General features: G+C 40.8%; 3 protein-coding genes and 1 long non-coding RNA gene across 5 annotated transcripts in view; 2 read left to right on the top strand and 2 right to left on the bottom strand.

Moving 5' to 3' along the window:
- The first annotated feature begins 1,999 nt into the window (after nucleotides 1-1,999).
- Nucleotides 2,000-16,883, top strand: crym (crystallin, mu). Of its 2 annotated transcripts, none has more exons than XM_061909091.1 (8): nucleotides 2,000-2,403; nucleotides 12,841-12,991; nucleotides 13,063-13,125; nucleotides 13,197-13,298; nucleotides 14,687-14,870; nucleotides 14,936-15,057; nucleotides 16,324-16,392; nucleotides 16,459-16,883. In XM_061909091.1, the coding sequence occupies exons 1-8, from the start codon at nucleotides 2,237-2,239 to the stop codon at nucleotides 16,480-16,482; spliced, it is 882 nt and encodes a 293-aa protein (XP_061765075.1). In that variant the 5' UTR covers nucleotides 2,000-2,236; the 3' UTR covers nucleotides 16,483-16,883. The 2 variants fall into 2 exon arrangements, with proteins under 2 accessions (XP_061765075.1, XP_061765074.1); XM_061909090.1 differs by having other exon boundaries at nucleotides 2,003-2,403; nucleotides 16,308-16,392.
- On the bottom strand, nucleotides 16,590-33,165 carry LOC133558037 (ras-related C3 botulinum toxin substrate 1). The gene is made up of 6 exons (XM_061909092.1): nucleotides 32,828-33,165; nucleotides 25,635-25,706; nucleotides 25,434-25,551; nucleotides 23,745-23,807; nucleotides 22,393-22,552; nucleotides 16,590-17,577 (listed from the first exon to the last, which is right to left on the bottom strand). Exons 1-6 carry the CDS (start codon nucleotides 32,860-32,862, stop codon nucleotides 17,447-17,449), a joined length of 579 nt encoding a protein of 192 aa, XP_061765076.1. The 5' UTR covers nucleotides 32,863-33,165; the 3' UTR covers nucleotides 16,590-17,446.
- Nucleotides 33,166-57,031: 23,866 nt separating this feature from the next.
- The window catches only part of cyth3a (cytohesin 3a), a 67,981-nt gene continuing 64,064 nt past the window's right edge, over nucleotides 57,032-60,948 (top strand). Inside the window, exon 1 of the mRNA XM_061909089.1 lies at nucleotides 57,032-57,378. Within this exon, the coding sequence (XP_061765073.1) occupies nucleotides 57,360-57,378 (19 nt within the window). The 5' untranslated portion in view covers nucleotides 57,032-57,359. The remainder of the gene's footprint in view (nucleotides 57,379-60,948) is intronic.
- Nucleotides 59,476-60,948, bottom strand: part of LOC133558034 (uncharacterized) — a 45,327-nt gene continuing 43,854 nt past the window's right edge. The window contains exon 3 of the long non-coding RNA XR_009807886.1: nucleotides 59,476-59,961. This is a non-coding gene — a long non-coding RNA (uncharacterized LOC133558034). The remainder of the gene's footprint in view (nucleotides 59,962-60,948) is intronic.

Genomic DNA, 60,948 nt, shown 5'->3' with positions numbered 1-60,948 from the left:
TACCTCTGGATTGGCAGACCGGGGTGGTGGTTCCTCTCTTTAAGAAGGGGGACCGGAGGGTGTGTTCCAACTATCGTGGGATCACACTCCTCAGCCTTCCCGGTAAGGTTTATTCAGGTGTACTGGAGAGGAGGCTACGTCGGATAGTCGAACCTCGGATTCAGGAGGAACAGTGTGGTTTTCGTCCTGGTCGTGGAACTGTGGACCAGCTCTATACTCTCGGCAGGGTTCTTGAGGGTGCATGGGAGTTTGCCCAACCAGTCTACATGTGCTTTGTGGACTTGGAGAAGGCATTCGACCGTGTCCCTCGGGAAGTCCTGTGGGGAGTGCTCAGAGAGTATGGGGTATCGGACTGTCTTATTGTGGCGGTCCGTTCCCTGTACGATCAGTGCCAGAGCTTGGTCCGCATTGCCGGCAGTAAGTCGAACACATTTCCAGTGAGGGTTGGACTCCGCCAAGGCTGTCCTTTGTCACCGATTCTGTTCATAACTTTTATGGACAGAATTTCTAGGCGCAGTCAAGGCGTTGAGGGGTTCCGGTTTGGTAACCGCAGGAACAGGTCTCTGCTTTTTGCAGATGATGTGGTCCTGATGGCTTCATCTGACCGGGATCTTCAGCTCTCGCTGGATCGTTTCGCAGCCGAGTGTGAAGCGACCGGAATGAGAATCAGCACCTCCAAGTCCGAGTCCATGGTTCTCGCCCGGAAAAGGGTGGAGTGCCATCTCCGGGTTGGGGAGGAGACCCTGCCCCAAGTGGAGGAGTTCAAGTACCTAGGAGTCTTGTTCACGAGTGAGGGAAGAGTGGATCGTGAGATCGACAGGCGGATCGGTGCGGCGTCTTCAGTAATGCGGACGTTGTACCGGTCCGTTGTGGTGAAGAAGGAGCTGAGCCGGAAGGCAAAGCTCTCAATTTACCGGTCGATCTACGTTCCCATCCTCACCTATGGTCATGAGCTTTGGGTCATGACCGAAAGGATAAGATCACGGGTACAAGCGGCCGAAATGAGTTTCCTCCGCCGTGTGGCGGGGCTCTCCCTTAGAGATAGGGTGAGAAGCTCTGCCATCCGGGAGGAACTCAAAGTAAAGCCGCTGCTCCTTCACATCGAGAGGAGCCAGATGAGGTGGTTCGGGCATCTGGTCAGGATGCCACCCGAACCCCTCCCTAGGGAGGTGTTTAGGGCACGTCCAACCGGTAGGAGGCCACGGGGAAGACCCAGGACACGTTGGGAAGACTATGTCTCCCGGCTGGCCTGGGAACGCCTCGGGATCCCCCGGGAAGAGCTAGACGAAGTGGCTGGGGAGAGGGAAGTCTGGGTTTCCCTGCTTAGGCTGTTGCCCCCGCGACCCGACCTCGGATAAGCGGAAGATGATGGATGGATGGATGGATGGAAGATTATTTTACAAGCTTCTCTTAAGTGTTACAACATTTTTGTGCAAATGTTACTAGAGATAGTTGTATTTTTAGGGTAATGTAAGTCTTCCGCCATCCTTGTCACTTCCGTTGTGTCCTTGAGCAAGACACTTCACCTTTGGTCCTGATTGGTGTTGATGAGGGCCATCAGTGTGTGAATGTGAACATAGTGTCAACGCGCTTTTGAGTCCATTGAAAGTAGTAAAGCGCTGTACAAGTATAACCCTTTTATCATGTATCCATCCCATCCATGTTATACCGCTTGTCCTGTTTGGGGTTGCTGGAGTCTACCTCAGCTGCATTCTTGAGGAAGGTGTCGTACACCCTGGACAAGTCACTATCTCATCGCAGGGTCAACACAGATAGACAACATTCACACTCACATTCAAACACTAGGGACCATTTAATGTTGCCTATCTACCTATCCCCAGGTGCATGTTTTTGGCGGTGGGAGGAAAGCGTAGTACCCAGAGGGAACCCACGCAATCACGAGGAGAACAAGCAATACGTGGCTGATCGAAAACAGGATCATTGTGTTGTCGCAAGTTCCATTTTACAGCCAGGTGAGGGCGCTGTTCTGCTGGTGGCAATTTTTTCAACAGTCCTGTAAAGGTACATCTGCATATATACTATACACCAGATGTAGCAGTGTTTTACTGTGCGCAACTTCAAAACGCTAATTTACCTCAAAATACAATAACGTCGGGCTTCTAGTACGATAGTGAAAAAAAAAAATGCCACGTTGCCACTCTGTCTTGAACGCAACACTCAGACCTCAGAGCCAGCATTCCTGTGCAAGTACAAATGCAAAAGTAAAGCTCCAACAATGGCAGAGCCACCACTTTTCATTATGGACAATCAGATTGCTCGTGTGTTACAATACCGAGATCTGATCCCTCGTCTGGAGGAAGCTTTGGCCAAATTTTCCACAAGAGATCCTGCGGAAGTAATCCAGCCTGTGAGGACCACTCTGCCTCTGCAAAAATTTAACGGGTAGGCTGATGATCGTGTGAGCTAAAAACACCAACAGTATAGTATAGAACTCTATTTGACAATGCAGATACATACACCCTAGTGTTGTTCAATGTATGTATATTCTGTTGAGATGGTGCCAGTAGCAATGTTGGTCATCTTCCCTTGAAAAAATACAAAACCCAAAACCAGTGAAGTTGGCATGTTGTGTAAATCGTAAACAAAAACAATGATTTGCAAATCCTTTTCAACTTATATTCAGTTGAATCGACTGCAAAGACAAGATATGTAATGTTCGAACTGAGGATTTTTTTTTTTCCCTGCAAATCATTAACTTGGAATATAATGTCAGCAACAGGCTGCAAAAAAGTTGGCACAGGGGCATTTATACCCCTGTACGTGGCCTTTCTTTTTAACAACACTCAGTAAACGTTTGGGAACTGAGGAGACCAATTTTTGAAGCTTTTCAGGTGGAATTATTTCCCATTCTTGCTTGATGTACAGCTTAAGTTGATCAACAGTCCGGGGTCTCTGTTGTCGTATTTTAGGCTTCATAATGCGCCACACATTTTCAATGGGAAACAGGTCTGGACTAAGGCCAGTCTAGTATTCGCACTCTTTTACTACAAAAACCATGCTATTGTAACACATGGTTTGGCATTGTCTTGCTGAAATAAGCAGGGGCATCCATGATAACGTTGCTTGGATGGCAACATATGTTGCTCCAAAATCTGTATGTATCCTTCAGCTTTTCAGCACCCAATTGGCCTGTTCACCTGTGGGATCATTCCAAATAAGTGTTTGATGATCATTCCTCGACTTTCTCAGTCTTTTTTGTCACTTGTGCCAGATTTTTTGAAACATGTTGCAGTCATCAAATTCCAAATGAGCTAATAATATTTGCAAAAATTAACTAAGTTTTCCAGTTGGAATGTTAAGTATCTCGGCGTTGCAGTCTATTCAATTGAATATATGTTGAAAAAGATTAGCAAATCCCTATTATATTTTTATTTATAATTTACACCAGTGTTTTTCAACTACTGTGCCGCGGCACACGAGTGTGCCGTGAGATACAGTCTGGTGTGCCGTGGGAGACGAGCTAATTTCACCTATTTGTGTTAAAACTATTTTTTTGCAAACGAGTAATTATAGTCTGCAAATGATGTGTTGTTGTTGAGTGTCGGTACTGTCTAGGGCTCGGCCGGGTAACCATGTAATACTCTTCCATATCAGTAGTTGGCAGCCGGTAGCTAATTGCTTTGTAAATGTGGGAAACAGCGGGAGGCAGTGTGCAGGTAAAAAGGTGTCTAATGCTTAAACCAAAAATAAACAAAAGGTGAAGGCTCCTTGGAAAAATCATTGAAGCTTAGGGAAGGTTATGCAGAACGAAACTACAAATGAACTGGCTACAAAGTAAACAAAAACATTATGCTGGACGACAGCAAAGACTTACTGTGGAGCAAAGGCGATGTACATCCGAACATGACATTACAATCAACAATGCCCCCACAAAGAAGGATAAAAACAACTGAAATTGTCTTGATTTGTAAAACAAAATATATGCGTGAATTATCGCTCAAAGGAAGACATGAAACTGCTACAGGAAAATACCAAAATAAGAGAAAAATCCACCAAAATATGAGCGCAAGACAAGAACTAAAACACTACACACAGGAAAACAGCAAAAAAGTCCAAATAAGTCAGGGTGTGATGTGACAGGTGGTGACAGTACACCTACTTTGAGACAAGAGCTATAGTATTGCATGCTTGGATTTGGTTTAAATTTATACCCGACAACGACTTTTTACTGTCAACAGAGTTTCGTTTTTTGAATGATTTCTGCTGGCGATGTGCCTCCGCATTTTTTCAATGCAAAAAATGTACCTAGGCTCAAAAAAGGTTGAAAAACATTGATTTACACTACGTGCCAATTGGTTTTTGGGTTTTGTAATTAGTTACAGTTACAAATTACTTCACCCTAAAAAAATAATTGAGTTAGTAACTCAGTTTCCTCACTGTAAGAGTAATTAGTTGCTCAGAAAAGTAATTGTGACATTATTTTTCATTTTGATATTTCATACACTTTTACGTTCGATAACATCTTTGATGTCAAATATGTTTATATTGAAAAAATACAACCCAATACGGTAGGCATAAAGACACAAAGGAACATTTGGCCTTTAAGTAGTGCAATTCTCCGCACCTGTACACAAAATAAAAAAATAAAATAACTGTCAGGAAGTTTTGACATGCATTTAAGTAAAAAAAATGTAACATTTCTGCATGACATGCTGACGATAAAATTGCATTTGTGTACAAATATTAGGGTGTTTTCTTAAGCTAATTTTAATTTTGCAAGTGAGTAATCATAATTAATGATTAATCCAAATTCCAAAATGGGATGAATCTGGTAAAAAAAAAACTTGGCTGCATTTGAGCACTGGGTTGGATGAGCAGCAGCAACAAGTGTCATGTCGGCATGTGTTGATGTGAGGTGCCTTTCAAGTTGTTTGAGGCAGGCGTGAATTAACGCGTTTTTCCTGGATATAGCGTGCAAGTTACCCAAACATTCTTTCCTTTAATTTCAATAAGCAAAAAGTAGTGCTGGTACTTGCAGTTTGAAAATGCTACCTTTGAATCTCCCTGGCTCCGACGCGTTGCAATTATCGTGTGCTTATTTTGTGTCAATCACAGCATGCAGTAAGAGAGCATAAGCAGGGCATGATCCACCCACCCAGCAAATCATCATCAACGCTTTCACAACGGCGTCATCCTCCCCGCTCCTTCTCTCTTTCCAGGCAGCTGATGTGTGGTTAATAACGCCGTTATACTCTAAGGCAGGGGTGTCAAACTCAAATACAGAGTGGGCCAAAATTTTAAACGGCCAAGGTTGAACAAATTAACCTTTTAAAAGGGACTCTAACAAGTTTTGCATTAAATATTGAACAAGCAAGGCTTATATAACTTTAGTGTCATGCAAAATCCAGTTTAAATTAACAATAATAATTAAAAAATACAAACAGTGTGGCGCATATTTGTAACAGTGCTAAAGTTGTTTATACGGCCACCCTCAGTGTGACCTGTATGGCTGTTGACCAAGTATGCCTTGCATACATTGTGCGTGTGTGTGTGTGTGTGTGTGTGTGTGTGTAAAAGCCACAAATATTATGTGACACGCTGTTAGTATGGAGGAAAAGCGGACGTGACGACAGGTTGTAGAAAACGCTAAAGACAGTGCCTTAAATGCACGCCCCCAATATAGTTGTCCAGGTGTGAATCGGTAGAAATTCGGGAGAATTGTTGCCCCGGGAGATTTTCGGGAGGGGCACTGAACTTCGGGAGTCTACCGGGAAAATTAGGAGGGTTGGCAAGTATGAGTATTAGCGGTGAATGCGGTGTTACAGCGGCACCGACGCTGTATAACACCAGCGGGCCAGCTCTAATGCTAAATTGATATTGCCTCCTGGGCCAAATTAAATTACACGGCGGGCCAGAGTTTGACACCCATGCTCTAAGGCCTTATTACCAACACTGGTTAATAGTGAGTAGTTACTCCGCGAACCGCTAGTAGTACATGGGCTCCATCTAGTGGTACGCCAAGAATCACTTAATTCAATCTTGTAACGACGTGACTTGAGCTGTTATCAAAAGTTGATCATGGAAGTCGTTACAAGCCGACTACTGTAGGCCACAGACACAAACAAGTCTGAATCTTGTCACTCAACACACATTCTCCGCTTACGTCCTCCTTTTCCCAGCCTCCCTGCCAATCAACACGCCAAACTCACGTAAACAAAGACGAACATTGGCGGAGAAAGTTGCACGTAAAAATGATGCCTCCGAGGCCATGGGAAACCACAACATCCGTCACTGAAGTTGTGTGGGTTCTTCCGAGGATGTCGTAGTCGTAGTGGTTTGTACAGTCCTTTGAGACATTTGTGATTTAGGGCTATATAAATAAACATTGATTGATTGATTGAAGTTAGGAAACGTCAAAAACTGCCGCTATGCTTAGCCTGTTTGGATTTTTTCCCCCAACTACATTTAAGTACAGCACAGTTTTATTTACCTTTGAAGTACATTTTTATTAAATCTTCATTAAATCCTAAAACTGTATTTTGATATTTAACTTGTATGTGTTCTTCATTTTATTTGATTCAATATTTAAGTACAGTGTTTTATTTGCCTACATTCAAACACAGTGTTACTGTTCAAACTGTCTGTAACATAATGTGGGTCACTATAGCGGTACTTGCAGATGTAGAGACAAGTTTTTCAGAAGTGGTACTTGGTGAAAAAAGTTTGAGAACCATATAGGCAATAATACTGAGCTAGTTTTGGTGAGCGTCTTGCCTCCCATAATGATGATTAGTTGCCGGGGTTGTGAATAGATGAGTGACAAGTGACAGATCAGGTCTGATGGCCGCACTGACTACTTTGATGACTGCTAAGTCCACAGTCTGAGGCACACCTTCTCCCACGTGTGTCCTCGCTTGGAGAAAGAGGATCTTTATGCGCTTGTTAAGCCTCCAGTGCTGTTCCTCAAGGGCTTGTACAGTACCAGGGATGCCTGGAAGTCTTCTACAGCGCGGTGACAAGTTGACCTCAAAATGTCTCGGTCATTAGCAAGTTGCTCCAAGTTGGAAGGATCCCCCCACACTTCTTGAGAGTCGCTTTAAGGTGATCTTTGATAAGTTTCTTTTGCCCTCCTACACAACAGCAACAGGTAAATTGGATATGCTTGTATAGCGCTTTTCTACCTTCAAGGCAGCTTTGACACTACTTCCACATTCACCCATTCACACACACATTCACACACTGATGGCAGGAGCTGCCATGCAAGGGCCTGACGGCGACCTATCAGAAGCAAGGGTGAAGTGTCTTGCTCAAGGACACAACGGATGTGACGAGGTTGGTAGAAGGTGGGGATTGAACCACGAACCCTCATGTTGCTGGCACGGCCACTCTCCCAACCGCGCCACGCCGTAGTACTAAGTTCTCCGTAGAGAGATAGTACCCTAGAGTAGTAAGTGGTTGTAAGTTCTCCATAGAGAGTACTGAATACGGAACCAGAAAGCGCAAGCAAAGCCGTGCTAATGTTGGTACCCATTTCCTAAGCACACCTGCAAATTGAGAACGAAATAGGCACTGACACTACCCATATCCACATAGGTTTTATTTGTCGAAAATATACTTTGCCCTGCCAGTTGGATGACACATCGACATGCAGTCTAGCGGGAATATATTTCCCCTGTTAGCCTATATGTCGATGTGTCATTGACTGGGTTAGCATGCTAAGCATTAGTTGCACAAACATACTAGTTTTGTTGGACAAGATCATAGAGTGTATTGGACAATATAGTTTACATACAAAATGTCCATTTCCATGTATTACAAGTAATAAAAAAAAAACGTAAATGCCTGACTTACCTATCAAGGAGGAAATTAGCAAGTTTGGCGTCAGATGAAAAAATCTTCTCCGTCCTCAATCATCTCCATCTTTCAAAGGCACCTCTGATACAAATCCTCGTTTTGTTCCTGGCTTTGTCATGAATAAGTTGAGAATCATTGACGCCTTTTAGAGTTACTAAGCTCTGACATGTTTAGTAACTTTACCAGTGGCAATGGCCAGACGAAGATGGTGGTGTGTAACTGGCAACCTGGATGTGACACACGATAGTTTCATCGAAATGAAAACAATAACAATATTTTGGGGCTGAAAATCTAATTTTGAAATGAGCATATCCCGGGTGAACTACCTTTAACAGTTATAAAGGTATTCGAAAAGAACATGATTCATTAATGCCTTTTGACATATCAGGGCCATTTAATGATGACTTGACATGAAATTATTACATATGGCACCTTTAACCAAATACATAAGTCACCACTCAATTTAAAACCAAGCAGAAGCACCATAAGGCGGGTCTTGCCTGAATTTTAGCTCTTTGATAATGCGGAGATGACAGTGTAATTGCAATGATCCAGGAGTGTATCAACTGGAATATTTTGGCGGTAAGGCATTATCTGATTTGTGACTGGATTGAGAAGGGGATTAAGTACTACTAAATTGCTGGGGGAAAAAAGATTGAGTTTTGGATGGATAATTGGAGATACATGTCAAATAGATCAAATTGATGATATATATACACGACATCGCAGATGTAAATATGCAACTGTTAAAGATTATACATTTAAATCATTATTAGATTGAAAAATGTATTGAGTAAAAATATTAAGAATATGTCAAAATATACACAGCTGCATCTAAAACTTAAAAAAACAGTAGGCGCCTCAGCAGTCATTCCACAAAAACATGGTTTTAAATAACATAAAATAATTTGTGGGAAGTTATTGTTGTTTTCAGGGGAATTAATAGCAATTTACTTGGCAGTTAATTGGATAGAGGAAAATAAAGCAAGTAAAATCACCGTCAGCATAAAAAAATATAGCTTCAAAGACAAGACAGGATTTAATATTTGAAATAGTTCTGAAAATCTTAAAATAATATGAAGCTAAAAATGTAACATTTTTCTGAGTACCTGCTCAAGTCAGAGTTGATGGGAACAAACTAGCTGATGGGTATTTAAAGAAAGCAAACAACTGAAAGTAAAATAAACATGGAAATTAATCACACTAATGCAGAAGTGAAAAGTAGAGTTAGGGAAAAAGTCAACAAAAAATGGCATGACAGTTGGAATAAAGAAAGAAAGGGTAGAAATGTTACAAATTCCAGAGGAGTAATAAGAGGAGGGAATATAAATAGAAAAGATTAATATATCATTACAAGAATGAGGTTAGGACATAAATATCTCAATAGTTCACTGAAATAATATGAAACATAACACAGGACTGTGTGATTATTGTTAGGAAAATTAAAATGTATTAATACAGTGGAGGAAATACGATAGTGATAGGGAGATAATGAAAAATACGTTAGTAAAGGAGGTTAGTTAGCAGTGGAGGATATTTTACAATTGCATTCAGAACACGAAGGGTATAAAGTAGGACTGTGGGAAAAAATCGATTCGAATACGAATCGCGATTCTCACGTTGTGCGATTCAGAAACGATTCTCATTTAAAAAAACATTTTTTTTTTTTTTATCAATCCAACAAAACAATACACATCAATACCATAACAATACAATCCAATTCCAAAACCAAACCTGACCCAGCAACACTCAGAACTGCAATAAACAGAGCAATTGAGGAGACACAAACACGACACAGAACAAAACATCCATCCATCCATCCATTTTATACCGCAAAAGTAGTGAAACAAAAATGAATATTATGAACAACAGTATCAATATTAGTTATAATTTCAGCATAGCAGTGATTAAAAATCCCTCATTTACATTATCATTAGACATTTATAAAAATAATAAAAGAACAATAGTGTCACAGTGGCTTACACTTGCATCGCATCTCATAAGCTTGACAACACACTGTGTCCAATGTTTTCACAAAGATAAAATAAGTCATATTTTTGGTTTGTTTAATAGTTAAAACAAATTTACATTATTGCAATCAGTTGATAAAACATTGTCCTTTACAATTATAAAAGCTTTTTTTTACTAAAATCTACTACTCTGCTAGCATGTGAGCAGACTGGGGTAGATCCTGCTGAAATCCTATGTATTGAATGAATACAGAATCGTTTTTGAATCGAGAATCGCATCGAATCGAAAAAATCGACAATCGAATCGCGACCCCAAGAATCGATATTGAATTGAATCGTGGGACACCCAAAATCGCAGCCCTAGTATAAAGCAATACATTTTTTTTAAACATCCATACATTTTCAACTGTTTGTTCCCATCGGTGTCCCGGGGGTTGCTGGAGCCTATTCCAGCTGCACTCGAGCGGAAGGCGGGGTACACCTGACAGGGTTGAATAAAATAATTTAGAGTAGGGTACCATCTCCGTTCATACACCATCACAAAAGGTGGCAGTAATGCACATCAAAAGGTTGCTTGCCAACCAAGTTTGAAAGAAGAATAAGACAGGACTTGGCCTCAAACCATCTTTCACACACAACAGCGCCGACATTTAAATCCCATTCACAATACTCCTGCTTGCTAAAAGAAGTTAACTACCCAATTTTGTTTACTATTGATTCATGGTTTCTCCTTGAGTTTCCTAGTTAATATTTTGCAGCTGCTATAAGTCTATCATTGTCCTGTATGTGTTGCAAAGTTGTGTAACATGTATTTGCCTGTTGTCTTGGCCAGATCCCACTTGACTCTTACGTTAGTCTCAATGTTTGTGTGTGTGTGCTTGCATTTTTGATAAATTGATTGAGAAGTTTATTGACATCTTAAAGAATTCCATTCATCCATCCATCTTCTTCCGCTTATCCGAGGTCGGGTCTTAAGCCAAGTAATGCTTTAAAAAGGCAAATGGATGGCACAAAAAGCCAAAAGGCTTGTTTGCATTGTAGTCAGTTTCTACCCTTCTTGAGACATCAACAAGGAAAAGTACCTTCCATATGAGGACCAGTGAACAAGTTAGGACCGAAATCATGGTCCAGATACGGAAAACCATTGCATTTAATAGAGAGCCAAATACTAGTCTGTGAACATTGCTCCAAAGTCAGGTTTTGTTGTAGATTTAATGTGCATACAAAAGTAAACATTGACATGTGATAAGACAGTAATATATGATCAAACAAAAAGGCAGCTAAAGAAGGACTTCCCTAATCATCCCCCAAAAACCCGCCAGGTGAACAGCTGATTTTACGACTTCCGGTGCTGACGTAAGACAACCCGTGTCCAATAAGTGACCATAGTATGAACAAATACACTACGGTACTAAGACTATAATGGCCATTAACAGTTGGCTTCTACAGCTGGGTTGCCCAAAGTGCGGCACCGGGGCCATCTGTGGTCCGTGACTCCTTTGTCATCGGCCTTAAGCACATTACAAAAAAACAAAAAATACAGATCCCATTTGCACCGCTGTTGGGGAAATCTATCAACATTAGGGTGGTCCTAAAGAGGTAGGCATTTTTTCAGAGGTCTCAAGAAGGTTACAAATACAAGAATGTGTGTGTCTGCGCGTGTCAGTTACAGACTTGTAAATATAAATTTAGACCCCACCTAAAGCAGTGTTTCTCAAATTGTTTTATTTCAAAGTATGTCCTTGATTCTAATAGTGTGCAAATGCAACCACAGGGACCCAAGACTGTCAGAGTTACAGTCCTTTTCAGGGTCAATTTAGACAACCTTAAAAGGAACACACAGAGTCCTTGGAATGCACTTTGAGAACCACTGTAAAACAGTATTCAATCAAACAGTGGCTACATTGCAGGGAGAGCAGCTGGTGATGAAGACATCATAGTCTTATTAATATAAATCGACGTTAACACAGGCAAAATCGATGTTAAAAAAGGCTAACATTTTTACAATGCTTCATACACTCTTGTCATTTTCTGAAACTTGGTAGCCCTGTAAATATATATTGTGGCTCCATTAAAGCGCTATTTTTACATATGTAGACTTAAACTTACGAGATGCCATATATCAAGTATAAAAATGTACCATAATTTAGTGGGACTAGAGGACACAAACGTTAGCAACAGTAGTCTTGCGATGTGAGCTACAGCGCTGACGCTAAAGTCACAATTTAATCTTGCATAAATAAGAAAAACAAAAATAATAATCTTACATCTCCCATAGCTGAATGAGAGATTTTTGGCAGATATTCAAGCTTTATCTAAAAATGTGTTGACTGCGTGTTCTTAAAAAATGTCTGGTATGTGAAGTGGTGGGCGGGCTGATTTATAGAGGGGCGTGTCCTTCATGATGTCATGAAAAGCCAAAACCTGATATAAGCAACAATCTGAGTGCCTCAATTCTCATCAGTGAGGTCACAGTGGTCAGATACAGACTCTCAGGCTGTCAAAACATAATGAAAAAGTATATTTTTGCATAGTGGGGGGACCTTTAAAATAAAGATAGTTTCTGATAAAACATTTCTAAAAAAAAAATGGCCAACTTTCTGTTTGTATAACAATTTGCTCAAAGTTACCAAACCCCCCCCCCCCAAAAAAAACAATATTGGTATTTACATTGGTAATTAATTAACAACTTGCAGTCATGTTGTTACGGTAGGCTGTACAGAGCATTTAATGCGAGCTGACGTTTATAGCTAAACTTTGTCAAATCGCTATTATTAACTGACAACTAACAAAACGTGGCGTGACAGGTTTACAAAAATCGAAAAGTTAAAACCGCCCCTGTAAATCACCAATAATTGGAAACGACAAAGATTTAGTTTAAAACACAAATTCCTGAAATTTGATTGGATAAACGCTTTAGTATTCACTTGAACACCAAGGAATAGCTACAAAGTGAAAAATAACAGTTAAATAATACATTATGGTATTATAATTATAAAATGTGTATCCCCAACAAGATAAATACTTGTATGACTTGATTTTTTCTTTTAAACAGTAACCTGGGATTGATGCCTTCTTACATGGAAAACGATGGAGTCCTGTGCACAAAGTTTGTGTGTTTCTACAACCGGGAGAAAGGCTCCGAATTACCAACAGTTCAGGCCACAGTGGTGCTGTTGGACCCTGAGATTGGAAGCGTGAAAGCTGTGAGTAACACTCATGTTACACTACACATATACAGGTATACATGACCACTTATTTGAACATCAATCTGCAGGTGATGGAAGGAAATGTCATCACATGCATGCGAACGGCTGCTGTGTCCGCCATCTCTGCAAAGGTTTACGCTCCGCTTTCTTTTTTGTTGTCATTCCAGACCTCCACTAACTTTTGGAAAGTGTGTTCAAACAGTTGCTGATGTCTCCCCAAGCGGAGGTGATGGCCATCTTGGGAACCGGCCAACAGGCCCTGAGTCATTATAATGTGTTCACTGAGATGTTTTCATTCAAAGAGGTACTAAGGAGAATCACAGTATACTTGCCTAAATACTAGTGTAAGATCTAAAATAATCTTTAACCACCAAGTTAAATATTACCATAAGGGGCTGTTAATGTTTGAGTGCAGTGTAACAGCTAAATCCTTAATATGCAGGAATGGGAATTTTCCACGGATCTGCGGAATTCCGCCGATTTTGGCGCCGCCAGGGTCATTTATATAATACAATGTCAACGTGTGAATGCACCAGATTGGCTAGCTCTACTATCAGCTGACGACATCAACCAATGACATTGCCCGTTTTAGGCGTCTGCACCGATGACATTGCCCGTTATAGGCGTCTGCACGCGTCGTTTGCCGACAATATTTAGTCCCTGATCCTCAATTATTGTGAGCGTTTCTGAACTCGTATTCCGTTTATATTGGCTGTGTTTATCGGCGACTAATCTGGAGAAAAAACACAGTAGCTCTGAATTAGCACGTTTCTTTATTGACAAAACAGTTTCAGACATGGTTAAGCTTATTCAAGATAGGAATGCTTCATTAGCGAAAAATATCGATAAGGGCGTGAGAAACAAGTGAAACTGGGCATGGCTCGATATATCTATCAAACTGAAGGTGAAGATTAACAACAATATCGTACAGTAGAAGACGACTAACTGATCAGCGATTTCATTGCAAAGTGCGATGAACCGGGACGTGCTCAGTGCTTATATTGCAAGGACATTGTGAACTATAGATCTCGGGGAAAGGTGGCACTCTTTGACCACGCGAAATCGGCAAGGCATCTAAGTAAAGTGAGTTTACGGAAAAGTAATTTTTCACTGGGACCTGCCTTTAAGCTGAAGTCAAACATTGTCACAAATGCAGCCTCAAATCAACTATCGAAGCCCCCCACCGCCGACTCGGCTCCTTTCACACCAATCTACCACATACAATACACAATCTTATGTATTTCAAAATGTTTTTACTTTGAATTCTGGTTAATCCATTTGTAAGCCTATTTTTGTCTATAATCCAAAAGTGCGCAATAATTTGATATATGTGTAAACTTGTATACATAAATTTCATCACGATATATTTTTAGGAAAATATTTGCTAATAAATGTGAAATTTTGGTCAGGAGAATAGTTAGATTTTGACTCAAAATAGCAGAAATGCATCCTAAGCTAACATAGATTTCAAAATTTTTCTGGGGGGGGTATGCCCCCAGACCCCCCCTAGCAGGCGAGTGCACTAAGTGCCGCTGTGTGGCCTTCCGCAAAGCGGTGTTTTAGGTTTAAAAAATTTTCAGCTGATTTTGTAAATCTTCATTCCCATCCCTGAATATGGAAGACAACACAAACGGTAGCATAACAACAAAACCCCGGCTATTATCATTTGTTCAAAACGCTGTCTACAAAAAGGTGCGAGTGTGGGGCCACAGGAAACAAGGGATGGAGAAGTTTCGAAAGTCCGTCACCGGACCTGTGAGCGTCTGCGACTCAGCAGAGAAGGCAGTGAAAGGAGCAGACGTCATTGTGACGGTAACCACAAGTTCAGAGCCGGTGCTCTTTGGACGCTGGGTCAAACAAGGAGCCCATGTGGCAGGTGAGGATCTTTTAATCACGCACAGAGTTCATGTAGGGAATTAAGGTGTTCTTGTCGCTAAACAGCAGTGGGAGCTTGCCAACCAAACTGGAGGGAGCTGGATGACGTGCTGATGGCGGAGGCGGTGGTCTATGTTGACAGCAGGGAGGGAGCCGTGACCGAGTCTGGTGACATCCTCCTTTCTGGGGTCAGTCACCAACGTCCAAATTAAAGCATTAATGTACATATACATACCTACATGTTAATGTACGTATACATACATGTACATACTAATGTATGGCACTATCATAATTCTCATTTTCATAGGTTTTATTGTGTTTGTTATTGATGGGTAAATGACGCCTCGTATGGCACAATCACTAGCTGTATGGACACTGCAATGATAATGTCCTAGTGTTTCATAATGTTACTATAAAATAGTCACAAAATTTGACCTGCAAATAACATTATTAGTGAGCAAATGTAATTGTTTTTGTTATTTTCAAACATAGCTCATCAGAAAAGGATATGTAAAATGCAGCTCTGATCAATGATCGGAATGGTAAACAAGCAAAATAAATTAACATTATTTTGCGCTATAAGATCAACATGATCCCCCATTTCGGAATGTTACCGTTTTCTTCTGTTACTTTTGAATTGATGAGATGAAAATTAATATCAAACACGGTTCACCACTCCTCCGACTTCATTTAGTATGAACTGTGATGGGTGAGCCAAAAGAAGCACTTTCTGATAAAAACAGTTTGGAGCTTTGCAGTCAAAATGACACAGCAGCTGTATTGGTCACACACACATCAAGGGACGCAGTATCACTCCTTTTGTTTTATAAGGCATCCATGCTTCAGTATCGTTTGACCCACCACTAGTGGTTGTAGACCTGCAATGCATTATACTCAGCGCTGTTTGTAACCCTAAAGTTTTCTCCAGGAAAATCCCATGTTTTCCCCCTCCGTTTGCATATTTTAACTTTCATAAAATATTATCGACATTCCTGCTAAGTTTACTACACTGATAGTGTATGGCACATTTTCTTCATTGAAAAAATAAAGAGGCACACTACCAGCAGAACATTCTTAAAAAGATGTACTCAGTAGGCTGTATTGAAAATATAAAGTTGTTCTCGTCAAATACCTGACACAAGTGTTTGATATAAATTTAAACCATATAATTCTCTTGTCTCAAGTAAAGCAACAAGCTGCTACCAACTGACATGGCAAAGTATTAGATGGTTACTCTTCCAATAACTAGACAGCATAGACACTCAACAACGGCACATTATTTGCGGATGATATTCATGGGTCTGCAAAATATGTATTTTGTCTAATTAGGTGAAATTGCATAATTTCCCACGGCACATTAGTGGTTGAAAAACACTGCTTCACTTAAGTGTATTATACCGGGAAAAAGTGACCTCATATTTGTGTTGTTATTTATCAGGCAGAGGTGTTTGCAGAGCTTGGGGAAATCATCAATGGAAGAAAACCTGCGCTCAGAGAAAAGACGACTGTGTTTAAATCTCTGGGTACGCATTTCAAATGTGTCCAATTAAGTGAAAAGTTTTTCCATAACGTTTGTTTCTCCCCCTTAGGAATGGGTCTTCAAGATGCAGTGAGTGCCAAGTTAGTGTTTGACCAATGGAAAGCCAGTCAAGTAGTTTGAAGTCATCCCTGTTTAAAGATCATTCATTGCATGGCTAACAAATTACTCAAACAATCATAATGTGATTGCATTTTTGATGTCTTTATTTACTTATAAAACATGTCAAATCATACTGTATTAAAGCATGTGTGCACAAGTGAGCGGAACTGAAAACACTGTTAAAATGAGCCCAGATTTGATCATTGCTGAATTAAAAATAAAACCGTTACAGCTGAAGATCACACTGTACGACACTCACTGGCTCAGAATGAAACAGCAATATGTGGGATCTGAATGTCATGACAGGACTAAAAATTCAAAGTGAAATGTTAACCACAAGAAAGCAATAAAGTAAAACAAAACAAAAGCAGAGCATATTTTCTGCACCTTCGCAAATTAGTGTTGAAATACTGAACTCTTATGTGTACACACTTATTTTAACTTCAACTACGCTTTCCACCAAGCCGGTTTTTCATAACATTGTAAGCAGTATGTATGCCTGCAAGTAAAAACGAAATTAAACATTTTAGCGTTTGATGGTAAACAAAAAGTCCTTCAAACACTTATAAACAGGAAATTATTATTTAAAAAAAAACTTTGTTTTTACCACTTTCTGGCTTTTTAATCGTCTGTCAAGGGATCCAGAACCCAATTAAAAATTCTCAATTCTCTTATCATAGAGTTAAGATGACATGAAGGCAGCAGCAATTTCTTCATAAAATCACTGTTTGTAAAAATCCTGACTTCATAAACCCGAAATTCAGCCAGAATTGCCTGAGTGCTCCAGTTGAACCTAAAAATTAATTTACAAGGAGCTCCTCTGGTCTACTCAATGCACTGACATGAGCAAAGATTCACTTCCACAAGGAAAGCTGACAGCCAACAAACGCTTTCATCTTAGTATGCGAGTTACGACTGCAGCTGTGCTCATCTTGCCTTTACAAAATTCTGCACTTCCTCCTCCTCTTCTTGACGGGCGGGGGGCACAGGACTGCCCGGATGGCTTCGTCAAACACTGTCTTAAGGCCACGCTGCGTTAACGCTGAACACTCCAGATACTTGACCGCGCCTGGTGAGTGAAATCAAAATGTAAAAAATATGGTTCTTAAAAGAGCTTCTGCCTTTCAATCAAATATTCTGTAGTATTGTTAGTACAGAGGACTCAAGGACATTATTATACACACATTTCATTGTCATTTTAACAAATGTGTTCATGTAACATCTTTATTGTTCAGTAAGATAAGCAACAGTTATAACTAATGTTAATCTTTTAAATCAGGGGTCGGCAACCTTTACCACCCAAAGAGCCATTTTGACCAGTTTCACAAAATAAAGAAAACAATGGGAGCCACAAAACTCTTTTGAAATTTAAAATGAAATAACACTGCATACAGAGTTTTTTTTACTTTGTGCTATGTATAAACCAGAGGTCTCAGACACGCGGCCCGCACCTTAATCCATCCATTTTCTACCGCTTATTCCCTTTTGGGGTCGCGGGGGGCGCTGGCGCCTATCTCAGCTACAATCGGGCGGAAGGCGAGGTACACCCTGGACAAGTCGCCACCTCATGGCAGGGCCAACACAGATAGACAGACAACATTCACACTCACATTCACACACTAGGGACCACTTAGTGTTGCCAATCAACCCATCCCCAGGTGCATGTCTTTGGAAGTGGGAGGAAGCCGGAGTACCCGGAGGGAACCCACGCATTCACGGGGAGAACATGCAAACTCCACACAGAAAGATCCCGAGCCTGGATTTGAACCCAGGACTGCAGGACCTTCGTATTGTGAGGCAGACGCACTAACCCCTCTGCCACCGTGAAGCCCCGCACCTTAATATGAAAATTTAATGATAGTGGGGCTCGGGAGTTTTATATGAATGCCGCTTGACAGCATCGCACTTAAAACCCACCCGAATATTCAGAGAGACTACCGAATGTCAGATTAACTATTGTCACGAATGTTAACAGGATTTCCCTCAACGAACAATAATAAGGGCATTCAATGAAGGCGCTGCTTTTGTTGCCCTCTACATCACGTTCAATCAGCTTGCCAGCCCAGCCACATGTCGTATGAGGCTTCTGCAGAAACACGCAAACGATTGCAAGGCATACTTGTTTAAGAGCCATACAGGTCACACTGAGGTTGCCCGTTTAAACAACTTTAACACTGTTACTAATATGCGCCACACTGTGAACCCAGACCCAACCAAGAATGACAAACACATTTTGGGGAAACATCGGCACTGTAACACAACATAAACACAAAATAACAAATACCCAGAATCCCATGCATCCCTACTCTTCCGAGCTACATTATACACTCCCGCTAGCACCAAATCCCCCCACCCCCTCCGTGCGTTGGTTGAGATGGGTGGAGTTGAGGGGGGGGAGGTGGAGGGTGTATAATGTAGCCCAGAAGAGTGAATGATGTATGGGATTCTGGGTATTTGTTCTTTTGTGTTTATGTTGTGTTACAGTGCCGATGTTCTCCCGAAATGTGTTTGTCATTCTTGTTTGGTGTGGGTTCACAGTGTGGCGCATATTAGTAAGAGTGTTAAAGTTGTTTATATTACAACCCTTAGTGTATCCTGTATGGCTGTTGACTAAGTATGCGTAGCAGTCACTTTCGTGTATTAACAGAGGCTGAATATAAAATGTGATCAGTGGGCACGCAGATCGCGTGGTGTAAAAGCGGGTCGATGACATGTGGAGGGCGTTAAAGGCATTGCAATCACTGCATACCCTCAATATTGAAGCCCAGGTGAAAATTGAAGAATGTTATCCCCGGATGATTACTGAGAGAGGCAGTGAAATCCGGCGATTTAGCAGCTGAGCCACATCAGAGTGATCAAAGAGCCGCATGCGGTTTCAGAGCCGCGGGTTGCCAACCCCTGTTTTAAATAAAGCAAGCCCAGTACTTCCTTGTAAAATACTGGGAATAGAACAATGTTGAGTGGAATATACAGTCAACCACAATCTTTCAATCAGAATGTTCATGTTTATTCTAATCTAAAAACTAATTTGTCAATCAGAAACATGTATTTTGGAATTAGTCTGTTCCAGTGTCAAACTGTCACTCATACAAATAAAAATAACCATTTTAATAATGAGAACTAATAAAATACGCATGAATGTAGAAGATAATGAAAAAGAGAGTCAACTTGTGCATTTTTTTTTAACATTCCGTAATAAAACAAATTATGTAAATAAGTTAAAACCACAACAGAGATGTATATAAGGCCTTTTTAAGTTACAATAACGTGGAGTTTGAGTTTATTTCGAACATGCAAAAATACATTATACATCACAATTTCCAGTTTCTCTTTTCAACATGTTCGAAAAGGAGTAGGAAGAAGCAGAGCTTATTTAATCCTACCCCTTTTCTTTTACATAACAGTTGCTAAAACTTCTGTTCACTTCCTGTTCTCAATGTCTTCACAATATACTTCACAAGTAATCGCAATAAAAATAAATAAATAAATATTTTTTGAAGTAAGTTTTCTTCCATACGATGAAATAAGTAAGATTATTTTGAGAATTAAAGAATGAATGGGTGAATAAATTCAGAATGTTTATCTTGGTTCTTCTTTTTTGTACTCTGTAAACACTTCAAGTTTGAAGAGTTTCTTGAAGTGGATCATATTAGTACATTGTTTGATTGCTTTGCTTAATCCATTCCATAATTTAATTCCACATACTGATATACTGACGGTCTTAAGTGTTGTACGTGCGTACAAATGTTTTAAATTACATTTTTCTCTAAGATTATATTTCTCCTCTTTTGTTGAGAAGAATTGTTGTATACTCTTGGGAAGCAGGTTATAGTTTGCTTTGTGTATAATTTTAGCTGTTTGCAAATTCACTATGTCGTGGAATTTCAGTATCTTTGTTTCAATATATAAAGTATTTGTATGTTCTCTATATCCAACATTGTTGTATTATTCTAATTGATCTTTTTTGTAACATTGTTAGTGAATGAAGTGTACTTTTGTAATTATTTCCCCATTTTTCTACACAGTAACTCAGATATGGTAACACTAGTGAGCAGTAGAGAATATGAAGTGATTTTTGGTCTAGAACATATTTAGCTTTATTCATTTTTGACGTGTTTCTTGCAACTTTATGTTGTATATTTTTTACATGAGATTTCCAGTTCAATTTATCATCCATCATTATACCTAGAAATTTGGTTTCATTTACTCTTTTCAATTTCTATTCCGTCTATTTGTATTTGTGTTTGACTTTCTCTCCTACTGTTACCAAATAGCATTATTTTAGTTTTACTGCGATTCAATGATAGTCTGTTTTTGTCAAACCATTTTTTTTATTTGTTCATTTCTTCTGTTATTATTTGTATTATCTTCTGTGTTCTCTCCTGAACAAAACGCTGTTATATCATCCGCAAATAATACTAACTTTAAATCTCTTATAACTTTACAAATGCCATTTATATAGACATTGAATAATTTAGGTCCTAGTATTGATCCCTTAGATACACCACAGGATATATTTAGCGTTGTAGAAGTGTATTCGTCTAGTTTCACGTATTGTTTCCTGTTTGTTAGATAACTTCTTATCCAGTTTAAGACTAACCCTCTGATGCCATATCGTTTTAGTTTTTTAATTAAAATATTGTGATTGTGTCAAATGTTTTAGTTAGATCCATAAACACTGCTGCCTCACATTTTTTTTACCATAATATTGCAGTGGTAATTTCTTCTGTAATTTCAATTAAAGCCATTGAAGTTGAAACATTAGCTCTGTATCCATATTGGTTCTCTACAAGTATTCTATTTTTATTTATAAAACTCTCTAGTCTGTTATTGAACAGTTTTTCAATGATTTTAGAAAATTGTGGAAGTAAAGAAACAGGTCTATAATTTGTAAGTAAATGTTTGTCTCCAGTCTTATAAATTGGTGCAACTTTAGCTATTTTCATTTTGTTTGGAAATGTGCCTGTTTGAAATGATAGGTTACTACTTCCTTTATGTTGTCATTATGTTTATTTCTGTCTAAGAAGTATTGGGGTAATCCCTCTTAGTGCCATTTTTAATAATGCTATTGAGAATGCCCCATGCTGCTCTCATATTATTTTTGTTCCTGTCCAATAATTAACTGTAGGATTCTTTTCTACATGATCGTAGTATGTTTGTTAACTTGTTTTTATACTTAACTTCTGCCTCTGTAGTTCTTTGTGCTATAAATTTTCTATATAGTGTATTCCTCTTATAAGCATTTTTTAATCCTTTTGTCATCCAAGGTTGATTATTCTTTCTCTGCTTACTACGGAGTTGTCTCCATGGACAATGTTTGTCATAAAGTATTATGAACTTTTTTAAGAAATGTTCATATGCTTCATCAACCTCTTTTTCATTGTACACATTGTCCCAATCTTGCTTTTGTAGCTCAATTTTGAAAGCTATCATCTTCAAAATGTCCTTTTGTCTTCCATGTTCTTTTTGCAGTTTCCATCATATATTGTAAAAACTGGCCGATTATCACTAACGTCGGCAATAAGTAGACCACTTGTAGTGTTATTATCAAAATCATTGGTAAAAATGTTATCAATAAGCGTGGCACAGTGTCCTGTGATTCTGCTTGACTTTGTGATTTTAGGATATAAACTGATGCTATACATAGACTTTTGCTTGTTGGGGTTCAATGAATAAATATTAAAGTCACCGCATAAGAAACATTTTTTTTTACCATTGTCCATGTAAGTTGCCTTGATCCATTCTGCAAATGTTTCTATACTTGACTTAGGTGATCTGTATATACAACTGATGAATATGTTTTTGCTTTTTCCTGACATATTTCAATGGTAATTTGACTGTGGGAGTTACGCTGTATTTAAGCATGTGTGTGTGTGTCACTGACTTATTTCTTTTGCCATGGCCAAGCCCTGAGGGTAGATGATGGGCGAGAGTTTCTTCTCCTTCAGCTTCTCAATGGTGTCCTTGTCGTCTCTCAGATCCAGCTTGGTGCCCACCAGGATGATGGGGGTGTTGGGGCAGTGATGTCTCACCTCAGGGTACCACTGGTGGACACACAAAGACAAAAAGAGCGTGAGAAGATTGTAGTCACGTAATATCAACGGATACAACAGCGGAGCCTCTCAAAGTCAAAATGCAGAGTCGTACAATTTGGAATGTGCTCGTTATGGTAACATGAAGTGTGACGATTAGGACTGACGATGACGTGACAAATAATAATCCTGATTATTTTAAATTATATTGAAATCCCGGATAACACAATTTTTATCAATTTGAAAATATGAGCATTTGTTGCACCACCAAAACTCAACTTTAAATAAAATTTACAAGAACAGCGGATATAAATTAGTAACGAATAAGCAACTAGAAAAATAATAACAGCAATAAATGGTAATATAAAAAATAAACAATTCTTTTTTTATTAATTTTGTATTTTAAAATTCAGTTTTTATCTTTAATACTTATTTTACCACAAAAGAGTGTGTACTTTTTGTTTTATAAATTCAATTTAATAAAATGTTAATTAAATGCGTAAATCATCACATTTATTGGTGCAAAATATCTTTGGATAATTTTGACCAAAATTTTAGGTCAAAGCATGATTGTTGATTGTGTGAACATATCAATAAGTGCTTTAAGGTTAAGGTACTTTTTTGAAACCTTTATTTTGTTAGCGCAGTCAGATTTGATGTATTGATGTTATTGTGAAGGGGGGGTGGAGGGGTGCTGTTCTGTTCTCAGCTTGACATATAGAGATGACTCAAAGCTGTTCAAAAAAACAATTAAAAAAAAAAAAAAAACAGCGCCTCTTACGTTGCATCTGCTGCCCTGTTTGTAGATTGATCTTACATTGACGATGTTGTTCACAACAACACAAGTAGATGAAATGTGTTGGGGTTGTTTAGATTGTTCTTGTTAGCTTCAGCTCCATGGTATAGTCGCTGTTTCAAGTGGCCATCTCAATATTGTTTAGCTCTGGATGAGGCAGTTGAGTGTTTTGGGACGAATGAGCGGTACTTAACACATAGTATTCCCCAAACAAATGTCCTTTTCCTCACAATGACAGTATTTCAGTCACATTTATGTCAATTTCTGTGTTATTCTGCGTTTAATAAATTATAATACTAAAAAGTGCAATGTATGTACTGTAATCATAGCTACTTGTACTCAGTAATTCCCCTGGTCACCAAACCAAACATTATTACCTGAAAATCATGATTATGAATCTTTTCTCACCTTAGCACGAACATTTTCAAAAGAGGCGGGGCTGACCAGTGAGAAGCAAATCAGGAATACGTCCTTGGGTAAAAAAAAAAAAAAAAAAAGAGAGAAAAAGAACACTATTAGTCATCTTAGTTTTGGTCACACTTAAAAAAAGATATTCTGCATTATCTAATGACATTTATTCCAAGAGCTCAGCACTGGCATATTTCAGCATTCTTATGCAATCGCTGGAATATACTGCTATTGCTATTTGAAACATCATGTATAAACAATAAACATATTGTGAGATGAATATTGTACCTTTCCAACAGTGAGCATCAGCTTTTTACCAAAAAAGAATACAATCCTTAAGATTTCTGAAGCACAATTTTGACCAAAAATAAAATACAGATTATTTTGCGGAGAAAACTACATTTTTGATTACAATTAAATTTTTTTTGTAAAAACTACATAAGACAACAAAGAGGTGGTGTGTGTAGACATTATGTTATCTGTACTAAAATAGACAATAAAAAGGCTTAAGAAATGTTATACATACAGTACATCTTAAGACAAATCTTTGTGTCTTTTCATTATTTGCATCAGCATTTCTGCTTTTTCTCATTGCATTACACCTTTTGGTCTGATTTCTCATTTTTGGTGGGTTTTCCACAGTGTGCTGCGGATCCATAAAAAAGCTGTAATCCGCAAATTCCACAAATATTTCACCAGGAAGGCACTCTTTTGCCAAATGAGGGAATTTTTTTGGTTCTTGGCATTTATGGAAGTGATACAGATTGGGTTGCTCTGAAAGTTTTCTGTGTGTTGGTGCTTGTAGAGTACAGACATTACCCATAAGTCTTAGCGGTCGAGTAGAACCGAAAGTGTAGAGAACAGTACTAGCGGCAATATGATTATGAGTATCCTGCAGAGTTGTAAACAAAGAATTATAAAATAATTATTAAAACAAGAAACACATTTTGCATGACAGTTGTATGCACACTCCTTGGGCTTGTGGAGGCAGATCGCAGCCTACATGCTGAACAATTCGCTTTTTGTGACCGCTTGTGCTTGATTACTGAATAAATCCACAAGGCGAGTCACATTCCTGTCATTCACTTTTAATGCGTGACAGTCACAAAACTGGCACCACAGAACCGTTGTGCTGCATCATATTTTTTGGCAAAGCAGGTGTGTATGCTTTGTGTTGTGAAGCAACGTTACATGGCATCTGCCACAGATTTATAGCCACCTTTTGGAGCTTGGAGGCGCAAGACATGATATAGCAAAAAAAAAAATTAATCAATATTCATGTCTTTCAACACAACTAATCAATCGGATTATGATTTAAAATCGAAGAATCGTGCAGCCCAGTAGGGGTACTTAATTTTGTGGCTAGTGAGTGCAGATCAAACAAAATTATTAAAACAGACCTCAATGTTAGCAAAGTTGCCAGGTTCACAAAATATTAGCAAAATTGTGTGTTAACTTAAGACCGACTCCTATTCTCTGTTGGACAGAGGCATACTTGTAGAGAAGACAAAAGGTAGCAAACAAGAGCTGCATTCTCTCCCTTCAGCTGCCTTCCAGACTGTGTATAGGTACTATGGATACAAGGCTCCACATTGCTGAGTGTGCACACACTGGTCTGGCTTGCGGATAACTCAAGAAGGCTGGTGGCGAGCTTAAGGCACGTCAACATTGCCCTGCTGGTATACGTACTGTCTGTGGGTAGGAAAGTGGTCGGAGTCGGTCGTAGTCCTCCTGTCCCGCTGTATCCCATAGGCCGAGGTTCACAGGCTTCCCGTCCACCATCACATTGGCAGAGTAGTTGTCAAAGCTGAAGGAAGAACGTCACTAAATGAACTAAGGCAAAACATTGACATTTATATGAATTCATGAATTGTACTGTGTTTTGCTTACACTGTGGGGATGTACTCTCCAGGGAAGGCATTGGTAGTGTAGCTGATAAGCAGGCATGTTTTACCCACAGCCCTGATAAGAGAAACAACAGCCTATAATAAATGCAGTCAGAAAATAGTGGGATTGATATCATTTTTGCCACAGGGATGCACATGTTGTTGCTTGATTGTAAGCCGGGGGAAAGGAAACAATACAACTCTAAGTATTAGGTTCACTCGGGCTACAATCACACTGCAGTGTAGGGTGTCCAATTTGTATTTTTTGTTAAATCCAATTTTTTTATATAGTGGTTCACATTACAAATAAAATGCAATGTCAAAAATCTGATTTGCATTAAGACATGAAGTTATGACGTCAAACGTGCTGCAGTGTAAACAGAAGTAAACATGGCTTCAATTCTGCTACGCTTAGTCCTGGCGCATTTGTGGCAATTTCAAATATTTTGTGTATTCAAAGTCAACATTTTCTGAACCAAATTATGGCGCATAGAAGAATAAGAAGGAAGAGGGCAAGCATTTTGGTCATTTGTAGTTTGTGAGACATTTTGCTTTGTCGTCTGCTCTGAGGAGCATGTGGGCCAGCAGTCAAAAACAGGAGTGGTGGAACATTGGCCTGCAAACCGAAAAAAATATTTTCGCCTTTTTATACTTATTAGTCAACTACTTATTTGGCAACTGTCCATTAATTATGACGCTTATAATTTTTTAATGACGAATGTGGTTGAATGAACGCAACTCGATCATTCAGACTGCAGTCAGATTGGACATACAGTATAGCTGATGTATTTATATTCATTCATATACAAAATACAGAATACAAAAAAAAATGGAAATGCACAGTGTACATTGACATGAATGAATCTGATACAGGACACATTTGGGCAAAAAAAATGGAATTGACCTGCAGTGTGAACAAGTCCTTGAGGTATTTTGCTAATTTATCTTCCAATTTTGCACATTTTAACTCAATAATTAACCACACTATAGTACAATTTCACAAATGACCATGTTAAAGAATTTAAAAAGATTAGTCATACTTAACATAAAATAGTTGGTTTGGTTTTGTTAATGTGCATTATTGTGGGTGTGGTTTGCTGTGGCGTACAACTGCATTGCATCAAACCGACAAGTATTTTAAATGTGTGGCTAAAATATTGTGAGGATGTGTATTATCGACTAAGTGTAACGATTGTTTGATATTAATAGGTCGATTTTTATTCATAATTTTCAAGTGAATCGATCTGTAATCAGCAAGTTTGCCTTCTGCAAGTTAAGTATCGATCTATGATCATTTTAAATGGGGATCGATTGATTTTATCGATACTAGAAAAAGGAAAACATTGGATTTAAGAACAGCAGATTTTATATGATGTCTAGCACTTTAAATGATGAGGACGTTAAACGTTAAGTGTGTTTTTCCGTCTGTGGCGTCAATATAACAAATAGGGCGGATGCCTAAGGTGGTTGAAAAAAATCATGAACGCAAACTTGCAGCAACAGCACGATTGCAAAAGCCACAACAAAGACAAACAACACAACAAAATAATAAATAATAAATAAAGCTACAACACCACTTTAAGCCACAAAAGACGCAACCAACACAACGAAAGTGACAGCGAAGCAAGTTACAGCAACGCACCGACTTTAAGAAGACAAAAACTGACAGCCAAGGAAGTTATTTCATCAAGATAGAACAAAGAGATGGATCAAGGATGCTATGGAAATTAGGAAGCTAGGGCCCATCACCATCAACAGGGATGAGGGGGCACACGTGGTTTCGCACACCCGGGACACAGTCCGTCATCAGCGAGGCCAGAGTGGAGATTGATTGATTGATAAGTTTATTGAAATCTGAAAGAATTGAATCTATGTACAGATGACTTTAAGTCCGGTTTGGGAAGCATTATTTAGCAGGTAAATCTCCTGTTAAAATGGCGGCTACTCTAGTTTTGTTGAAACTTGATTCAATGTTAAAAACGTGTGCAGAAAAGGTTTCCTCTTGTTAATTCAACCTAAAGTGTTGGTTGCACTTTATTCAAATACGATGTGAATGCATTGGCCATTTATTTTTTTACCTGCATAACAATAATATAGGAAACTTCCCCTGCAGGGTCCAGTATCCAGTAGTTATTTCACAGGCAACGGAGTGATTTTGTCTGCTAAAAAGTCACTGAATCGATTTCAACTCACTGAAACCTTTCGGATCGTTCTATTCTAAAAAAAAAAATATCGTCCCTGAATTGTATCGGCAACCACAAGTTCTGATTCAGATCAAATCGTTACACCCCTATTATGTTTTGTATCAAAAAGAGTTCGACCCTTGGATTTAGAACATAATCAGCAAAGATAGTAAGTAGTAGGGTTGTCCAATGTCCATAAGGTTGCCAGGCAGTATAAGTACCCACAGTCGTGGTGAAAAGTTTACAAACACTTGTGAATGACATAATGTTATGGCTGTCTTGAGTTTCCAATAATTTTTACAAATCTTATTTTTTTGTAATAGAGTGATTGGAGCACATACTTGTTTGTCACAAAAAACATTCATGAAGTTTGGTTCTTTTATTAATTTATTGTGGGTCTACTGAAAATGTGACCAAATCTGCTGGGTCCAAAGTATACTGTACACACAACAATTTTAATAGTTAGTTACATGTCCCTTGGCAAGTTTCAGTGCAATAAGGCGCTTTTGGTAGCCATTCACAAGCTTCTGGTTCAATTTTTGGACCACTCCTCTTGACAAAATTGGTGCAGTTCAGCCAAATTTGTTGGTTTTCTGACAGTAGACATGGAGTTCCTGGGATTAAAGGCCTCACCTTTTCTCCTCCAAACATATTGCTGGGTATTGTGGCCAAACAGCTAAATGTTTGTTTTATCTGACCACTGTACTTTCCTTCAGAGGGAAGTCCATGTGATGTCCGATGAAACAAAAATTGAGCTGTTTGGCCACAATACCCAACAAAATGTTAGTAGGAGAAAAGGTGAGGCCTTTAATCCCAGGAACACGATTATTATCGTCAAGAACGGTGGTGGTAGTATCATGCTCTGGGCCTGTTTCGCTGCTAATGAAACTGGTGTTTTACAGAGAGTAAATGGGACAATGAAAAAGGAGGATTACCTCCAAATTCTTCATAACAACCTAAAATCATCACTCCAGAAGTTGGGTCTTGGGCGCAGTTGGGTGTTCCAACAAGACAATGACCCCAAACACACATCAAAAGTGGTAAAGGAATGGCTAAATCAGGCTACAATGAAAGTTTAAGAATGGCCTTCCTTCCCAAAGTCCTGACTTCAACCCCATTGAGAACATGTGAACAATGCTGAAGAAACAAGTCCATGTCAGAAAACTAATACATTTAGCTGAACTTCACCAATTTTGTCAAGAGGAGTGGTCAAAAATTCAACCAGAAGCTTGTGGATGGCTACCAAATGTGCCTTATTGCAGTGAAACTCGCCAAAACACATGTAACCAAATATTAACATTGCTGGTTGAAAGTTGAAAAACTTATTCGGGTGTTAACATTTAGTGGTCAATTGTACGGAATTTGTACTGTACAGGGCAATCTACTAATACAAGTTTCATCCATCCATTTCCTACCGCTTATTCCCTTTGGTGTCACGGGGGGCGCTGGTGCCTATCCCAGCTACAATCGGGCGGAAGGAGGTGTACACCCTGGACATGTCGCCTCCTCATCGCAGGGCCAACATAGATGGACACTCACATTCACACACTAGGGCCAATTTAGTGTTGCCAATCAACCTATCCCCAGTTGCATGTCTTTGGAGGTGGGAGGAAGCTGGAGTACCCGGAGGGAACCCAGGCAGTTGCGGGGAGAACATGCAAACTCCACACAGAAAGATCCCGAGCCCGGGATTGAACCAAGGACTACTAAGGACCTTCGTATTGAGAGGTCAACGCACTAACCCCTCTCCCACTGTGCTGACCAATACAAGTTTCAATCAATAAAAAAAAAACTGTAGGTATACTTTTGACCCTGCACATTTGGTCACATTTTCAGTAGACCCATAATAAATCCATAATTTAAAGGGGAACAATATATACCTTGATGTTGCAGAAAAAAAGACCATATGTTTTTTTAACTGATTTCCGAACTTTAAAAGGGTGAATTTGGCAATTTAAACGCCTTTCAATTGTTCGCTGTCGGAGCGATGACCTTTCACCCGTGACGTTACAACGGGAAACAATCCGCCATTTTCTCAACAGGATGCCACCCGAACGCCTCCCTAGGGAGGTGTTTAGGGCACGTCCAACGGGGAAGACCCAGGACACGTTGGGAAGACTATGTCTCCCGGCTGGCCTGGGAACGCCTCGGGATCCCCCGGGAAGAGCTAGACGAAGTGGCTGGGGAGAGGGAAGTCTGGGTTTCCCTGCTTAGGCTGTTGCCCCCGCGACCCGACCTCGGATAAGCGGAAGATGATGGATGGATGGATGGATGGACATTACACACACCAAGTTAAATCAGCTCTGTTATTTTCCGTTTTTTCGACTGTTTTCCATACCTTGGAGACATCATGCCTCGTCAATGTGTTGTCGGAGGGTGTAACAACACGATCAGGGACGGATTCAAGTTGACTTACGTGGAGTGTGCATCGATTAGCACGGCATGCTATTCGATGCCAACATGCTATTTAGGCTAGCTGTATGTACATATTGCATCGTTATGCCTCATTTGTAGGTATATTTGCATCCAGCCTTTCCCTCCACCCACATTTAATGCCAAACAAACACATACCAATCGACATATTCAAGTTGCACCAGTGTCAAAAGATGCGAAAGTCCCTCGTTTGTTCTGCACATTTTACCGACGATAGCGATGCTATGACAGAGATGTGTGGATATCCTGCGACACTCAAAGCAGATGCATTTCCAACGATAAAGTCAACGAAATCACAAAAGTGAGTTTTGTTGATGTTATTGACTTATGTGCTAATCAGACATATTTGGTCACCGCAAGACTGCCAGCTAATCGATGCTAACATGCTATTTAGGCTAGCTGTATTTATATTTGTAGCTATATTTGCAACCAGCCTTTCCCTCCACCCACATTTAATGCCAAACAAACACTTACCAATCGACAGATTTAAGTTCCTCCAGTGGTCAAAAGATGCAATCGTTGGTTAGAAGGCAATCACCGAATAGCTTCAATAGCTATAGCTATAGCTATTGATCGAATAGCTTTAATAGCCATTCGCTAAATAGCTTCAGTTTCTTCTTCAATTTCATTTTTGATATCTGCCTCCACACTCCAACCATCCGTTTCAATACATGTGTCATCTGTTGAATCGCTTAAGCCGCTGAAATCCGAGTCTGAATCCGAGCTAATGTTGCTATAGCTTTCTGTTCTATCCGCCATATTTGTTTGTATTGGCGTCACGCAGTGACGTCACAGGAAAATGGACGGGTGGATTTACAGATAGCGAAAATCAGGCACTTTAAAGCCTTTTTTTGGGATATTCCATGATGGGTAAAATTTTGAAAAATACTTTGAAAAATAAAATAAGCCAGTGGGAATTGATTTTTATTGGTTTTAACCCTTCTGAAAGTGTGATAATGTTCCCCTTTAACCACACTTCATGAATATTTTTTGTGCTCCAATAACTATCACAAAAAAAAAAAAAGAGTTGTAGAAATTATTGGAAACTCAAGACAGCCATGACATTATGTTCTTTTGACTCCGACTGTATTATTGACTGATTGAGTGAAACTTGTATTAGTAGATTGCACAGTACAGTACGTATTCCGTACAATTAACCACTAAATGGTAAAACCCGAACAAGTTTTTCAACTTGTTTAAGTCGGGGTCCATGTTAAAGGCCTACTGAAACCCACTATTACCGACCACGCAGTCTGATAGTTTATACATCAATGATGAAATATTAACATTGCAACACATGCCAATACGGCCTTTTTAATTTACTAAATTGTAATTTTAAATATCCCGCAAGTTTCTTGTTGAAAACGTCGCGGAATGACGACGCCTACGCATGACGTCACGTGTTGGAGGGGACATATTAGCGAGGCACCAAACACGGCTAAAAGTCGTCTCTGTTCATGACATAATTACACAGTATTTTGGACGTCTGTGTTGCTGAATCTTTTGCAATTTGTTCATTTAATAATGGAGACTATAAAGAACAATGCTGTTGGTGGAAAGCGGTGGATTGCAGCTGTCGTTAGCACCGAGACACAGCCGGCGTGTCTTTGTTTGTTGTGAAGCAGAGCGGTCAAGCGAAAATGTTTTCTCTACGTCAACCAGCATGTCTTTGGATGGGAAAATTGTAATACTAAGTCTTACCGGAGAAATCAGTGGATTATGGGACTTCCTCCAGCAGTAGCTGTCGTAAAAGGCAGCTGTGAGCTTGGCTCCTTGGCTTCTCTCTGAGACACTGCGTGTACACCGAAGCCATCCGACCTCAAGGTATGTCTTTAGAATCTCACTAAAACACTATTAAGACAATAAGCAGATAAGGGATCTTCCAGAATTATCCAAGTAAATGTGTCTAATTACATCTGAAACGCTCACACTGCCGCCGCCCGGATCCGTCGCTTTTTTTTTTTTCTCTAGTCCTTCACTATCAATATCCTAATTCACAAATCTTTCATCCTCGCTCAAATTAATGGGGAAATTGTCGCTTTTTCTCGGTCTGAATTGCATTTACTGCTGGTGGCTCCCATTATAAACAATGTGAATATGTGTGGAGCCCTGCAACTCGTGATGTCATGCGCACATACTTCCGGTAAAGGCAGTTGCGAACTTTATCGTCGATGTTCTCTACTAAATCCTTTTAGCAAAAATATGGCAATATCGCGAAATGATCAAGTATGACACATATAATCGACCTGCTATTCCCGTTTAAATAAGAAAATCTCATTTCAGTAGGCCTTTAAGTAATTCCTGGTACAAACAGCAGAGATAATTAAGTGTTGTATAATATATTACATAAAAAACAACCATTATGTATCTGTTACATGAAATGTCGTCTTACTTGAGGATCAAACCGCCTGACCTATATTATGGATTCAAAAATGGTTCAGCAACAGTCGTTCATGTTGGCAGCTTGTTAGCCGCTAGCCAACTGGGTCACGCTAAGAAAAAAAACTTGGTACTTAATCAACGACCATAGTTGGATGGGCCGTTTGAGGTGCAAACAAAGCAAAAATAAAGTGAAACTTACCCATCACCCACTACCACACACTTTATGGCCTGCATCGAGGCGCTGTCTTGATAGCCGCTGGAGCTCAATTAGCTTAGCCGGCTAACGTCGGTGGAAAATCAACAAGTCCTGCGTGGCTTTGAGAAGTAAAGCGTCCACACAATGAAGTGACGGTTGTGCCGTTTAAACTCAAGTAACAACTACAATTCAGGGTTATCAAACTCAGCAAGTCTCAGCGGACTCTACAAAGTAACGGGAAAGCAAGACAACACCCAATGGGGAGGGAAAAAAAAACCCTCTGGTGTCAAGCTCAGAGGGAAAACGCCCACAGTTTGTGGCAGAAGTGGAGGATCCCTGCGAAGTGGACGTGGGTCGTTCTTGAACGATCCGGCTTGTGAACCAGGCTATTTGAAGTGAACGAGACTGTTTTTTCCCCCTGACCGACAGGAGCCAATTAGCTTCATCACATAAATACAAAACCTCTTAATTTGTCTCATTCACATTTTTCTAATTTAGTAATTAGAAATCTTCAAAAACATTTTTATTTTGAATTAATCACAAACAAATCTGAAACATCCATTTTCCTCTCCTGCATGATCCCAATGATCCTCTCAACCGCCATGTACTGTATGTGGAGTTGCAAGTTTGATTTGTTTGAATTTAAGTTTCAATACTTTAGATTTAAAATGTAGCAAAGTACAACTTTGAACATAAGTGAAAGTAAAATGACACCATCCATGCAGATCCCAAATACACAAAAACAACAGGTAAATTATAAATAAATGATAAATGGGTTGTACTTGTATAGCGCTTTTCTACCTTCAAGGTACTCAAAGCGCTTTGACACTACTTCCACATTTACCCATTCACACACACATTCACACACTGATGGAGGGAGCTGCCATGCAAGGCACTAACCAGCACCCATCAGGAGCAAGGGTGAAGTGTCACAACGGACGTGACGAGGTTGGTACTAGGTAGGGATTGAACCAGGGACCCTCGGGTTTCGCACGGCCACTCTACCACTCCGTTTAATAGGTTTGATTGATTGATTGAAGTGATTGAAACTTTTATTAGTACATTGCACACTACAGTACATATTCCCTACAATTGACCACTAGGTAACACTCGAATAAGTTTACCACTTGGGGATAGGTTGATTGACAACACTAAATTGGCCCTAGTGTGTGAATGTGAGTGTGAATGTTGTCTGTCTATCTCTGTTGGCCCTGCGATGAGGTGGCGACTTGTCCAGGGTGTACGCCGCCTCCCGCCCGATTGTAGCTGAGATAGGCACCAGCGCCCCACGCGACCCCAAAGGGAATAAGCGGTAGTAAATGGATGGATGGATGATTAACGTGGAGACCGACTTAAACAAGTTGAAAAACTTATTCGGGTGTTACCATTTGGTGGTTAATTGCACGGAATATGTACTGAACTGTGCAATCTACTAATAAAAGTTTCAATCAATCAATCAATCAATCAATCAATCAGTTTATCAACTTGTTTAAGTCGGGGTCCACGTTAATCAATTCATGGTCCCCTTTTAAATGTGGATTATATAAACAAACATTATCCCAATTCTATTCTTACATTAGAACATGCATTTAACACTCTCCCTCACCCCAAACAAATCTAAGGAGCCATTTGTGGGTAAAAAAAAAAAAAAAAAAAAGCCGATTCCTTTCGAGAGCCGAGTCAAAGGAACCGTCAACATTCACAAAACTTCTGCGAAGCACGTCCGGTCAGACGTTGACAGTCAAATGCTGCCATCTGCTGGCTGAACATGTGTAATGCAGGCACTGACATCAAAGTCGCAACAGGCTTTTCTATTTAACATGGACGTCTTATTTAGTTGAACTTGAGCCGCCTAAAAAGTTTCTAAAATCAGAAATTCGTTCGAAGAAATGAGTCCAGACATGTGCAAAAAAAATGATATGTAGAATAATGTTTTAGAAACATTAAAATATGTTTCCTTAAAGATACAGCCCTTTCTCTATGGCAGAGCTCAGGTCTGGTCAGACTAAGGGACCCTTATATTAACAATGTCTTCACGAGCTCCAGTGGACTATGTGAAAAGTTTAACTCTCCCCTATTTTGTTATTTTCAAATCCATAACTTTGCTAAATCAAATAACAGCTCTTTTCAACAATATGACCTGGTCCGACAATATGACCCTGACAATATGACCTGGTCCCGACACAAAAGAGCTCAGCAGCACATGCACTTTTTCGTCGGATGAAGAAAGCACAGCTCCCTCCCCCCATTCTCACCATTTTCAACAGAGCAACTATAGAGAGCCTACTGACCAACAGCATTTCTGTCTGGACTGGAGCCTGCAGTGCCTCAGACTGGAAGTTTTTGCAGAGAGTGGTGAGGACGGCGAAAAAGATCATCAGGACTCCTCTTCCTCCTATCAAGGAGATCGCAAAAAGCCGCTGCCTGACCAATGCTCAGAAAATCTGCAGGGACTCCTCCCACCCCCACAAAGGACTGTTTTCACTGCTGGACTCTAGAAAGAGGTTCCGCAGCCGTTAGCAGAACCTAAATTTTAAGTTGATGTCTTGAATAATTGGCTATTTTTGGAATTCCACCAAACTATCAAAAAATCAAGCAGACTTTTAGGGATTCTATCGCCTTTGCATCATTAATAGCTCGTGGAAGGATTTTACTGGAGTGGAAAGCACAGTTTGCCCCCAGACCTCCCTATGGTTTAAGTACCTCATGTTTTATTCAGGGTTATTTTTCTTTTATTATATATTTTTTTGTAATTTTTTTAAAATTCATTTTTATTTTTGTTATTGTTTTTGGGGGGCTGTCTGTTTTCTCAGTACCTGTATCATGATTTCCCTATCAAATTAATAAATAAATATATATAAAAAAAACATATTAAATGTGCTTTGAATTGTCAGAAATTAGTATTTTGAATTAAACTACTTGTGACAATAGACCACACCATTATTTTACCATTCACACCTGATCATATACAAATATTCTATCCATCTATTTCCTACCGCTTGTCCCTTTCGGGGTTGCTGGGGACTATCTCAGCTGCATTAGGGCAAAAGGGGGTTCCTCCCCGGACAAGCCGCCACCTCATCACAGGGCCAACAAAGATAGACAGAAAACATTCACACTCACATTCGCACTCTAGGGCCAATATACAAATATTTAAAATTATTTTTGCAGTTTTACTTATGAACGCCAGATGACAGATTAACACAGTTAAACACCAACAGTCACACAAACACATACATTAACCCAATATCAGCCATATTAACCTTGCTTCTGGATTATATTCCACAAAACAACATATTGACCAATCAATCAATCAATCAACGGTTATTTATACAGCCCTAAATCACAAGTGTCTCAAAGGGCTGCAAAAGCCACAATGACATCCACGGATCAGCGCCCACATAAGGGCAAGGAAAAACTCACAACCCAGTGGGACGTCGATGACAATGACTAAGAGAAACCTTGGAGAGGACCTCAAATGGACGTCGAGTGGGTCTAACATAATATTGTGGAAGTCCAGTCCATTGTGACTCTGTCATAATAGTGAGAGTCCAGTCCATAGTGGATCTAAAATATTTGTGAGAGTCCAGTCAATAGTGGGGCCAGCAGGAGACCATCCCGAGGGGAGACAGGTCAGCAGCGCAGAGATGTCCCCAACCGATGCACAGGTGAGCGGTCCACCCTGGGTCCCGACTCTGGACAGCCAGCTTCATCCATGGCCACCGGACCCCCCCCCCCCTCCAGGAGGGAGAGGGGGGCAGAGGAGAAAAGGAAAGAAACGGCAGATCAACTGGTCTAAAAACGTAAATTTTTAAAGGCTAGAGTATACAAATGAGTTTTAAGATGGGACTTAAATGCTTCTACTGAGGTAGCATCTCTAACTGTTACCGGGAGTGCATTCCATAGTACTGGAGCCCGAATAGAAAACGCTCTATAGCCCGCAGACTTTTTTTAGGCTCTGGGAATCACTAAAAAGCCGGAGTTCTTTGAACGTAGATTTCTTGCTTATTGATGGATTCACCCTCGTCATTTAGCAGAAGTGACAGATTCAAAAGGAGGATACAACGGGGCTGCCACTTGCAAACAGGGGGAGCTTGTACAGCACAGCAGAAGATGTCAGAATGACACATGGATGTTAGGAAAAAAGCTGCTCGAATAGAGAACTCACACAAAGTTAAGGAGGCAAATGTCTTACAGCATATGGCAGTCTTTCATACATTGCTATAAACCCAGTTCAATTATTTCCACTTAAATGAGCTCATAAAACAGATGGCGAAGCCCAGCTGAGGCCTTTGCTGTAGTTATCTGGAGTGCGTGGCCAATGCAATACTGTACATGCTGCTCCAATGACAACTGCTGTCAGTTATGATGGACAATTTAGTTCACTTCCAGCCAGGAGCTCGCAAGCAGATGGCTCGGAATAAAACCCCACTAGTGAGAAGATCTGGCCTCTCTCTGCACAACACGCAGCATATGCAGAGCATTAGTCATCACACGGAGGGTTGGGACTCGGGTCCCACGGTGTCACAGAGCTACAGTATGTTTGTCTGATTAGAACGTGTGGCATGGTAACAATAGGACATGAGTCATCGTTGGTGATCAGATTGGATCAGATATAACGGAGCTGTGATGTGAGTCACATGGCGCAGCTGCTGTGCTGAATGTGTGTGATTGGAAACAAGAGTCCCGGTTGCAAAGACATCGTTGTAGAAGGAAACATGTTTATTTGTTGTATCTTTTTGTGCTTTATCTGCTCTGTGTGACAGACTCACAGTCAGATGCAGAATAAAAATACAAAAAATGGTGGATTATGTCTCTTCGGTGATAATCAATTGTACTTGTGAAATCAGTTTGGGCATATCGACGTGCAAAAGCGGAATGCCATCTCACAGCAGTGTGTGACCAAAAGAGATGCTGCGTGTAGACGAAAGATGTCCCGAACCCAATCATGCCTCTTTTTTTTTTTTTTAACTGATCGACTGTTGAGCTGCCAATCTTTACCACAGCTGTGTCCTGGTATTTAAATGGTTAAGAATTGTACTCATGAAAAATCCTCAGGGAGACACAATTACATTTCTGGATTCCGTGTTCCACATATGCAGGAGATGAATGACTTCCAGGAGGGTATGTGTCTTGTCAAAAACACCGCCTAGTATTTGAGAGCAAGCTGCGCGAAAGGATCTATTTACAGTGCAAAGCCGCTTCTGATATACTAATCCTCACCACTATTGCAGAAAATACGTTTCTTCCAAGTACTGGAGGACTACAGGAAACGGAATGACAGATGACACAAGAAGCTAACCGCTAAATTTTGAATGTAAAGTAGGGTTGATTAATCCAGATCCTGATGCCGATACCATCGACATCTAGGGACTGAGCTACTAAAGGTTTGCACGTACTAAAACACATGCAAACTTGATAGCACACACAAAACTGATCTACTAAACATGTGCACAGAGGATTGTTGCATCTCTTTAGTGAGCACACAGGGGAGCGCAGTCCATTTAGCGTGTCCGTCTTCATGAATACTGCACATGTTTCTCACCTTATCTCTCCTGCTTGCTTCTTTGTCTTGTCTTGTCTTAACTTTCTTGTGGCCTCTTTTTGCACCGCTCTCCAAACCTAAACTTTGGAACTATTTAACTGGCCTCAACAAAATTGACAAGATCTTGGGTTTGGGGGAACCTGCTTGACGTGACGGAGCGGTTGTTGCTGGACATACGACGGACTCTTGGGAGAAGAAGGGGTGCTGCGTGCCTAGTAGGGCTGCAAATCTTTGGGTGTCCCACGATCCAATTCAATATCGATTCTTGGGGTCGCGATTCGATAATATATTGATTTTTGCGATTCAACGCGATTCTCGATTCACAAACAATATTTTTCCGATTCAAATTGATTCTGTATTCATTCAATACATAGGATTTCAGCAGGATCCACCCCAGTCTGCTGACATGCTAGCAGAGTAGTAGATTTTTTTTAAAAGCTTTTATAATTGTAAAGAACAATGTTTTATCAACTAGTTGCAACTTATTTTTATCTTTGTGAAAACATTGGACACAGTGTGTTGTCAAGCTTATGAGATGCGATGCAAGTGTAAGCCACTGTGACACTATTGTTCTTTTTTAAAATGTTTTATAAATGTCTAATGATAATGTAAATGAGGGATTTTTAATCACTGCTATGCTGAAATTATAACTAATATTGATACTGTTGTTGATAATATTCATTTTTGTTGCACTACTTTTGGTTTGTTCTATGTCGTGTTTGGGTCTTTTCAATTGCTCTGTTTATTGCAGTTCTGAGTGTTGCTGGGTCAGGTTTGGTTTTGGAATTGGATTGCATTGTTATGGTATTGCTGTGTATTGGTTTGTTGGATTGATTTAAAAAAAATAAATCGATTTAAAAAAAAAAGAGAATCGATTCTGAATTGCACAACGTATTCGATTCGATTCGTTTTCAAATCGATTTTTTCCCACACCCTTAGTGCCTAGCGACCCTTTCAGTCGAGGACGTGACGATATCCAACTATTCGGAAATATGACAACAGGAGATCTGCTGATTGGAGTAGGAGCTTTTCTCGTTTGTTGACAAATTGGAAGTAGCTGGCAGCCTTTAAAGTATCCCAAAGCTGCCACAAATGATTGGAGGATGCGGGCAGAAATCTTGTGATTTGAATAACATTGGGCTGTCTGCCCTGCAGGATGAATTTTGAGGACCAGTCATAGACAATTTAGAGTGAAAAGCAAATTTTATTTTCACTCACATACAAAACATTCTAACTTGGATTGTTTCCCTGGCTGTGAGACTCTCCCGAAGGACAGTGCGGCGAAGACACAACAAACTCCCTTCTTGTCTCTCATGGACACACACTTGTTGTATACTTTGAACTGACTAGCGACTGCACGACACCAAGGCTGCGGAACAGAGAAGTGCGGCAGGCTTACAAACACACATGCACCCACCAAAAGATACGCCACACACATACCCAACCCCCATCCAACGTCCTCGCGCCAATCCCTTAGGGGTGTTAGATGGCTGGGCAGCACCTGAAGAGCTGCAGCCTGTCACCATGGCCCCCACACCTTCCCCTCTATTGCTAGTCTTGAGATGGATGTTGTGATATGTATATGTGCTTTGCTATGGAGGGTTTTTCCCACTCCAGACTGGGTCCCCTGAGAAACCCAGTCTGGCGAGATTATATATTTTTTTACTTATCCTTCCACAGTGTTTACCTTTTCCCCATCTTTTACAGGGCGCCTTGTGGCGACCCATCAGCATTCCTGTTCTGTAACCCTGTACACTGTTTTGTTTGTCTAATCTTGAACGGTTTTGAGCTGAAAACAAAGTTTTGTTGTACTTGTGCAATGACAATAAAGACCTAGCTACGCTGATCATCAGAACGCCCACAACAACAGAAGGAGAAGATGCAAATAAAACTATTTAGTACTTCTTCTTTAATTTACCAAGAATAAAACTCAACTGCGAGCGTTATTTTGCATCTTTATTTAGCACATCTGAAAAGTAAGTGAACACTGACACAGTTACACATAAAATAGAATAGAATAGAAAGTACTTTATTGATCCCTGGGGGAAATTTAGCACCACAGTTCGCTCACAATAGACAATAATAATAACAAATAATATATAACATATATTATATATATAATATATAATATATGAATAGTATGAATATATTTTACATATATTCTACATTTAAGTGCAGTCAAGAAGGAACATATGCATTATACAGTCTGATGGCTGTCAGTATGAAGGACCTCCTGTGTCATTCCGTGTTGCATTTTGGGAGTCTGAGCCTTCCACTGAACGTGTTCATTCTCTTCTCAAGGTCCGAGTGTAGTGGGTGGGAGATGTTGTCCATAATGGCTAGGAGTTTAGCTAGACTTTTCCTCTCTGACACCACCGCCAGAGAGTCCAGCTCCACTCTCACCACGTTACTGGCCTTCTCTACCAACTTGTCCAGTCTGTTTGTGTCCCTCACTCTTAGCCCACGCACACGGCTGGAAGAAAGGAGGCGATTTTGCAGAAGCTCCATCCTGTGTGTGCTTGTCAACATATGTGAACTATCAAAAATACAAATACCGGACATATTGTTAAATCACCAACATAATTTTATAGCTGCTGGATGACATAAGGGGTTAATTAAAACAAATGTAATTAAAGGGTTATTGTGTGTCTGCTGGTGTTTTGCTTTAATGAATTATATTTTTTAATCAAAATAGGCCTAGTGACGCCCCTCATCGGGACTCAAATGGATCAGATGTGAGACTCCAAGAATTGTATTGGGATCGGAGGCCAAACATTTTGATCTGGACCTTAGTATGAACCTTTCGCTAAAAAAATATTTGTAACATTTACAATATGCTTGTCCATATATCATTTTTATCAGAAAATTTCACCAAAAAAACAATTGTTTTTGCCAATAATCATCAATATATATATATATATATCTATCAAACGCAAATGATGTTCTATGTTTATCATTATGAACAATGAGAAACCAGCTGCAAGAAACAAGCTAATAGGCATCTCTGTTGGTGATAAATACTGTGGTCATTTTGATCAAACGTTGTTGCAATGTGGTTGCTTTTGTCTGTCTGTGTGTTCCATCGCCCCTTCCACAGGGTTGCACTCTCCTACATTTCCCAGAAGGCTTGTCAACAGCTATTTGCACAAAAATAAAAATGAAACATTTCTTATTTCAAAAGCTCGGGGAATATTATTGACAGGCTTTCCCAAAGCTTTTTGGAGTGTAATTTATACCACACTGCACTTGCGCATGTTGTTTTGTTTGTTAGTCGAGTGATTTTCCGCAGTCTTTTCATTGGGATGAACTGACATCATCAGCCAACATGTGTGTGTTCAGCCTCGCTGCCCATTGAAACACACTCATCCGTATGCTCTGCAGGGTCAGTTCATGCGCTTCATCACCGACGTGTGCATGACATATGCGAGTGTGGCTGACATGAACTGCCTTGTGGGGCCTGTTTCTAGTGAAATATGCGGCACATCAATCCAAAGTTTGCCTTTTTTTTTTCCTGACTTATAAACTGAAGGAACAAATTAATATGACCTTCAGATTCTGATCTTATGGGTAAGGATGGGTATTGAGTTTGGTACCTACTGTCTGTCGGTAGCATTGGGTAAAAACGAACCGTGCCGTATTTTGATACCTTTGTTGCACGTGACGTCACATTCAGTTGCAAACTTGGCACCGGCTGAGGCATTTGGCCGGGAAACAAGCAGTCAAGCACTCAGAGCGGACTCAGTCGGACTGCACTGATAGGTAATCTTGTAATTTTTCGCACAAACAAAGCAATAGGAAGGCGCTTAAAAGTACAATACGGTTTCACTTTTCTTTTTGGTCATTGAATTTGCCATAGACATGTGATTTAACACATCCAAATTTGGTAATCGAACTACGACTAAAATGCACATTACAATCAAACAGCCGGTGTGTGCAAGAGAGCAAAGTAACAACTGGATAGACCAGCTTGGTGTTAAAAGGTAAATAAAAGCAATTAAGATTTTTTTTTAAACAATGAACATTTATAAACACATTTAAACACAGTACCAGGATTGGTACAGTATCAGTGAGAGGGTAGGTACCCATCCCTAGTTATGAGTCCTAAACTTTATAAATGACTCTCACATTTAGACTATTGTGCATAATGTTCTCAGTTTGACTCTCACAAGATATTTATATAAACACATGCGTACACTGAGCCAATTTATCACATTTATTCTAGAATTGGAAACAGGGATCTTTTCCTGTGGCGCTCCGGACGTGGAATGATAACCTAACCCCGTGAGTGTCGCCTATGAAACCGACAGTGTTAGGTTTCCCAGAGAGTTTATGCATGGAGGAATTATAAAGTCACATGCTGCAAATGTTCTGGATGTGCAAAACACATCACGCTTTTGCATTAAATGGAAAAACAACTATGCAGGGAAAAAGATTATAATATGCATATAATAAAGTATGACAGATAGATAGATAAATGTGCTTCTTGGTGACACATCCCCACTGATAATGATGCAGGCACATGATGACATTTAGAGCACTACTTCCTGTGATGTCCCTGCCCAAGTGAGCTTGTGACTCAGCTTGTTTTTTCCCAGAAATATCCCATCAGTGGCTGTGTATTCACCAAAGGCCGGACTTAACACCAGACTGCTGAGAGCACAGGAAAGGGGTGAGGCTGAGTTCTCATTGTGCTCCGGCTACCCACCGCTGGGCACGGCGGAAGAAAGTGAGAGAAAGGGACATCACCTGCGTCACTTGGGTTCAGTGTACAGTAGATATGTTAATCTACAAAACCCAAAACCAGTGAAGTTGGCATGTTGTGTAAATCATAAATAAAAAAAGAATACAATGATTTGCTAATCCTTTTCAACCTATCGGTATATTCAATTGAATACTTAATCTTTGAACTGCAAAAATTAGCTCTTTTGGAATTTGACACCTGCAACATGTTTCAAAAAAGCTGGCACAAGTGGCAAAAAAGACTGAGAAAGTTGAGGAATGCTCATCAAACACTTATTTGGAACATCCCACGGGTGAACAGGCTAATTGGGAACAGGTTTGGTGCCATGATTGGGTATAAAAGCAGCTTCCATGAAATGCTCAGTCATTCACAAACAAGGATAGGGCGAGGGTCACCACTTTGTGAACAAATGCGCAAGCAAATTGTCTAATAATTTAAGAACGTTTAAGAACAACATTTCTCAACAAGCTATTGCAAGGAATTTAGGGATTCCACCACCTAGGGTCCGTAATATCATCAAAAGATTTGGAGAATCTGGAGAAATTACTACACGGCTAAACCGGTGACCTTTGATCCCTCAGGCCATACTGCCTCAAAAAGCGACATCAGTGTGTAAAATATATCACCACATGGGCTCAGGAACCCTTCAGAAAACCACTGTCAAAAACTACAGTTTGTCGCTACATCTGTAAGTGCAAGTTAAAACTCTACGATGCAAAGCCAAAGCCATTTATCAATAACACTCAGAAACGCCGTCGGCTTCGCTACGCCCGAGCTCATCTAAGATGGACAGATGTAGTGTTCTGAAGAGTCCCCGTTTCAAATTATTTTTGGAGACTGTGGACGTTGTGTCCTCCGGAACAAAGAGGAAAAGAACCATCCAAGTTGTTATGGTGCAAAGTTCAAAAGCCAGCATCTGGGAGTGTATTAGTGCCCAAGGAATGGGTAACTTACACATCTGTGAAGGCACCATTAATACTGAAAGGTACATACAGGTTTTGGATCAAAATATGTTGCCATCCAAGCAACATTATCATGGACGCCCCTGCTTATTTCAGCTAAACAATGCCAGGCCACGTGTTACAACAGCGTGGCTTCATAGTAAAAGAGTGCGGGTACTAGACTGGCTTGCCTGTAGTCCAGACCTGTCTCCCATTGAAAATGTGTGGCACATTATGAAGCATAAAATACGACAACGGAGACCCAGAACTGCTGAACAACTTAAGGTGCACATCAAGCAAGAATGGGAAATAATTCCACCTGAAAAGCTTCAAAAATTGGTCTCCTCAGTTCTCAAATGTTTACTGAGTTTTGTTAAAAGGAAAGGCCATGTAACACAGTGGTAAAAATGCCCCAATGTCAACTTTTTTGCAAAGTGTTGCTGCCATTCAATTCTAAATGAATGATTATTTGTGAAAAAATATGTTTCTGAGTTTGAACATTAAATATCATGTCTTTGCTGTCTATTCAATTGAATATTAGTTGAAAAGGATTTGCAAATCATTGAACTCTGTTTTTATTTACAAATTACACAACGTGCCAACTTCACTGGTTTTGGGTTTTGTTTATACTCAGTATCCCACAAAAGCTAGTACCCTCCAATATTTTCTTTACAGTCAATACTACTGACATGAAACTTGTATTTACTTTAAAGTAGTCAATGTAAAGTTTGGAGAGCAGTACACATTTACTGTACTCTAAAAATGACAGTTATTACAATGTAAATAGCTGCAGGCAACACAAGTGAGAGCCAAGATAATCATGACTTGCCTGCAGTCACGCAGGATGGTGGCTGCAAGAGTGCTGCTGGCTCTGGGGAGCTACGGTTCATTGAGGGAAACACGAAATCCACAAGACATTCATGATCCCCACCCTCGACAAAGTATAGACAACGTGGCAATGATTCTACGTAAGGAGCCCTTACACACTTCTAAGATGACATGTGCCTTGCTGAGAAAAGCTGAAGTTTGCCAAGCAACCATCAGCTTTATGAATGCTACCATTTCCAAATTGTGCTCAATCAGACCATGCACATGAAATTCACTGGAGCTGGTCAGGCTGTCAATAGAGTGATTCAGAATGTCACATGTCTACCATGAATTGATTAACGTGGACCCCGACTTAAACAAGTTGAAAAACGTATTCGGGTGTTACCATTTAGTGGTCAATTGTACGGAATATGTAACTGTGCAATCTACTAATAAGAGTATTAATCAATCAAACATCCTTTAATTCACATTTCCCTCAATGAACCACAGCTCAACAGTGCCAGCAACACTCATGCAACCGCAGACTATGAGGTTACCACCACCATGCTTGACTGTAGGCCAGTCACATTTACCTTGGTACTCATTGGTGTTGCCAGTTGCTATTTAGAGAATCAATCACTCCAGGATTTTGCCGGCGTTTTTTGTGATTGTCGTGGCCTAAGCTGTCTGAATTCGCGGCAGCTTTTTCAGAAAATTGCAGTGGAAGTTGCAATCTTTTCAGGCTTATTTTTTTGTAATAGCGTTGCAATATTATTAACCCTTATCAATCTTGTAAGTATTCCTTAAAATCCTAACTGTTATCCCAGCAGGCACAAGACATTGGTACAATGTTGATTACACATACATGACCTATAAAACTAACTTTGAAACAACTTTGCAAAATTGTTGTATTTGTAAACTGAGACAACGTTGATGTCCAACGTTGGATCCACGTTGTTAGTTGGGAAATTACCAAATTTAAATGGTGAAATCAACGCCACAACCTGACATTGAATAAATGTCGTCAAAAAGCATGTTGTTTCAATGTTGTATTTGTGTTGTACAATATTGGTTGGAAAACCAAAATAATTGGGTTTAAGCCTGGGTCCAGACTGAGGCCAAGGGAAAAAAACAACTCATAGCCATAGCACATCCCTCTTACACACATGTAAGAGCATCAAACATCAGAGAATATAAATGACATTAAAGACATTAAAAGAGCAGAGCTGATGCAACCAGCCACTTCTACATACAGCTATGAATAAAAAGTAAAATAAACATATACACTGTGGTGGCCTCTGCAGTGTTCCACGTGGAGGGAGCATGGCCAGAGACAGGAGTAGACCCAACAAAGCAACTGAGAGAGCCGACTCCGCTCTCGGCCGCCTACTAACTCGGCCAGTCCGTTAAAAGGCCGTTTTAAGGAACATGCATGTATAATCAGCCTTGTATCAATGTCTGGCGCCTGTTGGGAAAGTTGCGAGGCCGTGCGTAACTCCCAGAGATTTCTTGAATTTGTGTAAATTGGCACGATTGCAACATAGCAAATTCCTGGACGGAGAGGATAATGGTTGTGTATTGTTTTGTTGTTGTATTGAATATACATCTAAACGGCTTTGCTAGCTGTACGTCTCATGACTATTGTAAAATATATATGTTTCATTTCTATGGTATCGTCCCTTGAGAATATTTACTGTAATAAAAAGGGTTGCTCGATCGTTAGAGTGTACTCTTTTTTGTCGGTAAAAGAACCAAAATATTAGTGTTACTCCTTCCGAGGTCTAAATCAAGGCCCAAGTCGGTTTTGCTTACAGACATTTATTTCAGCCACGCCTTCTTCATGTTACCAACGATGCCAAATATAATACCGTCAGAACTAATAAAAAAAGCAAACACAACTTACAATTAGTCTGACATCCAAAAAAAGAAAACAGACTGATCTCACATACATATCAGAAATAATCATTCCTAATTGGCCTCCTTAAAAAAGGAAGTCAACAAAGACTGTCAGCCATCCAAAAACTTAAAGGACTATACGTTGCACCTCATCTCCTGTTATTACTTTACCAAAGTATTGTTCAACCCATTCTTACCTACTGTTCCACATGTTTTTTCACCAACCGGACCAAACTCACATGCATTACAAACATAGCAGCTAAAATCATCGGCCTACCCACACCCAACATTTCAGATTTAAACCACAGGTCCATCATTCAACTGGCAAACACGATAGTCCAGGATATCAGTCACCCACTACACAAATACATAATCCCACTACCATCAGGGCGCAGGTACAGAACCATAAAATTCCAGAGGGCCCGCCTCAGGAAAAGCCTTATCCCTGCAGCTATAGCCGCCCTTAAGCAGGCCCGGCCGACCCGTCTGACAAAGCCTGTAAATGTGTTGGTCATGTATGATGTCTTTTTTTAATTTTTGTTTTGTGATGTGTAATGTCTAAATGTTTAAATGTACAACAGTGAAAATGAATTTCCCCAACGGGAACCAATAAATCTAAATCTAATCTAAATCTAATCTAAACTCCAAGGGAATAAAGTTTATTTTCAATCCGAGACGCCATTAACATCTTCCCCATTAAACACTAGTTATCCCATGCTTTTAACAAAGGTATCAATTTAAGGGCTTTTGTTCACTTAATCATACTCCAAGATTTGATTGATAATTGTAAACCATCAAGCCAATTAGAAAATGTAGGTCTTACTTTCATAAATCGACATTTATGTAGAAAAAATTGTGCCTGGAGCATAGTAATGTTGACAAACATTTCTATGTTAAAGTCATTTAAAAAAAATATATATATATATCTCTTATATAGTGAATGGGGACATCTCCACACCCTTGTTTCTCAGCCAATCTCTAATCTCCTCCCAAAACACATGTACACTCTCACATTCCACAAACAGATGACTGACATCCTCTACAGCTCCACATAGCTCCTCCATGTTAAATTTAAGTATCAAAAAAATCATTTGAAAGCTATATCCCATTAATAATTTTTCATTTTATTTCTTTAATTTTGGGAAAAATTGGATATGTAATATATCTTGTCCTTATTTTCCTTAGCTCAACTTTTGTAAACTCTTTCAGGATATATTGTCTATGAACTGTGCCCGGAAAATATTATTTCACTAAAACTGCCCTCATATATTTAAAGTGATTTAAGTGCTGTAGGCGTTGATACGCTACATTTTCCATTTTTTTGTGAAGGCCCTGTAAATTGTGACTAGATTAACCTCCTCGGGTACTGAGTTCCTGCGATGAAGTGACGACTTCCAGGGTGTACAACGCCTTCTGCCCGATTGTAGCTGAGATAGGCACCAGGGCCCCCCGCGGCCCCAAAGGGAATAAGCGGTAGAAAATGGATGGATGGAAGGTACTGAGTTCCACACATTTACACTCACTGTAAAACAAAATTCTGTAAAAAAACGGTAATCTACGGCTGCCAAATGAAAACCATAAAATTAAAGTAAAACAATGTAAACCAAATAATGATTAAAAACATTATATTTACAGAAATTTTCATTAAACGTTTTGCGGAAAAATATTGTAATTTTACAGATCTTTACCAAATTGTTAAGATCAACCACCTTTAATAAAGTGACGATGCAAACAGTTCTGCAGAAAAATACCTTATTTCTACAGAGTTTTTCCAATTTATTACGATCAACCAACTTTAATGAAGCGACAATGCTGGCAGCTCCACAGAAAAACACCATTATTTTACAGATTCTTTCTGAATTATTAAGATCAGGGGCCACTGTATGTAGAAACTACGTGAAAATTGGATTCACCTTCTTTGAATGGCTATACCAACCTGGCGATATACTTGCCAATCTTCACGAAAGACTCCTTGTGACCCTCGCGAAGGGTTGTCCTCATATCGACAGTAATTTTAGGTAGTGGCGTGACGGCAGTACCCTTGTTGTCCTCGACAACCTTTCGTCGCGTTAACTCATTTGCCAGACAAGCAGCGAGTCAACTGTGACGCAAATTGTACAAGACTTCGTTTGATAAAATATACTGGCTGAAAGACATACTTGATCAACAGCCATACAGATCACACTGACGGTGCCAGTACAAACAAATTTAAAACCAGTGGCGTCGCCAAACAGATTTCACTGGGGCACGTGCCCCAGTGTTGATCTGCAGTGCCCCAGTAAAAATTTCACCTATAAAAAAAAAACGCTTCAGAGTTTTAAGTCTACATAACATAGACAACAGCGCACATACTACTTAGTATGGTAATTGATTGCTACTGTATTCACTCCACGCAACAATGAGCACATGGCTAATAAATATGGTAATTTATTCACGTGTGGATGAGACGTCAGTTGAGAGAGAGAGAGAAAGAGAGAGAGAGGGGATGCTAATCACTGCTGAGGTAGGTAACGTTAGCCAACAACAATTTGTTAATTATATTATTTTGATTTGACTCAAACTGTAACTCCTAGATGGATATCAGAAAGTTATTTGCCCGCAGCAGGGAAGAAGCAGCGAGGAATGAGAGATGTAAGTGAAGTCCTAGCTAGCTAGGCAACATCATTGTCTTAAGTTGATGCTATGTTAGCTAACCTTATTCATTGTATCAAGACAAACATATTCATTTGCTTTACGAGCTGTCGGGGGAATTTCCAATGAACATGAAACATAATGTTGGTTATTGTCTGCTGGTTCTGCATCAATGATGATTTGGAGTAAGCATGTGTGAGTTGAGTGCTTCTCAAATGGTTTATCTTCAGGAGGAAAAACATTTTTCCATATCATCAAGTCGTGAGCCGAATTTTTAAATCATTCAAGTTTATTTCACAGAAAAATAGCGCAGTAGACTTGTCTTGTTAATCGGTGTGACTTTGACTAAAATAATTTTGTTTTGTCACCAGAAAAAAAGCTACATCTAAAGCATCTGGTTTTGTTTCCAGAAAAAATAGTAACATTTCTGTATTTGTTTTCAGAAAGATGGCTTAAAATATTGGGTTTTGTTGCCCCATTTAGATTTAAAAAAAATATATTTCCATGTCTGTCCTGAGTCCTCCTCCAACTTGTTAGTCGGTTTGCCTTTTGCTAAAATACTCACTAATAGTCACTAGAAAAATGGCTAAAAATATCTGGTTTTGTTGCAACAATTTGATTTTTTGATTGATTTTTGATTTTTTCTCCTCTCTGAGCTGCTACCTTACCGTGGTAGAGGAGTTTGCGTGTCCCAATGATCCTAGGAGCTATGTTGTCTGGGGGCTTTCATGCCCCCTGGTAGGGTCTCCCAAGACAAACAGGTCCTAGGTGAGTGATCAGACAAAGAGCAGCTCAAAGACTTCTATGGAATTACAACAAAATTAACTCAGATTTCCCTCGCCCGGACGCGGGTCACCGGGGCCCCGCTCTGGAGCCAGGCCCGGAGTTGGGGCACGATGGCGAGCGCCTGGTGGCCGGGCCAGGCCCCACGGGGCCCGGCCGGGCACAGCCCGAAGAGGCAACGTGGGTCATCCCTCCAATGGGCTCACCACTCATAGGAGGGGCCATAGAGGTCGGGTGTATTGTGAGCTGGGCGGCAGCCGAAAGCAGGGCACTTGGCGGTCCGATCCTCGGCTACAGAAGCTAGCTCTTGGGACGTGGAACGTCACCTCACTGGGGGGGAAGGAGCCTGAGCTAGTCCGCGAGGTAGAGAAGTTCCGGCTGGATATAGTCGGACTCACCTCGACGCACAGCAAGGGCTCTGGAACCAGTTCTCTCGAGAGGGACTGGACCCTCTTCCACTCTGGCGTTGCCGGCAGTGAGAGGCGAAGGGCTGGGGTGGCAATTCTCGTTGCCCCCCGGCTCAAAGCCTGCACGTTTGAGTTCAACCCAGTGGACAAGAGGGTAGCTTTCCTTCGCCTTCGGGTGGGGGGACGGGTCCTGACTGTTGTTTGTGCTTACGCACCAAACAGCAGTTCAGAATACCCACCCTTTTTGGGTACACTCGAGGGAGTACTAGAAAGTGCTCCCCCGGGTGATTCCCTTGTCCTACTGGGGGACTTCAATGCTCATGTTGGCAACGACAGTGAAACCTGGAGAGGCGTGATTGGGAAGAATGGTCGCCCGGATCTAAACCCGAGTGGTGTTTTGTTATTGGACTTTTGTGCTCGTCACGGATTGTCCATAACAAACACCATGTTCAAACATAAGGGTGTCCATATGTGCACTTGGCACCAGGACACCCTAGGCCGCAGTTCCATGATCGACTTTGTAGTTGTGTCATCGGGTTTGGGGCCTCATGTTCTGGACACTCGGGTGAAGAGAGGGGCGGAGCTTTCTACCGATCACCACCTGGTGGTGAGTTGGCTGCGATGGTGGGGGATGATGCCCAAACGCATTGTGAGGGTCTGCTGGGAACGTCTGGCAGAGTCTCCTGTCAGAGAGAGTTTCAATTCACACCTCCGGGAGAACTTTGAACATGTCACAAGGGAGGTGCGGGACATTGAGTCCGAGTGGACCATATTCCGAACCTCTATTGTCGAGGCGGCTGATTGGAGCTGTGGCCGCAAGGTTGTTGGTGCCTGTCGTGGCGGTAATCCCAGAACCCGTTGGTGGACACCAGTAGTGAGGGACGCCGTCAAGCTGAAGAAGGAGTCCTATTGGGTTCTTTTGGCTCATAGGACTCCGGAGGCAGTGGACGGGTACCGACGGGCCAAGCGGTGTGCAGCTTTAGCGGTCGCGGAGGCAAAAACTCGGACATGGGAAGAGTTCGGGGAGGCCATGGAAAACGACTTCCGGACGGTTTCGAAGCGATTCTGGACCACCATACGCCGCCTCAGGAAGGGGAAGCAGTGCACTATCAACACCGTGTATGGTGCGGATGGTGTTCTACTGAATTCGACTGCGGATGTTGTGGATCGGTGGAGGGAATACTTCGAAGACCTCCTCAATCCCACCAACACGTTTTCCTTTGAGGAAGCGGTGCCTGGAGAATCTGTGATGGACTCTCCTATTTCTGGGGCTGAGGTCGCTGAGGTAGTTAAAAAGCTCCTCGGCGGCAAGGCCCCGGGGGTGGGTGAGATCCGCCCGGAGTTCCTTAAGGCTCTGGATGCTGTGGGGCTGTCTTGGTTGACAAGACTCTGCAGCATCGCGTGGACATCGGGGGCAGTACCTCTGGATTGGCAGACCGGGGTGGTGGTCCCTCTCTTTAAGAAGGGGGACCGGAGGGTGTGTTCCAACTATCGTGGGATCACACTCCTCAGCCTTCCCGGTGAGGTTTATTCAGGTGTACTGGAGAGGAGGCTTCGCCGGATAGTCAAACCTCGGATTCAGGAGGAACAGTGTGGTTCTCGTCCTGGTCGTGGAACTGTGGACCAGCTCTATACTCTCGGCAGGGTTTATGAGGGTGCATGGGAGTTTGCCCAACCAGTCTACATGTGCTTTGTGGACTTGGAGAAGGCATTCGACCGTGTCCCTCGGGAAGTCCTGTGGGGAGTGCTCAGAGAGTATGGGGTACCGGACTGTCTTATTGTGGCAGTCCGCTCCCTGTATGATCAGTGTCAGAGCTTGGTCCGCATTGCTGGCAGTAAGTCGGACACGTTTCCAGTGAGGGTTGGACTCCGCCAAGGCTGCCCTTTGTCACCGATTCTTTTCATAACTTTTATGGACAGAATTTCTAGGCGCAGCCAAGGCGTTGAGGGGATCCAGTTTGGTGGCCACGGGATTAGGTCTCTGCTTTTTGCAGATGATGTAGTCCTGATGGCTTCATCTGGCCGGGATCTTCAGCTCTCACTGGATCGGTTCGCAGCCGAGTGTGAAGCGACCGGAATGAGAATCAGCACCTCCAAGTCCGAGTCCATGGTTCTCGCCCGGAAAAGGGTGGAGTGCCATCTCCGGGTTGGGGAGGAGACCCTGCCCCAAGTGGAGGAGTTCAAGTACCTAGGAGTCTTGTTCACGAATGGGGGAAGAGTGGATCGTGAGATCGACAGGCGGATCGGTGCGGCGTCTTCAGTAATGCGGACATTGTACCGATCCGTTGTGGTGAAGAAGGAGCTGAGCCGGAAGGCAAAGCTCTCAATTTACCGGTCGATCTACGTTCCCATCCTCACCTATGGTCATGAGCTTTGGGTCATGACAGAAAGGATAAGATCACGGGTACAAGCGGCCGAAATGAGTTTCCTCCGCCGGGTGGCGGGTCTCTCCCTTAGAGATAGGGTGAGAAGCTCTGCCATCCGGGAGGAGCTCAACGTAAAGCCGCTGCTCCTCCACATCGAGAGGAGCCAGATGAGGTGGTTCGGGCATCTGGTCAGGATGCCACCCGAACGCCTCCCTAGGGAGGTGTTTAGGGCACGTCCAGCTGGTAGGAGGCCACGGGGAAGACCCAGGACACGTTGGGAAGACTATGTCCCCCAGCTGGCCTGGGAACGCCCCGGGATCCCCCGGGAAGAGCTAGACGAAGTGTCTGGAGAGAGGGAAGTCTGGGCTTCCCTGCTTAGGGTGCTGCCCCCGCGACCCGACCTCTGATAAGCGGAGGATGATGGATGGATGGAATTTGATTTTTTTCTCCCTAAACTTTTTTTTTTCATGCACACATCTGACTGCGACTCACTGAAAATGACACACAATCCACTTTTATGTCACGACCCACCAGTTGGGAACCACTGGTAAACTGTTTAACAGTTACTGTAATATTTCCATGTCTGTCCAGAGTGATTGACCACTTTTCAAAAATGAAAACGAGACGTTACAGTTTACTTCTCAGAAAATGATTCCCTGAACAGACACACAACAGTTGTTCATTTATTCTACTACTGTGGCTTTATTGTTTTGTGTATATTCTATAGTTTTGTGTATCTGAAATAGGATTAGCCACATTGCCATAAATGCAAAATAATAATAAAAAAGAACCCAGAGATGTAGGGTGCTTTATTTATTTTTTTTACTTTTGTAGATGTTAAATTTGCAAATGATTACTGCAATATATATTTCAAAAAGATTCATTGCTCTTCCTTTTTGCTTTTACCAGTAGCAGTTTAGAAGTCTGGAGTAAAAAAGTGCACAAGTAGGTCAAATGCAATAGTTATTTTCAGGCGGTTAATCAAAGATCTATACAACATAATCTGATATGATTTCATAGTTTAAAGCACTATTTATGTATTTTTTATTATAAATAAGTGCTAAAAATGTTTTTGCTTGCGCGCTTTGTAGGCCCACATGAATTATTTGTGCCCCAGGTGTGCCCCAGTACAGTATTAAGTCTAGTGACGCCCCTGTTTAAGACTGTTACAAATATGCGCCATATTGTGAACCCACATCAAAAAAGAATGACGAACACATTTCGGGAGAACATCTTCACCGTAACAAAAAATAAATACAAAAGAACAAATACCCAGATGCCAAGCAGTGCTACTCTTCGGGCTGCACCACAGCAACCACCAAACCCCGCCCACCTCAACCGACGCACGGAGGGGGGCGGTGTGTGGTTCACAATATCTGGGTTCACAATATGGCGCATATGTGTAACAGTGTTAAATTTGTTTGTACTGCCACCGTCAGTGTGACTTGTATGGCTGTTGGCTGTGATCAAGTATGTCTTGCAGTCTCTATTTTATATCATGTTACAGAGAAAAATGTCAAATTGACAGCGAGAGCATAAACCTTTATATAACAGATGACAAATGTTTTTCAACTTGAATATAAAAATACACTTAAATATTAAAAAAATAAGATTTTCCTTAAAAATTACATATAAAACTGTTAGATTGTTAGTATGGACATATACTTTTATATAACAAGCACAATATTAAATAAAAGTTAATTACTGTAATTTTACATGAGTTTGAAAGTAATTTGAGAAAACAGAAAAATGATATGTAAAATTAATTTGCTATTTTTCTGTAAAAAAAATTAAAATATACATAGTTTGTCATTACTGGCATATTACTTAAAATAACAGGCGGTTTGTTTATTTACAGATCATTTCTTCAATTCTACAGTTTTATAACCTATTTAAAAAAACATAAAAAATTACAGTAGAAATTTAGAGTAAATTAACCATAAAAATAGGAATTTTTTTTACAGTGCTCCTTACTGACCAGGCTGACAGGGCTCTCCCTCAGAGATAGGGTGAGAAACTCTGTCATCCGGGAGGAGCTCAAAGTAAAGCGGCTGCTCCTCCACATTATGAGGAGACAGATGAGGTGGTTCGGACATCTGGTCAGGATGCCACCTGAACGCCTCCCTAGGGAGGTGTTTCGGGCACGTCCGACTGGTAGGAGGCCACAGGGAAGACCCAGGACACTTTGGGAAGACTATCTCTCCCAGCTGGCCTGGGAACGCCTCGGGACTAAGTGGCTAGGGAGAGGGAAGTCTGGGCTTCCCTGCTTAGACTGCTTCACCCGCAACCCGACCTTGGAAAAGCGGAAGAAGATCGATGGATGGATGGATGGATGGATGGATGGATGGATGGACTGACCAGGCTGATGTCGTGATTTGCTCAACCAACCTGATGTGTAGATTGTTGGTTATGTTGAAAGAGAACATTTATAATGCACACTTTTAGGATAGGAGGATATGATAGGATAGGATAGGATAGGTCTTTATTGTCATTGCACAAGTACAACGAAACTTTGTTTTTAGCACAAACCTGTTCAAGATTAGACAAACAGTGTACAGGGTTACAGAACAAGAACGCTGATGGGTTGCCATAAGGCGCCCCGTAAAAGATGGGAAAAAAGGTAAATGCTGGGGAAGGATGAGCAATAAAATACAATCCAGTCTGGGCTCCTAGGTGGGCCCAGTCTGGAGTGGGAAAAAACCTCCATAGCAAAGCACATATCCATATTACAACATACATCTCGAGATATCTAGCAACAGAGGGAAGGTAGTTCAAGGTCATGGTGGTAGGCCGCAGCTCTCAGGCGCTGACCATCCATTCATCACCCCTATGGGATTTGCGTCGAGGGCGTTGGGTTGGGGGGATGGGGTGTGTATGTGTGGCGTATATTTTTGTGGATGTGTGTGTGTGTGTGTGTAAGCCTGTAGTGTGTCTCTGTTCCGTGGCCTTGATGTATTGCAGTCGCTAGTCCAAAGTCAACAACAACAGGTGTGTGTCCATGAAAGACAAGAAGGGAGTTTGTTGTGTCTTCGCTGCGCTGTTCTTCGGGAGAGTCTCGAAGCCAGAGAAACAATCCAAGTTAAAATTATTTTAATGCGGGTGAAAATAAAATTTGCTTTTCACTCTAAATTGTCTATGACTGGTCCTCAAAACTGCGGGGTAGACAGTCCGATGTGATCCACAGTTCTTCCCGCATTCTCCAATCATTTGTGGCAGCTTTGGGGTACTTTGAAGACTGCCATCAACTTCCAATTTGTCGACAAACCAGGGCAACGCTTACTCCAATCAGCAGCTGTCCTGTTGTCATAATTCCGAATAGGTGGATATCTTCACGTCCTCGACAGAAAAGGGTCGCCAGGCCCTCCTCCCAAGAGTCCGTCGTGTGTCCAGCAATAACCGCTTCGTCACGACAGCAGGCTTCCCTTACCCAAGATCTTGTCAATTTTGTTGAGCCCAGTTAAATAGTTCCAATGTTTAGATTTGGAGAGCAGTGCAAAAAGAGGCAACACGAAGGTTTAGACAAGACAAAACAAAGAAGCAAGCAGGAAAGGGGAGAGTCTACCCTTGATGAGTGCCAGAGAGAAATCAGCATTATAAATGTGTTTGTTGTTCAATAAAAAAACAAACATTTTTGTTTCATGCTGCTTCCTTAATTCCGTCACATATTAAATGTCCCCCACAACAATGTGACCAAACCTGAACAAAAAAATACATTCCCCTCCAATTTACATGGGTTTGTAAATAAAGTTAACACAAACTTGCATGAATTAACCCTAGGAAATACCTTTTTTAATCACATGATGTCTACAATACCAACTTATATTTATGCATTGTATTAATTTATTCCCACAAACATGAAATTATATAACACATAATAATATTGCTTCCGTCAGCAGCTACTATTACAAACACCTCACGTCCCGTTATTTTATTTCGCAATACTAAAAGTTGAATGACATTTATCTTGACGGACAATATTATTTGCCTGAATGCCTGACTGCCACCATTGCCACAACAAGCTCGTCCTCACGCCGTTGAACAGGGAATGCGCGCGTGTGTCCATTGTTTGGCGGGGCGGGGCTTAGTGACGTAGTGGCGGTTGCAGCGAAGCGAATGTGGACACACTCGCAGAGGATGAATCACTGAGCGGCACAACAGTCTGATCGCGGACACACGCTTCAATTTCACACATCACATATCAACAATTAAGGATCTCCTTATTATTTCCGGGCGGATAGACGACACTTTTTGCTCCCGTCCGCACCTTTTATTTCGCCATCATCTGCTTCGTCTCCTGCCAGCGAGACGCCTGTCAGGCTCGCACACCGGCGTGTCAACGACAAGCAGGAAAAAGAAAAAATATTCATTTCATTCGGACACACCTTGTACAGGACTGCCCTGAAACCGTTACAATCAACATGGATGAAGACAATCACGGTAAGGACGTGTTTCCTTTTTTTTTTTTTTTTTTTTTTTTTTTACAAACCAGCTTCCTGGTTTTGATGGATGCTACACTGTACGTCTGCATCAGTGCAGTTAAAAATGAAGCACGTTTTATGCACACACACACACACACACACACACACACACACACACACACACGCACACACACACACACACACACACACACACACACACACACACACACACACACACACACACACACACACACACACACACACACAATAAGTAAGTAAGATTTTCCCTTGCATCTGTTTGAAGCCTCAATCTTCTCTCCCACAATCTTGTATTTGAAGTCTGCAAACTGCATGGTGGGAATTGATAAGATAAATGGGATGGCAGCCAGACAAGCTTCATTCCCCCGTAAAGTCACCAATGTGATGAAATCCAGTGACACCAGAGCTTAGATCAGGGATGTCAAACATGCGGCCCGTGGGCCGGAACAGCGAGATGAGTTTGCCAAGTGTAAAATTGAGCTGCGTTTTTAAACAAGATGAGGCAATTCCTGAATGAATTGCATGTGGATGCTCCAATGCTGGAGTTGAACTGAAACCCTAGATTTTTGTTTTTAGAATTGTTGAAGTAGAGCACACAATTTGAAATGGTAACAGTTTAAATCAGATGAAAAATGTAAGAATTCGGGAAAATGTCCCATTGAATTAAATAGGAATTTCCTAAAAAATTTGGCATTTCGGGAAAAGCTGAATTAAAAAAAAAAAAAAGTAAACAACTTAAATAGTCTCAATGAGTTGAAATGGCTGTTGTTGGAATTTCTCAAATCGGTCAAGAAATGTTGAAGTAGTAACATGTTGAATTGAGAAATGGTATTAAGGAATTCCTGGAATTTCTGGAAAACCGGGAATTTTTCCAGTTTAAAAAAACAACTTAGTTTTTTGTTTTAATTAAGAGGAATGTTTGACAGGTTTGCATGTTCTCCCCATGACTGCGTGGGTTCCCTCCGGGTACTCCTGCTTTCTCCCACCTCCAAAAACATGCACCTGGGGATAGGTTGATCGGCAACACTAAATTGTCTTCCGCCCAAACGCAGCTGAGATAGGCTCCAGCACCCCCGCGACCCCAAAAGGGAGAAGCGGTAGAAAATGGATGGATGGATGGAAATTGGCCCTAGTGTGTGAATGTGAGTGTGAATGTTGTCTGTCTATCTGTGTTGGCCCTGCGATGAGATGGCAAATTGTCCAGGGTGTACCCCGCCTTCCACCTGATTGTAGCTGAAATAGGCACCAGCGCCCCCCGCGACCCCAAAGGGATTAAGCAATAGAAAATGGAAGGATGGAAACCGGCCCTAGTGTGTGAATGTGAGTGTGAATGTCGACTGTATATCTGTGTTGGCCCTGTGATGAGGTGGCGACTTTTCCAGGGTGTACCACCCGTGACACCAATAGGGACAAGTGGTAGAAAATGGATGCATGGATGGAATGTTTGACAGTGGAACGGTTGAAGTGGGTTGAAAAATGTGGGAGGAGTAGTCGCCAGGAAAAAGGGTGGAAATAGGGCTTTGGAAAACCAGGAATTCTGAAAAATCCTGGAATTTTTTGTTACTTGGTAAAAGAGTAGTTTAAATGTCCATAATGTTGGAATGTGAAGGTGGAATGGTTTGAATTGGTGGCAATGTGGAAATGGTTGAAGTATGAAAAATGGCAACTTCATTTTCAATGGGAAAATGGCCCAGAAAACCTGGAAATCTGGGAAATCTGGGAATTTTCGGAATTTGTCAAGGGCTGAACAGTTTGAAGTTGGAACGGTTTGAATTGGACTGGACTCTCACCGTTATGTTAGATCCACTATGGATTGGACTTTCACAATATCATGTTAGACCCGCTCGACCTCCATTGCTTTCGGTCTGTCAATATTTTGGAGCATTCACACAATTAAAGAAACTGCTGTTCTAAAAGTGTCCATTGGATGTCGCAATTGCAATTCTGTTAGGCAAGCAAATAGTTTATTTCGGGGCAAGCAAGCAAGAGGTACACGGTAGCGGGCTGCGTCTCCTCCCCCTCGACCCAACGTAAAACAAACAGGAGTACAATAAAAAATTGGTAACCTCACTTAAAATGCTGCATGAGACACATTGATATAGGTCTGTGAAAATAATTTTCTTCTGTACAAATTTAAAGAAAGTCAACAATGGAAATGACAAATGAGGTAGTTGATACATATAAGTGTTTTTTATTGATGCCTCATTTTGTTTTTGTTCTATCATAGATGGGCTGAAACTTAAAGTACAATTGGTTTGTAGGATTTCATTGTGTTCTTGATGGTGTTTTTGAAACTGCACCAATTTTTTTCCTCAGAATTTTTTACCACTTGAAGTGTTGTGTCAAGAGGATTATTTGTACATTTTCACAATGTCTTTATTCTATTTTGGGCCGAAGTAAAACAAAGAAAACAATCTGAAGTTGTTGTAGTTGTATTTTTAAGTTATTATGCCATGATTTTATCCAACCGGTTCATGTGGGAGTAGATTGTCCTCCATCAGATCAGTGTGTCCAATTTTAAGGAAACAGCAGGCTTTGCAAGCTGGGTAACATTGGCTGTGGTCTGGAACAACATGACACACAAACAACTGTCAGAAATGCAGCCAATATTACATCCATATAATGTGTCATGATACATGCAAATATAAATTAAATACACAGAAGACATAAGTAAAGGAAATTAAATGAGCTCAAATATACCTACAAACGAGGCATAATGATGTAATATGTACATTCAGCGACCCTAAGTAGCATGTTAGCATCAATTAGCTTGCAGGCATGCATTGACCAAATATGCTTGATAAGCAGTCCAGCAAATCAGTAAAATCAACAAAGCTCACATTTGTGCATTAATGCACAGCATAAAACGTTTGGTGGACAAAATGAGACAAAGAAGGATTGGCATAAAACACGTCTTAATGAGGCAACATCAGAGAAAGTTGTACATGTGAACGAACTACGATGAGTTCAAAGATCCCTGAAAATAGTAGGACAAAACGGTGCTTGCCAAATACTCTCATCAGTGAAGCATGTTTAATATAAACAGTGGAATTTCTAACAATTACGAAGGTTTGTGTCATGTTTGTTCTCCTACAAAAAATATATTTTTCTATTTTCACACATCTCTAAAAGAGGTCCAGGGAGCCATTAGAGCTGCGCTAAAGAGCCGCGGGTTGCTGACCCCCGTCCTAGACCCTGTTTATGACACTGATATTTGAGAAAAATGTATCAATGTGTAACTTTTGTATGAAGAGGCGCTCATATAGGGTCTCCACGTTTTCATAACAAACCCTCCTTTTGCATAGAAAGAACGAGCAGTAGATATTTGAGAGATGAGCCCACCTCGTGTATACGCCCACTACTTCACGGAAGACAGCTTTTTAAGGAAAGCTGCCCCGCCCACACCCTTGAAGAGATAAATAAATAAAAGGCTTCGCTACAAATCTTAAAATAAAGCCTGGTGCTCTGCAAACTATCAGTCAGGCAGCTACAGATATGGGAGCTGCAATTTTTTTCATCGCATTTTTCTCAAGCGAATAGGCAAACTTAG

This window comes from Nerophis ophidion, linkage group LG08 (genome assembly GCF_033978795.1).
Source record: "Nerophis ophidion isolate RoL-2023_Sa linkage group LG08, RoL_Noph_v1.0, whole genome shotgun sequence".
In the NCBI taxonomy this organism is placed as follows: domain Eukaryota; kingdom Metazoa; phylum Chordata; class Actinopteri; order Syngnathiformes; family Syngnathidae; genus Nerophis; species Nerophis ophidion.
This window is presented reverse-complemented; position numbering and strand designations above follow the sequence as displayed.

Excerpts from the sequence above, each read along its gene's own strand:
- crym (XM_061909090.1), top strand. The coding sequence starts at position 2,237 with ATGGCAGAGCCACCACTTTTCATTATGGACAATCAGATTGCTCGTGTG. Across the intron at positions 12,992-13,062 it reads AGATTGGAAGCGTGAAAGCT|GTGATGGAAGGAAATGTCAT; the intron begins GTGAGTAACACT and ends ATCAATCTGCAG. Across the intron at positions 13,299-14,686 it reads AGATGTTTTCATTCAAAGAG|GTGCGAGTGTGGGGCCACAG; the intron begins GTACTAAGGAGA and ends GTCTACAAAAAG.
- LOC133558037 (XM_061909092.1), bottom strand. The coding sequence starts at position 32,862 with ATGCAGGCCATAAAGTGTGTGGTAGTGGGTGATGG. Across the intron at positions 25,707-32,827 it reads TGTGTGGTAGTGGGTGATGG|GGCTGTGGGTAAAACATGCC; the intron begins GTAAGTTTCACT and ends TTCTCTTATCAG. Across the intron at positions 17,578-22,392 it reads GGCCATGGCAAAAGAAATAA|GCGCGGTCAAGTATCTGGAG; the intron begins GTCAGTGACACA and ends TTCACTCACCAG.